Source organism: Aquarana catesbeiana, linkage group LG10 (assembly GCF_042186555.1).
Source record: "Aquarana catesbeiana isolate 2022-GZ linkage group LG10, ASM4218655v1, whole genome shotgun sequence".
Classification (NCBI taxonomy): Eukaryota; Metazoa; Chordata; class Amphibia; order Anura; family Ranidae; genus Aquarana; species Aquarana catesbeiana.
In genome coordinates, this window is record NC_133333.1 from 206,764,405 (window position 1) to 206,819,681 (window position 55,277).

General features: G+C 44.4%; 1 protein-coding gene across 1 annotated transcript; it reads left to right on the top strand.

Annotated features, from left to right (window-relative positions):
- Positions 1-16,901: 16,901 nt before the first annotated feature.
- On the top strand, positions 16,902-53,411 carry UBE2M (ubiquitin conjugating enzyme E2 M). The gene is made up of 6 exons (XM_073603195.1): positions 16,902-17,286; positions 26,124-26,218; positions 34,783-34,821; positions 35,842-35,945; positions 44,432-44,495; positions 52,693-53,411. Exons 1-6 carry the CDS (start codon positions 17,178-17,180, stop codon positions 52,831-52,833), a joined length of 552 nt encoding a protein of 183 aa, XP_073459296.1. The 5' UTR covers positions 16,902-17,177; the 3' UTR covers positions 52,834-53,411.
- Positions 53,412-55,277: the final 1,866 nt, after the last annotated feature.

A 55,277-nucleotide genomic window follows, 5' to 3' on the forward strand; every position in this document is an offset into this window, starting at 1 on the left:
ACCAATAATTGATGTCCTAATCACTCTGGGGTCTGGGGTAGGGAATTGTTTTCTCCTTACCAGCTCTTCGTTTTTTACTGATGGGGGGAGATAAAGGGACCATATTACAATGATTGAATCTGTCTAGGCAAAAAGTTCTGTTGCTTTGGGGGGGGGGGGGTCGGGTTAATTTTGGTATTGTCTTTTTGCTTTTTTTTTTTCCTCCCTATGTTTCCTTTTCTTGTAAGTGTATTGTGGCCGGTGGTTGATGTCCAGGATCTGTGGCCTGTTGTATGTATGTTAAAAAACTAAATAAAAAATAATTTACAAAAAAAATTCATACTGTAGATCTGACTCTCTCAGCCCACTACTTTACAGAACCATCCGGAAAACAGGGGTAAGCAGCCAAACCCACTTAGAGCTTAGAGCTTAGAAACTTAGAGCAAACTACAGCAAACACAAGCAGCTCCACTGAGTCCTTCAGCCTTTTTGCAGGTGTTTCTGTAAAAAGTGTATTGATATCAATAATTGGATATCCAGTATACATGTCTAAGCCCAGAGGCGGCTCTCTAATTAAGCAAATTAGGCGGTCGCATAAGGCCTTGTCCGGTCCGGTGGCAGCAGGTGTGGGACAGCGAAGGCCTCTAGGTGGCGGCAGTGTCCGGATGAAGGCACCCAGCTCCAGGTGCCACCTCTGCAAGACGTGTGGGCAGCATGTCCATGTGGGTCCCTAAGGCAGCTGGGGCTGCTCCTTCAGCCCGCGTTACGTACCCGGCTGCCCCACACCTGCCCGGCCGCCTATAGGAGTCAGCAGTCCCCATGACTGTGAAGAGGAAGGACGGAGCTCCAATCTCTTTGATGCTGCTTGGCTGACCCCCATGACCAATGAGAAAGTAAGTGCCCGTGCAGCCCCCCCCCCTGTGCCTGGATAGGAGGAGCGGCGGGGCAGCTGCATATAGAGGAATTGAGCTTTCCATATTCCTCCATGCAGCCGCTGAGTGCTTGCAGGAGGAAGAGGAGGAGAATCAAGCATTCAGTGACACAAGGGGGGGTGTGCTCTCCAGCCCCTCCTTGTGCATCCTGGCTCCTCCCCCAGTGCTCTCCGCCCCCATGCCCTCCACCCCACAGTGCTCTCCAGCCCCCCCAGTGCTCCCTGCTCCCCCTGTGCTCTCCACCCCTGTTCTTTCTTCCCCCTGCTCTCCAGCTTTCCCCATCACTCTCCAGCCCCCCCCCCCCCTGTGCCCTCCACCCCCCAAGTGCTCTCCACTTCTCCTCCAGTACTCTCTGCCCCCCATGCTCTCCACCCCTGTTCTTTCTCCCCCCCCAGTGCTCTCTAGCTCTCCCCATCGCTCTTCAGCCCTCCTCTCAGTGTTCTCTGCCCCCCTGCTATTTTGTCCCCCCAGTGCTTTTCAAACCCTGTGCTCTCCATCCCTGTTCTTTATGCCCCCCCAGTGCTCTCCAGCCCCCCCATCACCACTCAGCCCTCTGTTCTCCAGCCTCCACCCCTGTGCTCTCCACCCTCCCAGTGCTCACTGCCCCCCCCCCCCCAGTGCTCTCTGCTCCCCCTGCTCTTTGTCCCCCCCCAGTGCTCTCTAGCCCCTCCATGCTCTCCACCCCTGTTCTTTCTGGCCTCCCAGTGCTCTCCCCATCACTCCCCAGCCTCCACCCCTGTGTTCTCCAGCCTCCACCCCCCCAGTGCTCTCCACCCCCCCCCCCAGTGCTCTCAGATCCCCCCTGCTCTTTGTCCCCTCCAGTGCTCTTCAGCCCCTTTGTGCTTTCCACTCCTGTTCTTTCTGGCCTCTCAGTGCTCTCCAGCTCTCCCCATCACTCGCCAGCCTCCACCGCTGTGCTCTCCAGTCCCCCTCAGTGCTCTACGCCCCCCCCCCCCCAGAGCTCTCCAGCCCCGTGCTCTCCACCCCTGTTCTTTCTGGCCCCCGGTGCTCTCAAGCTCCCCCCATCATTCTCCAGCCCCCACCCCTGTGCCCCCCCCCCCCCAGTGCTCTCTACTCCCCCAATGCTCTACAGCTCCCCCAGAGTGCTCTCCAGCACCCTCTGTGCTCTCTACCCCTGTTCTTTCTGGACTCCCAGTGCTCTCCCCATCACTCCCCAGCCTCCACCCCGTGTTCTCCAGCCTCTACCCCTGTGCTCTCCAATCCCCCAGTGCTCTCTGCCCCCCCCCAGTGCTTTCTGCTCCTTCCTGCTCTTTGCCCCCCCCAGTGCTCTCCAGCCCCTCCGTGCTCTCCACCCCTGTTCTTTCTGGCCTCCCAGTGCCCTCTAGCTCTCCCCATCACTCGCCAGCCTCCACCCCTGTGCTTTCCAGCCCCCACTCCAGTGCTCTCCACTGCCCCCCAGTGCTCTCCACCCCCACAGAGCTCTCCAGCCCCCATGCTCTCCACCCCTGTTCTTTCTGCCTCCCCCCAGTGCTCTCAAGCTCCCCCATCGCTCTCCCCATCCAGAACGATAACAGACCCTGCCTGCTGCTGGCGCTGGCATGGAAGGTACCGTACTGAGCATCACACACACACCTTCTCACAGACAGGGACTGCAGACTGGAACATGGGGCACAGGAGGGGCTGCAGACAGGGACAGAGCTAGGGATCTCGCTTTCCCTCACCCCTCCTCTCTCTCTCTCTCTCCCTTTCCCACTCCCCCCTCTCTCACACCCCTCTCTCTATCCCCCCCTTTCTCTCTCTCCCCCTCTCTCTCTCTCTCTCTCTCTCTCTCTTCACTCCCTCTCTCCCCCCCTCTTTCTCTCTCTCCCCTCCCTCTCTCTCTCCCCCCTCTCTTTTCCCCCCTCTCTTTCCCCCCTTTTTCTCTCTCTCTACAAACCCTCTCTCTCCCTGCGCTGTGCTGGGATCCCCCCCACTCTCCTTCCCCTGTGGATGTAAAATGACTCAGTGACACCCCTCCTCATTCTCCCAAGGCACAGGGAAAATTCCTAGAGGGGTTGTCACCTTGCTGGGTCCCAGATGTTTTATTGGCTGCATATGTCTGATGGGTGAGGAGGGTGCCCTGGAAGTGGTGCTACTGGACTGTGTGCTAGATCCGTGCATCTTTCTGCAGCCATTTTTGTTGCTTGAATTCTTTTTCCCATTATGGGCGTGAGTGGGGCCTCATGTCTAAGTTTTGCCTAAGGCCTCACAAAGCTTAGAGCCCCCTCTGTCTAGGCCAGTACAATGATTTCCTTTTCATCAAAAGTATAGTTACCTACTAACATATACATAACCCAGTCAAGTTAAAAAAAAAAATTGCATAGTTGATGGACATCTTGTATTTTTCCTGCTGTCATTCTTTGTTTCTATGTTAAAAGTCACATTTGCTGTTCATTTAGAATGCTACTGCAAATTTGAAGGGATAGAAGAAGCCAACCTAACTGATGTTGGGTACAGTGTCTACCTTATGTGTAGCAATGCTGACATCTACTGGGCAAAAAATGTAAGTTACAACATTATAATAACCTACATTCTGTTTGTTGCAATTCAGACAGGGCTAAATTGAAATTATGTACCTAGATCGACTTTCTACAAATCTATAGTGCTACCCCTGTAGGGGCAGCTGATTTCCAATGATTTTTTTCCCAAACAGTGCACAGGTCGCCATTCACCCAAGCAACAGTCCATTCACACCAGCACCAGTAATCAGTCTAGGGCAGTGATGGCGAACCTTGGCACTCCAGATGTTTTGGAACTACATTTCCCATGATGCTCAACTACACTGCAGAGTGCATGAGCACCCTGGGAAATGTAGTTCCAAAACATCTGGGGTGTCAAGGTTCGCCATCACTGGTCTAGGGGTTGTCTTTTTGAGTTTTTTTGCTTAAAGAACTAGTAACGGGAGGAGGGCTAGGAGGTATGGGATACTTCAAAACATGCAGTTGGAGGACAATCTTCTCCTTAGGTATGTGCTAGTGTTGAACAGTCTGAAACATCTCACAGCTGAAGACCAAGAGGTGACTTTCTAAATAGGCTGACACTTCACAGCTGAAGACCTTGAAGCAAAGATGTTTAGCAAAAAAAAAAAAAAATGAATAGTGGACAGTCTGAGTCTTCACAGCTGAAGGCCATGAGGTAAATCTTTAATGAGTTGGGGCCTCACAGCTGAGGACCATAAAGCAAATCTCTTTGGCATATATGCTTCTCTTTAGTACTGGTAGAATACCGAACAGCCTAAGGCCTCACAGCTGAAGGCCATTAGACATGTATTTTGGACGTCTGGGTACCTTGCGACAAGCATAGTAATCAGTAGCCAGTGCAGATTCCCAACACACAGCTTCAAGGATCAACTTAGGATCACTACTCACAAGTCCCTAGAAACAAAGTTAATTCATTGTCCTCATAAAGACTTCAGAGGTGGTGAGTGATGTCAAACAAGCCAAAAAGTGTCCTCCACATCAGTAACCACACATAGCCGCTTACCAAAAGCGCAGTAAACATAGGTAATCAGGGCCAAATAGATTACTACTCCAGCTCAATCCCTCCACTTTCTCCAATAATAGAACCAATTGACTACCAAAAAATTATATGGATCTCCAAAGGAAAACAGATCACAAAGGAAGCAAAAACCTCTTAAAGTGTAGTATGCTCTAAAAACTATCTTTTTTTTAAAGGAATACACTTACAGTTAAAAGAAGACCAGTATGTCGATAGCCTATGTTTCCAACCAAAAAGATGGCCACCGTCTGTACCGATACAGTCCTTTTATTCCTAGAGCTTCTGAAGTCTCCTAAAGCAGCTGCACGGTCCATGGGTTGCTGGACAGCAGGAGCCCTGCACCTATGGAACCCTCCTGGGGGAGAAGGAACCCTACTTTTCAGTGTCTCAAACTAATTATCTCCATTGCAGCCCCCTACTGGACACTCATATTCAGGAATTGGCTGGAACCCAATAAATATTTAGGCTGGTTGATTTGAATCCCCCCCCCACTAAACTCTAGAAGCGTCTTCTAGGGACAGAGGGAAGCAATGAAACCCCTAGCCTGCGAAACCATGAGAAGGCCAGAACAAACAATTGTCACTCCCTTGATTAAAGAAGGAGCCAAAAACGAAATTTACCTATCATTCTACACTAGGAGGGTACTGCAAATCTAAATCTGAGTAGCACAAACACACATACTGTACACTTACATAACCAAATTCAATCCACAGCCATTCTCTCCAATATGGCAGGTTCACCCCTATATTGTACTATTGCTTCCAGTTCCTGACTTCTTTGTATTGTTTTGGAAAAAACGAATAAATCATTTGTGAAACAAAATGGCAGGTTCATGACGCTTTCTCTACTGACATGGATGTATACAGATGTTCAGCTTCTACACACCATTTTCTTTTAATAATGAATAGATATGGGATTTTATCAAAACTAAAGCATACAGAATCTGGAGGAGTTGTACATGGCAACCAATCAGCTTCTGTCTTTAGCTCGATCAGTTAAAGTGTTACTTAACCCACAACAGTAAAATCAGTCTGTATATGCAGTAAAACATGCTTATTATATTCACTGTGGAACCTAAGGGGTGCAAAAAGGCTGTTTGATCCTGTCATCTCTAAACATCCCCTTCTTCCACTGTCCCAGTGGCGGGCTGTGCATTGTGGGCGCACAGGCGCCGCCCCCCCCATCCCTGCCACTGCCTCCCTATCCATGCGCCCGGCCCCTTTCAGGATGCCAGACACATGTACTCCTATAGCGGGGGTGGGAGGTGGGAAGCACCTGCTTAGAACCAGAGGCTCCAATAGGCTTCAAAAAAGGGTGGGCTCGGGGGCAGAGTGTGTACCCTGATCCTACCCTATTGTGTGACCATAGCGAATTAATTTTTGCTATTTTCACACCACAGTGCTTCCCCGCCAATCGGGAGGCAGGTCAGTTAGAACAGTTTCCCAATTGGGCAAAGCGCCCGTGCTGCGGGGGATATAGCTGCCGGTGACACGAGTCCCCGCTTGCAGGGGGGGTGTTAGGATAGGCAGTTCTTTCAGTCCTATCTACCATATCTGTGATGCTGATCTATATACCCTGATCTGTAATGTTGATCTATATACCCTGATCTGTGAGGCTGAGCTATATACTCTGTCCTGTGATGCTGAGCTGTATACTCTATCCTGTGATTCTGGAGCTGTATACTAATGTAGCACCCTGATGTTTAGACAGAGTTGCTAGTAAATTTATCTGCCAAGTGATAGATGCCTTGGCTAATTGATAGGAGGTCAATTGGTTCCACCCTAATTCTGGAATTGCTGCAATTCTCTCTTCTGTCACTAGATGGCCAGGGTATCTGGTGGCACTAGATAAGATAAGGGCATTGCAACAGATTAGGAATAGATGGGTGTCTCAGCCAATGGGTAGGGATTTTCTTGGGTCCTTTGGCCTGTTGAGAGAGTCTATTTATTTGGGTGAGGTCAGGTGATCAGGGTTCTGTGCCACCTGGACGGCTGTCTGGGTGGACGTGTGTTGTGCTGCCCGGGCTACTAGGCCAGAGCCTGAGGCCTATCCAGGGGAAATCTGGCTGCTAGTCTGTCTGAGGGCCTATTCAGAAGCAAGAGAGCAGCGTAGGGTTGGGATTGTGGCTTGCAGTTCAACCAGAAGTAACGGTTCTGACGGCCGGTGAACCTGTTGTGGTACTCAGTGATAAGATTGGAAGAGCTCAGGTGATCCAGTGGCAGTGGATCAGCGGGTGTAAGTAATAGACTGGGAGCTCAGTTGAGTGAAGATCTAAAAAGGAGATTGTGAAGGAAGTGAAAGAGTTTATTACAACCTTTGTTAGAAACTGGTCAAGATTATTGCCATAGGAGACAGCGTGTCTACACATGCAGATGTGGTGTCTGGCTGGGTGCCATTCCCTGCATGGCTGTCTACCTATAGAAGTCTCTGAGTTTGCTAATTAACATTGCAACTACTAAAGGGTGTCCTGGCCCTAACCCTCTTTCCCACAGTTCTGTTTAAGAGAAAATAAATCTCTTTGCATTCAAGAAGTGTCTGGTGCCCACTAATCTACCTTACATTGCACCCACCATGCCTTGTAACTCACTTTACACAGAAGGATGAGAGCTGTCCCTAACTCTGGAGGTCACCATTAGGCCTGGAGAGGCCCATGACTTGGCTACACTCCTGTCCTGTGATGCTGATCTATATACTCTGCCCTGTGATTATGGGGCTGTATAATTTTGTCCTGTGATGCTGAGCTGTATAGTTCTGACACTATGGGTGGAAGCAAGGGGAATACAGGGGACAGAATGGGTGGGACTTATGAGAAGTGGGAGGGGTAAAAAAGGAGGGGTGGGGTCTAGCACCCCCAATCCTAAAACTTCACCAGCTGCCACTGCACTGTCCACAATCTATCTCCTGATCAGGGGCGGACTGACAACTCAATAGGAGATCCTGGGACCCCCTGTCCCCGCCTATGTGTTCCCGCCCACACTCCAAGCCACACCCACACAAAGCCCCATCTACATATTGCACTGTAGAAAGGTTCCCTCAAGGGGTTTTTAAGCAGCAATATAGTAGGGATCAAACAACATATTGATTGTTAAAATACTTTATTATCAATGTTAATTACAATATCATTTTCCAATTAAAATATGAGCTTTGGTTATCGAATCAGTACATTTTCCAAGTGACAATGGACCCAATACAAAAGTAATTGTTACATACAAAGTGTCAGCCATATTGTACTGGTGCGTTTCGACCTATACAATCATGGTCTTCTTCAGGGTGGTTAATATATTGCTCACTGAAAAATGGAATGAAGAATTTCCTAACCAGAAATGTAAAATTTCATTAAGTGATCCGGAAGACTCCATGATCCATCCTCGCCTGCTCGGTAAAGACAACAGCCCAAAAGAGCTTGCAAGAAGCCACACTTTTGACACCCCTAAAGGGAACAGGATGGCAGCACCTTAATTGCTGATGTAGCTAGCGTGGACCATTATTTATATGTGATCTAATGTCCAACTGGAATGTACAAGAGGGGTAAATAGGCTATTGAACAATTTAGGTATAATGATCATCTGTCTTGATGTACATGGAGTTCCTAAGTGAGCAATCTATACACTGAGTGCTTTTCCCTAACACTGATATCAGTTTACTGAGTGCTATTCCTTATATACAACACTGATATCTGTACACTGAGTGGCACTCAGTGTACAGATATCAGTGTACTAGGGAATAGCAGCTGGTAGATGGGCACTGGGCAAGAAGGAACACTCAGTTAGCCAGGCTGGTGATTATAAACACACTAAACTGCTGTGATTACACACTAATCTCCAATATGACTCAACTCTGTCTTCACTCTGCAGCCTCCAGCTCTCTTACCGGCTGTCCCCCGTGGCATGGATTTATACTGTGGCCCCGCCCCTCTGCTGAATTCCCCAGAAGGAGAGGTGGCTGGAGCACCTGTCACTACTATCATCCTCATGGCTCCTTGATCGCCAACACCCGAGTCCTCTCATATAGCCGCATCAACTGCAGGCAGGGATGGCATAGCTCACTGCCTCCGTGGTGCATAAACTTCCCCTATCCTGCATGATAAGCTGTGGGCACATCCAGGGGCGGACAACCCGAATGGTCAGTCTTCCCCTGCTCCTAATAGTACAAGGCCTTGGGGGCAATCTGCACATGCTCAGTTCGGTGTGTATTGCTAGAGAGTTTTGGTTTTTTTTTTTGCGGGGGGGGGGGGTGCATGTGATTGGTGCAGGTCCAATCAGCACTTCAGCACTGCCCAGACAGAGGGTCAGGGGTCCTGCAGCCTCACAGGACAGTCAGAGGAGAATGAAAACTCCTCCTACAAGCTTTAACCACTGCTCAGCCAGACAATGATAGAAGTCACAAGACTGCTATATACTGTTGATGAGAAAGGGTATTTAGAAGTTTATATTTACTAAAATAATTGCATTTCCATGTTATGTGTACTGTGGGAGACCAGATTTAGTGAATGCAGGGTCCTGGGTTTAGTAACACTTTAAAGAGGAAATGCAGTCTGCTCACATAATTTGTAATAAAAACTTTTTTGCAATTCTAAAGTTTCCCTTCAACAACTTTGCATATTATTGTGTATATACTGTGATTTTGTGCTTGCCAAATATGCTGCAGAAATCTCCCTCCACTAAGTCTGGCTGCAATCATTTTAACTGTGGGCAGCTAAAGCTGCTGCCTGTTCACTTCCTGGATTTACACAGACACACAGAGACACACTTCCAGCTCTGCAGCCCTCATTGGCCCTCTTATGACTCATCCCCCTCCCTTCCTGGCAAACTCTCATGTTAGTGAGAGCGAGAGCGAGAGCTATGCATGATGTCATAAGCCTAGGCTAATGACCAGACAAGAAACAGGAAGTGGGCTGTATAAGGTATTTACTGGCCTGAAAAAAAAATGTTTTACTATCCAAAGTTAAAACAACAAGGGCAGAAGATTTAATAGATGGGAAAATAGAAAAAATGACCGAAGGTCCGCTTTAAGTGCATATGTATATACACAAAGTATATGCGTGTGACTAAACTTAAATGGAATTGCAGCGCTTTATGTATTTTTACATTTTTGAAAAGAATAGGCAAGGGACGTATCATTATTGCTCTTGGTGACTACCTCACAGATATCCCCGGACCACCAGAGTCACTTGTGTCCCCTCTCTAGCGTTCACCCTCCATATATTCCTATAGAGAATCCACTAAAGGGCCAGTGAAGCCATTGCTGGGACAACCATGTTGGTGTCATCGCTCCCCTAGTGGATACTCCATAGGAATATATGGAAAGTGCTGTATATTCAGTCAGGAGGAAGTTCAACAGGGCCCTGGAAGCCATGGCAGGATCAAGATTTGAGGCATGATAACAGAGAGGACACCAATCACGAACATCGATAATGACTTCCCGGAAGATCGAAACTCAACAACTGCCATCCAAAACGGGTGAAGGTGGTGGGGTTCCAGGGGTATAGACTCATGTTTGACCAAAGGACTCTATGGACTTTCTCACCTGGGGCAAAAAGGGGGACCAATGGACTAACTAAGGGGCACTTGGAAGATCCTGTACAGGAATGTGTGTTGAAGACATCTTTGAGCTGTCTCCATATGACGAAATGCATAGTGAAGAGGCTGTGTGATGTCATCACGCTAAGGACTGTAGCCTGCTTTTCGAAATCTGTGTTATGCACAATGTGAGTGAATTTTTTAAATATAATAAACCATCTGGTTTTTATACTGCATCATGAAGCTGTTCTGTTTTTGTGCTTTTATATGATTGTAGCACATAAGGAAGTTGAATGTCCCTGGACTGCTGGTGGGGAGTGATATCCTGACATGTGACAAGTTGGCTCTACTATACCCAGAGTGCAGATGAGGTTTGGGAGATTCTATTCATTTTCTTGACCACTCAATCTAGAGGGTCAATATATTCTGGTAAGAACTGCAGTCTGCTCACATAATTTGTCATAAAAACATCTTTGCCATTCTAAAGTTTCCCTTCAAAAACTTTACATAGTATTTTATATATACTGTGATTTTGTGCTTGCCAAATATGCTGCAGAAATCTCCCTCCACTAAGTCTGGCTGCAACCATTGTAACTGTGGGCATCTGAAGCTGCTGCCTGTTCACTTCCTGGATTTACACAGACACACAGAGGCGCACCTCCAGCTCTGCAGCTCTCATTGGCCCTCTTATGACTCATCCCCCCCCCCTCCCTTCCTGGCAAACTCTCAGGAGAAGGAGAGAGCTAGCTGTGCATGATGTCATAAGCCTAGGCTAATGACCAGACAGGAAACAGGAAGTGGGCTGTATAAGGTATAATTTACTGGCAGAAAAAAAATATTTTACTATCCAAAGTTAAAACAACAAGGGCAGAAGATTTAATAGATGGAAAGTTGAAAAAATGACTGAAGGTCCGCTTTAAGCTTTAAAAATGATAAACTGCTCCAGTTTTGACGCATTCCCCCCTGTGTTATTACTGTATCATCCCTGCCATTTGTCTTCATTCTGTATGATAAAAATGTTAAGAGTAATAAACAAAAATACCTACATTATATATTTTTTTTTTCTGTGGATTGTCTGCAAATATACAATATCTTATTGTAATCTGTATCACCTTTAGAAAAACTGCAAACTTGTTAAAAACTAAGTTTACTCCCTCTTTATGCTTTGGTTTTTTTTTTCCCTTATTTTCTTTCCTGTACCACTGGTTGTCCTAAAAAAAATATACTCACACAGCAAATCCAGCGTTGTCTGCTGAAACAGTACCCCTTGCTGCAACACTGCAGGTACCACACCACCATCTTCTATACTGACATTATCAGGGGGTTGGCCTCTCTTCTGGGTTCTTATCCCCTGATGATGGAGGGCTGCAAATGCATAGCGTAAATAAGATTGTCCGGAGTACACTCAGTTGGCCGAGATTGCCCCAACGCCTCCTGGGATGGATGACATGTGTATCCCAGGAGGCTTCGGGGAGGGAGAATACATTATTTTCACCTAGGCAGGAAAATGGGGAAGAGACAGACCCGGTCCCCCAGAAGAGGTATTTGGGAGGGGGGGGGGGGGGTTTGCTTCTGTTTTGTAACAGGGAGTTGAGGAGGAAGAGGAATATCTAAAGTGTGTGAAGAGGGTGAAGGCTTAATTTATCGAGCAAACTTTGGCCGTGCTAGATATGCCCAGAAAAACATTATCATTGTACACAGGATGGGTGTACCTCATCCAGTCATCCCCACGACATGATTAAACAAAGATACAAAGTAACATGTTGTTACATTTGTATCTTTCTGTTCATTGCTTCAACTGACATCATCTGCAGATCTAAATTCATCCCTTTTGATTTGCAGTCAATCTGACATCTAAAAAAAGTACCGTATTTGTTTTTGTTTTTAATAAAATGTTTCTCTGTTTAGCCCCTTATTCAGCCCTAGTTTACTCTATTCATCCCTAATTACCACCTTCTCTCTTCGGCTATTGTTTCTCTGCTGATTATTTTATGTTTGTTTCTATTTTATTGACTATCAATATTTAAACTTTTTTTGTTTTTGTTTTTTAGTTTGTTCATAATTTTACACATTTAACATATAGTTACACAATTCCCATTTAAAAAGGTGCAAAATTAACCACTTTTGCCCCAGAAGATTTTCCCCCCTTAATGACCAGGCCATATTTTGCGATACGGCACTGCGTCATTTTAACTGACAATTGCGCGGTCGTGCAACGCTGTAACCAAATAAAATTGGTGGAACGGTACGAATTGCACATGTCTAGCAGAGAGCACTGATCGGAGTGTTTTGGCGGGGATGGGCAGCCCCTCTGTCAGAATAAAACAGCTCAGCAGGAGGTGATCGCTGTACTAACTTCAGATGGTTTGGAGCTGTCAGTTTTTTATTTCATTCAACCCCAAAAATTTGTAGTGTGTACCAGGCATTAGATTTCCCTGACTTAGAGATGAGCCTTCACTGTGAGCACCAATAAAGTGCAGAGTTTCTCTGCAGGAGGGATGTTAAGGGATGAGCCGAGCCCGTGTCCATTCCACCAGTCCATCGTTCCTCTGTTACAGTTACCTCACTCCCAGGAACAGAATGGGGTCCTGCTGTGCAGTGCACCTAGCATTTAACTAGAATAATGTAGGGGCCCAGGCATACCTCTGTGAAGTGAGAGTGCATTATGGCAATGTCCATGGCCTAGAAGTCTTCCCAAAATTCCCAGTTCCTTCGGCAGAGCCACGAAGAGCCTGCAACGCTTGAACCCACCAATACCAGTGTTCTCGTTCCTACTCCAGCAGCTCCAGATCTTAGCTGTTTCCCCTTTTTATAGCAGAGGCGGGCTGGATAGGATCAAAAGCCCAGGAACTGAGCTAAAAACACATAAACCATTCCCCAGCCAGGGTTGGTTGCTGACTAACTAAACTAACTAACTAGTGCTCGCTATTGGATGAACAAAAACACCTGAGGCTGTAAAATACTTGTACTACACTACAACTAGAAATGCTCAAAAACTCTCAAATAAAAATGCTGGAACAGTAATAGCTGGGCTTCTCTTCACAATGTCCTGGCAACATCCTGGGAGTTTTCAGGTCAGGTTTCATGAGGTACATAAACATCCTGCACCTATAGTAAGGGCATTATTCAATTTTGGTCAAAGCTGCACAACTTGTTTCCATCTACAGACATCCCTTATCTGCACAGGCAATTTTTTGGTAAAGGTGAACTATGATTTTAACCTTTTGGCGAGTATGTTAGAACTACATAACACCTCCCTCTCTTCTCCATAACGGGGAGGTGTTTTGTAGTCCACCTAGATAACAGGTTGTGGGTGAAGCTTACTGTAGCCATGCGGAGATCCAGAGAGAGCCCTCCCCCCAATGGGGGGCTGATGCTGCCATTGAAAGGCTGGCATTAGGACAGCACTCCAACCTTAAAAGCGATGCCTCTGCAAAGGAACACAATTATCTTCTTGTAATCTGTGGCCCAACTTCTGTACTTTTTACATTGTTCACTACGGACATCACTTCCTCATTACACTTCGTAACTTCTCTCTCATTTTAATTGTACAGCATTTCTGAACTTGTACCGGACTCCACTAGCCCAGTAACCTGTCATCTCATTCCCAATTACATCAATTCATATCATACACTTGAATACTAAGAAGCTTGACTCTAATACAAAACCTGTGGTTAGGTTACATGTAAACTAGTGTTAAGTGATCCACTTGACTCCATGTGGTGAAAACAGCGCTAGCTAATCAAATCTATCCAAATGAGTTAATCATATAGTGAACAGGTGCATATCAGTAAAACAATATAATACATAATATATGGATAAATATGAAAAAATAAAAAAATTAATCCAGGATTGAGTGCATTTCATATACGTCTAACAAGCACATGCAAAAAAGTTCAAGCAATAAAAAATTTCTCCATGGACAAAAAATAGTGACATCCAATGTGAAAAAGTTCTTTCAGGTGTATAAGATTATCCTAGTATTAATGGACCGTAGTGGTTGATGTATATCATAGACAGCATAAACGAAAAATTTCCAATGGGACACCAGTGTAGGATATGGTAGAAATTCCTACTCACTGGACGTTGTTGACCCTATTTGCCGTACAGCAAGAGGAGTCAAATCAGGCTTGGTGGTCTCCGTGACTGGAAAAGGGAGATAAAGACCGATCCTCAGGTCCCCTCCTCATGATGATGCATCGTTCCGACACTGAGGTCTCTTAGTAAGCAGGATGAGAAAGGAAAGAGAAACCGGAGATCCTCAAAGCGTAAACCGTTCCAAACTGTTTATTGAATCGAACTGCAAGGGTACAGCTACTAAAAACTTTTAAAATCCTCTCCCTGACCCACAAGGATGGTGAGAACAGCAAGACCCGTAAGCCAGGGTTGGCGTGCGTTCCACCTGGGGATCAGCATAGCATATCGGGCGTATCAGCTTGAAACTAGCCTAGCCTGACCGCGGCCGTGGGTAAACGCAAAATGATGCAAAAATGCAAACCGTGTTTTTACCGCGATTTGCATTTTCCTGCAGCCGGCGGTCAAAACATTCCTATCCTGAACACGATTCCTCCACGTTCAGGAGAGGGAGGTTTAGCTTCACCATAGCAGCTCCATAACTCTGATAAAATTCTATGTTTACATGGAACACATAGGCTTTTATAGGATTGAGTTTAGGAGCTTTAGCAAAAAAAAATTCCAAAAGCTCCTAAACTCAAGTTTATGAGCTGCCAGTGTACATGAAGCCTTATTCTTCTCCCAAGGCCTCATCCCAGACTACTAGTATGGGTCCATAGGATGCCCTTTGTCATGAATTACATCCAGTATTGAGGCTCCGATTGCTAGGGAAGGAGGCTAAGCACACAAGCTCCCTCACTACTAGGGCTCTCTGTCACCTATACATATAGAAGTGCAGTGCTCAAAGTGCATAAGGTCTGTACTTCTAAACATAAATTGTGACATTTACGCTAATAAGTCCTCAATAAAAATTCCCAAATGTTAAACGGGTGTGAACACCTCCAGAGTGTCAAAGAAACAGCTTCAGAGCAATGTTCTCACACCATCCACCAATAGTGAGCACTCAAGACTTCTTACCAGAATATATTGACCCTCTATAGATTGAGGGGTCAAGAGAATTAATGGAATCTCCCAAACCTCATCTGCATTCTGGATATAGTAGAGCCAACTTGTCACATGTCAGGATATCACACCCCACCAGCAGTCCAGGAACATTCAACTTCCTTATGTGCTACAATCATATAAAAGCATAAAAACAGAACAGCATCATGATGTTGTATAAAAAACAGATGGTTTATTATATTAAAAAAATGAACTCACATTGTGCATAACACAGATTCTGAAAAGCAAGCTACGGTCCCTAGCGTGATGACATCACACATCACATAGCCTCTCCCCTACGCGTTTCATAATATGGTGACAGTTCAACAAAGATGTCTTCAACACACATTCCTGTACAGGATCTTCCAAGTGCCCCTTAGTCCATTGGTCCCCCTTTTTGCCCCAGGTGAGAAAGTCCATAGAGTCCTTTGGTCAAACATGAGTCTATACCCCTGGAACCCCACCAACTTCACCCATTTTGGATGGCAGTTGTTGAGTTTCGATCTTCCGGGAAGTCATTATCGGTGTTCGTGATTGGTGTTCCTCTCTCCCATCCCGCCTCAAATCTTGATCCTGCCATGGCATCCAGGGCCCTGTTGAACTTCCTCCTCACTGAATATACAGCACTTTCCATATATTCCTATGGAGTATCCACTAGGGGAGCGATGACACCAACATGGTTGTCCCAGCAATGGCTTCACTGGCCCTTTAGTGGATTCTCTATAGGAATATATGGAGGGTGAACGCTAGAGAGGGGACACAAGTAACTCTGGTGGTCCGGGAAAATCTGTGAGGTAGTCACCAAGAGCAATAATGACACATCCCTTGTCTATTCTTTCCAAAAATTAAAAAATACATAAAACGCTGCAATTCCATTTAAGTTTAGTCACACGCATATACTGTGTGTATATACATATGCTTGTGACTACACTTAAAGCGGACCTTCAGTAATTTTTTTCTATTTTCCCATCTATTAAATCTTCTGCCCTTGTTGTTTTAACTTTGGATAGTAAAACATTTTTTTTTCTGCCAGTAAATACCTTATACAGCCCACTTCCTGTTTCTTGTCTGGTCATTAGCCTAGGCTTATGACATCATGCACAGCTCTCTCTTTCCCTCTCATGAGAGTTTGCCAGGAAGGGAGGATGAGTCATAAGAGGGACAATGAGAGCTACAGAGCTGGAGGTGTGTCTCTGTGTGTCTGTGTAAATCCAGGAAGTGAACAGGCAGCAGCTTCAGCTGCCCACAGTTAAAATAGATGCAGCCAGACTCAGTGGAGGGAGATTTCTGCAGCATATTTGGCAAGTACAGAATCACAGTATATAGAAAATAATATGCAAAGTGGTTGGAGGGAAGCTTCAGAATGGCAAAGATGTTTTTATTACAAATTATGTGAGCAGACTGCAGTTCCTCTTTAAATGGTTAAATGGAACTGCGGTGCTTTATGTACCTTTTAATGTTTTTGCAAAGAATAGGTGACAGATAGATAGATCTATATAAATAAACATAAACAAATATATATATATAAATATATATATATATATATATATATATATATATATATATATATATATATATATATATATATTTATTTATTTTTAGTGTGTATATATATATATATATATATATAACAAATGCAGGCAGTCAGAACTGCACTACAGTACTGAGCTTTCCGAAGATGGCCGAGTGTTAGCCGAAGCCTCTACGAACACCTCCGATTCAAAGAACTCTCCCGGAGCCAGCCCGAATGTTTCCGATTTCCCTGCGAGGGTCAGGTCGGGCGACCCCGAAAATAGCCGAGCGCGTTTCCGGACGTTTCCGGAACCAACCCTCCGAAGGCTTTTCCCGAAGGTTTCCGATCCTCCCCGAGCGCCAACACTACCGGTTCCGGAGTTTGACGAGCGTTTCCGAAGCTGCGCAGTAGCGGCGGAGTGGCTGGGGCGCCCGCAGAGAGACGAGTGTTTCCGTTGCCGGGCTGAGCCGCCGCTGCCGCACATAGAGGGGTCGGGGGAGCGCCGGCTGTACGTGTAGGAGCCGGGAGGACAGGGACGGAGGGAGGCCGGGAGGAGGAGGAGGAGCTGCCCCCTCTGTACAGGGAGAGAGCCGGAGAGACCCGCGGGGGGAATCCAGCACGATGATCAAACTGTTCTCCTTGAAGCAGCAGAAGAAGGAGGAGGAATCCGCCGGCGGCACCAAAGGCACCAGCAAGAAGGCCTCCGCCGCCCAGCTCCGCATCCAGAAAGGTGAGCAGCCGGGCCTGGTGCAGTACACAGGGCGGACACTGGGGGGCGCTGCTGAGGACACATATCCCCCCTCTGTACCCCATATATAGGGAGAGCTCCCCACCCCTTCTCCTACATCACAGGGGCACTACAAACCCCAGCATGTCTGAGCAGGGGGTGCTGCTGGGACTTGTAGTTCCTCACAGCTGGCTGCCCACAATGAGATTACATTGAAGTCCCTGCTACTGCTGGGGAGGGGGGCTCATGGTATGGTTAGCTGGGGCTTGTAGTTCTACATAGCTGCCCACAATGAGATTACACTGATGGCCCTCCTATTGCTGGGGGTGACACTTTGCAGCATGGTCAGCTGGGACTTGTAGTTCCCATGAGGCAACCAGGATCTGAAGGCAAGTATTAGTGTTGCTGGGGGGGGGGAGGGGCGGTCATATCCTATACAGATAGGATGGGAGATCATCCCTGCACCCCACACCTTTCTCTAAATCAGAGCCAACCAGTCTGTGTGGCTGTAGATGCCCTAGTACAGCCATGGCGAATCCTGCCACCCCAGATGTTTTGGAACTACATTTCCCATGATGCTCATGCACTCTGCAGTGTAGTTGAGCATCATGGGAAATGTAGTTCCAAAACATCTGGGGTACCAAGGTTCGCCATCACTGCCCTAGTAGGTTGCAGTTAGAACTTGTAATTCCCCAACAATTGGCAGGCGGTTGGACGTGCAGCATTTTGAACAAAAGGGGGTCAGTGTGGTGGTCGGCACCCTACAGCATTCACAATGGTTCTGCTGCAGTACAGAGGGTGGCCCCCAGGGGGAGTGCTGTGGTGGCCATATCCTTCTGCAGTATAGTGGATGGCCACCATGGGGCGCTGTGGATTCCTTACCCTGCTGCAGCACAAAGAATGGCCACTAGGGACTTTGGAGTCCCCACCTTGCTGCATTACAGAGAATGGCCACTAGGGGATGTGGTGGTAAACACACCCAACTTCAATATCTAGAATGCCCACTAGGGGGGTGCTGTAGCAGCCCCAATCTGCTGCACTACAGAGGATAATCACTAAGGGGTGCTGTGGTATCGCACCCAGTTGCAGTAGAGGGTGGCCACTAGGGGTGCCGTAGTAGCCACACCTTTCTGCAATACAGAGAATGATCACTAAGAGTGCTGCTGTAGCCTCACCCTGGTGCAGCACAGGGGGTGGCCATTAAGGAGTGCTTTGGTAACCCCACCCCACTGCAATACAGAGGGTGACCACTAGGGGATGCTGTGATAGTCTAACCCCACAGTATAGAGCAGTGATGGCGAGCCTTGGCACCCCAGATGTCTTGGAACTACATTTCCCATGATGCTCAACTACACTGCAGAATGGATGAGCATCATGGGAAATGTAGTTACAAACCATCAGGGGTGCCAAGGTTCCCCATCACTGGTATAGAGAGTGGCCATTGGGGGTGCTGTGGAAGCAATCCCCCACTGCAGTACAGAGATTGGCCAATAGGGGAGTACCATGGTAGCCACACCCTGCTGCTGTACAGAGGATTAGGGGCGCTGTGGTAGCCATATCCCCCTGCAGTACAGTGGGTGGCCACTAGGTGAGTGCTGATAGCCACACCCTGTTCTATGGCGATGGGGTTACATTTTTTGGGCAGTGAGAACACTGCCCCCTTTCTCTATCAGAAGCTTCATGCTTATTGGGGGGAATCCAGTATGCCTGCTGCTGGGGCTTGTAGTTCTAAAGCTGGCTACCCAGAATAAAATACTGGAAGCCGCCATTCTTCTTGTGGTTTTTTGAGACCTACAGGTCTCGGCAAGGCCCAGGTATTGGGTCAGGGCGGAGTGAGAACTCAGCCCGCTGTGATACTGACAACTGTTGGTAGGGGGCACTGTGGCAACCATATTGTTCACCTTTTTAAAGGGGAGAGGCTTGGCTCATTCTCCAGCTACTGTGATGAGGAATTCCCAGCATGCCTTGCTGCCAGGGGTAAATGTAGTCTAGTTGTAGGCATGTGGTGGTCTCTACAAGTTGCAGCATGTCTGGCTTGCCAGTTCCCCATTGGTTGCACAGGGTGCCCTAGGCCAAGCTAGAAATCGGTTGACAAAATAGCTGGCGACTTGATCATTATCAGGGTGGCACACAGCATCGTGCCCAGAACGATGAGAGTGGGACCTGCTGTGGTACATTGGGCGCCAGTCTGTGGTCTTTTTCCACCAGCGGGATTGGTGGCCCATTTGATCGGTATAGTGGGGGTAATTCTCCAAAACAGAAGGGTGGTGCCGTTTCCCAGCATGCCTTGGTAGTTCCCTCTGCTGGGTAGTTCTCCAATAGCTGAATGGAAATGGGGGCTGAGGGGTGCCTCCCTCCCCGGGAAGAACGTGTATACAATAGATAGAATTTCCTGGTAGTTCCTCCTGCTGGAACTTGTAGTTCTTGCGAGGTTCTTGCTCAGATCTGGCCAGTGGGCTCTAGACGGCAGAGTCTCCAAGTTGGGACGGACTATCCCGACTCGCTCAGCATTAGAGTTCCTTGAAAGCCAGGCAATGGCTGCCAAGTGGGGCAGGGGGCTGGCGGTGACCCAACTCCCTAAATAGGACTGGAGCTAGGAATTGTGTCCGATCATTCATGGTAGACTTCCCTCTCCAATATACCCACCTGTATGACTCGGCAGAGTGTCGGGTGTGAGATGTCCCACCGCCTAACGTCTAGCACATACACCCGTCCAGATTTTCCTATGCTGGGACTTGTAGTTCCACAAGAGTCTCAGTCTGGGTAGAGCATGCCTTAAAGTAGAAGCTCCATCCCTGAGTTTGGTCAATTCACAGTCAAAGCCTTCATCAGGAGGTCTGCCGTGCCCCCACCACCCGGCATTCCTGAGCAGCCAGTACTGAATGTCAGAACGCACCACTTGTGTCCACCATGGGAGGGGAGTCACTGGCCATACATGCATTCATTTCATATACAGTACCTTGCTTCTGTAGGAATCGGTGTGCAAGAGGCCTTAACGTAGAACTGGATAGAACTGGAGACAGCATCTTTTTTTTTTTTTTTTTTTTTTTTTTAGTTTTGGATAAAGTGGAGAGGGGTTAGAACCCCTGTTAGGTTTTTAGTGCTGTCTTTGCCCTCATTAGGGAGATTCACCCTCACTATTTATCATATTTACCATTACCAGCAAAAGTGAAGGAAAATCTCAAGTTTTGTGTTGTCGCCAAAACAGGACTAGAGTGGAAATCTTTTACTGGAGACACTAGTTCTGGTGACCCTTGTTTTGCAGGGATTTCCTCCCACTTCCTGTTTTGGCTATGTGACAGGGAGTATAGGCAAATCTCCCCAATGGGACACCAGTGTAATTTCCGTCGACTAAATTTAATACTTTTTTAGTCTACTAAATTACAACTAAAACAATTCAGATGACTAAAACTAGACTAAAACTAAAATGGCATTTTAGTCAAAAGAGTATGACTAAATTAAAATTTGATGTCAAAATTAACACTGGTCTGTAGTGCATGTTCAAACCTTAATACCATAAATACTCAATGTTTCACTACAGCAGTATGAGTTTGGAAATTGTAGAGAAATGCTTAAATAATGCATTACAATTTAACTACACCCATTCAATTTTAGTCGACTAAAATGATTTCAGTCGACTAAAATATACTGGAGATTTAGTTGACTAAATACGACTAAAACAATTGCAATAGACTAAAACTAAAATGGCAATTTAGTCAAAAGACTAAGCCCAGGTTCACATTGATGCGATTTGACATGCCAAATCGGTGGCAGTTGCCAGAAATGGCAGCTTCCGAATCGGTGCGATGCCGCAGCGATTCCCAAAAGTATTTTCTGTAGTAATTTGGGGGTGCGAATTTCCATTGACATTTGTGCAGAAACCCGCACAGATGTCTCTGAAATCGCCCCCGAAGTCGGGACTGACATGCAGGAATGAAATCGTCTGCGTTCAGCTGAACTCTCACCATTTCATTCCCACAGTCAGTGTGAACCTAGGCTAAAACGAAATCAAAATTTGCTGCCAAAATTAACACTGTGGGACACATGGCAAAAACAAACCAGACAGGGGTTATACCCTTCCCTTACTCTATCCAAAATAGAGGAAAAAAAAAAAGTTTTGCTGTAAAGTTGTTCTAAAGTCAGAAGGTTTTTTATCTTTTTGCATTCCATGTATTAAGATAAAAAGCTTCAGTGTGCAGCAGCCTCCCCCTAATACTTACCTGAGCTCCCTCTCGATCCAGGGATTGTTGCAGGAGAGCCACGCAGGTCGGGGACTCTCCCTCCTGATGGGCTGAGACACAGCAGCAGGCACCATTGGCTCCAGCTGCTGTCAATTAACGTCAGTGAGCCAATGAGAGGGTGGGGTGGGGCCAAGGCCGAGCCATGGCTCCATGTCTGAATGGACAACACAGAGCAGTGGCTCGGGTGCCCCCATAGCAAGCTGCTTGCTGTGGGGGCATTCGACTGGAGAGGAGGGGCCAGAAGCGCCAGCAAGGGACCCAAGAAGAGGTGGATCCAGGCTGCTCTGTGCAAACACACTGCACATAGGAGGTAAGTATAACATGTTTTTATTATTTAAAAAAAAAAAATAAGACTTTAATATCACTTTTAAGTTCTACAGTAACAGTCCTATCAGTCTACTTTCCCACAATTGAATTTCCTGTTGAGAACGATCAGAATTATTTTGTAGAAATTGATTGGTTACTCTCAAAATTGATCAGACACGGTGTCTTTTCAATAAATAATAATAGAATTGCTCATACTATCTGATTCTGTGAAGGATCATTCCATCAGGTCATTAAAGTGGTAGTAAAGTCATGTCAGTGATTCTTACCTACAGGTGATCATATAATAAAGCTTAGCTGTAGATAAAATGAATATCTCCATGGAGCAGCATCGGGTGACGTCACCGGCGCATGCGCTCTGAAGGAATAGCATACACATGCCGTTCCTTCAGAGGTCTGTGTCATAAACAGTGACTCCCGTGTGCATGCGTGGGAGTGACGTCATTAGTCAGATAGCCGGAGTCCCCAAACCCAGACGGAAGACCGGGTGAAGATTGAAGCGGTGACAGCGCGCTGCTGGAGGACTTTGTTCAAGGTAAGTTTTTCATAATGTGCTAGTATACTATATGCATACTAGCACATTATGAAATTGCCTTGTAATTTTTTTTTTCTTTTACAAAGTTTACTACTGCTTTAACTGTATGGCCATCATAAGGCCTCATTTATGCTAGCAGTGCTCTCTGAAGAGTGATCCACATTCATATCACTCTTCAGTTATTTTTACCTCACCATTTCCCTGCCATGTGTAGGCCTCCATCAGCTCACTGTTGTAAGAATTGTGGATAGTGTTTGTGGGCTGTCGAAAAGGGGTAAAAACAAGACGCAACCACCTGTTTTCAGCACCTGCGTGTGACCAAGGCCTAAGGCTATGTTCACAGGCGTTGAATTTCAAGCCGCCATTAACCCTTTTACGCCCTAGTAACCCGTGTGCTTCGGCAAAAAGCTGGGCTGTAACGCCCCCATGCCATGCATATGAGTTGCTGGGTGGGCAATGTTTTTGTGCTAGGAGTGCGTTCCTATGAAAAACACTGTGCTTCTGGGAACGGCTCTCAGACCTGAATAGACTTTAGAAGCTGGGTCCCATGTCACCAATGTGACAGCCAATCACTGTGGCCATTTGATTTCTAGGGCTTTCCGCCCCCTGGGCATTAGAAACTTTTAAAGGGCATGCCAGGGTGGACAGGAAGGGGTTAATGCTAGTTTTGGACAGATACTGTTCACCTAGCAGAAGTCGGTAGGACAGAATAGCAATCATATATTCGGGAAGCCCATGTAGCTCCTCCAGTGTTACAAACTTTAAAAGGGCTCACACTGGTGGGTATGGCCAGTGAAAAATAAAAAGTTGGTTTCAGAAGAAGACTTACCTCTCTGGCAGGTGTGCTCACTTCTTTCCTGCAGAGCTCTGGCCTCCTGAAGTCTTTTCCAGCTTTCGACCCTTCCAGATGTGTGGCATGCCCGCATTCTCCACCACTCACTGTGGTTCTATTTTCTACCGATACAGTAGTGCTGGAGGGGGGTTCCATTCACCTAGCATTTATAGTAAGTGTCAGCAGCTGATGGTTTTAGCACAGCAAGAAAGCAAAGTAAGCCTGCTTAAGAGGTAGGTATTAAAGGATAAGTACACATAAAAATAGGGGTGCTGAAATGAATTGCTGCATCGATGCATCGCGATTCGGGTGTCCCAGATGCGGCATCGATGCATACGACCAGAAAATCCATTGCTGGGTGACCTCATCCCGACTTGCCTCATCCCCTCCCGGGAGAGCTCTCCGAGCGTATTGGTAAAAATACTGTGTTTTAATAAATCCCGTGTTACAATGAATGAAGTGCCCCACTGTATGTGCTTTTTAAAAAAAATATGGAACTTCATACCGAATTTCCCAGTACAATACATCCTGCTCATGTGACTACCCAGCCTGGCCCGCCTCTCTCCTCTCACGTCTTTCCTGAGTCCTGACGTCAGCGAGGAATTCTCAGCCCCGCCCGCATCTCTTCTGATCTGATAGTTATTAGCTACAGTCAGCGGGTGGGGCTGAGAATTCCACGCTGACGTCAGGACTCGGGAGAGACGTGAGAGGAGAGAGGCGGGCAGGGCAGTCACATGAGTGGCATGTATTGTCCTGGGAAATTCGGTATTTCATTCATTGTAACACGGCATTTATTAAAACAGTAATTTTAAAACCAGAAAGGTGCAAACAGGAATGCCAGGGAACTGTCTGTCAGCAGTGGCGGCCCGTGCATTGTGGGGGGGTTTGGTGAAGTGATGGCTGCATTTGATTGGCATAAGTGGCTGCGTTTGACGGGCACCAGTGAGGCTGCGTTTGACGGGCACAAGTGGCTGCATTTGATGGGCACATTAAGGCTGCAATTAATGGGGGAGGTTCAGTATTTTTCAGTTTGTTTGCTCCCCCCCCCCCAAAAAACTTTTGAGCACCAGCTGCCACTGGTCAGCACAGGGACAGTACAGGGAACTTCACAGGGCTGTTTGTCAGCTGTGGATTGTAATCCCTCCTGACCTCCCAGCAGCAGTGTGTGTGAATGTTTGTACCCTGTAGTGCACCGAATTAGTGCACTTTTTAAGGGAGTGAGGTTATTTTTAATTCAAAGCGGAGTTGCGGTCAATTTTTTTTTTTTTTTTTTTTTAAAGTCAGCAGCTACAGAAAAAAGTGTGTCTTCTGACTTTATTAAAAGACACTCACCTGTCCCACATTCCAGCGATGTGGCCACCCAAACCCTCCCTTCTTTCCCCTGCCTGTCCACGGCGCTGGCAATAGTACTGTAAGCATCCGGCTGTGACAGCTTGCAGCTTCACAGCCGAGTGTGCATGTCTCACTGAGCTGTCCTGCATAGCTGGGCAATCTTTTGGGACCTGTGATATGTCCCAGAAAATAGCAGGGAGGAAGGGCCACCTAGGCGGCCCAAGTAGAAGTGGGAGCTCGTCGGTAATCGTGATGCATCACGGAATCAAATCGAATCTTTGACCAGATGATCGTAATCTAATTGAATCGTGAGACCAGTGAAGATGAGCACCTCTAAAAAACAGTGCATACATACTTTTTGCCCCCTGTCCACTTGAGGTGCACATCTTCACTAGTCTCACGATTCGATACGATTATCCTGTCAATGATTCGATTCCACGATGCATCATGATTACTGCCCATGGTTCATCAAAAACCCATCAGTGCAGCCTCATCAGTGCAGGCTCTTCAGTGCCCAGATCACACAACGCGGAGATCTCCGACTGTGACACGAAGCTTGGATTTGAGTTCCCTGGCGGCTGCTGTCAACAAAGTCCTGCCTCCTGGCCCTATGATACACATCACACTGATTCAATTTCCCAGGATTGGATCAGTGTGCTGTCTATCATAGGAGGCGGGACTTTATTACAGCGGCAGCTGGGCATTTCAGATCCAAGCCCTGTGTCACAGCAGGAGATCCCCGCTCTGTGTGATCACACACACGTTTAGACATGGGGAGGGGAGGACTCTGAGACATGCCATGATGACGTCGTTGATGCAGCCGTTCCGTGCATTGATGCAAAATCGTTTAAGGCTGCATCGCAATGCATCGATTATACGATTGTATTTAACACCCCTACTGTCCACCTCCACGGATGCATAATTACAGCCCCATGAATAATTACAGAATTCTATGTAGCTGTGTACTGAGGCCAAAGGCAGGGATGGGCTGGATTGCTTATAGATGAGGAGGGTCAATGCTAGGAGCCAGTCAGTCTCTACTGCAGTGCACATGTGCTTACGAGGAGTGAGCAGAAGGATGACTCCTCAGTATGCTGCTCCTTCACTGGCTGAGGGGGTGTTCTAGATCAAGCTAAGCTGCCGCTGTGGAGGTCCCAGCCTGGGCAGGGGTAGCCAGATCACAAAACAGGCTGAACCGAATCACAAAACGTTGGTCAGTTTGTACATTTCACGTGTGCTTTAGTCAGATTTCAGACCTTGGTGAGAATATTTACCTTTCAGAATCTATAAGGCCAGAGAGTTTTGAGAGTTTTGCTCATGTCACTACCTGAGAGAAAAAAAAAGGCAGCAGGTCTGTCTGAGAGCCTAAAGGAAGACCTGTCCTTGTTGACCATAGCGGCCAATCAGATTCTCCATTTCCCTCTGATGCAGCAGGAGGGAGAATGGACGGTGGAGTCTGGTTGTCGTGGGCAGCAAGAAGAGATCTATCTTCAGACACTTTGAACACATTTGCCACTTTGTCCTGAGAAACGGAATGGATTTTGCTGCACTGACGCCACTGCTGATTGTTTTGCAGATATCAATGAGCTGAACTTGCCGAAGACGTGTGAAATAGAGTTCTCCGACCATGACGACCTTCTTAATTTCAAGCTAGTCATCTGTCCTGATGAGGTAGGTGTCTAAGGATCAAGATCTCACACAGGAAGGCCGCTGACAATAAAGTAGAACTCTGCTCCTCTCCCCCTCCTCTCTGCGGCGCCAGCATCCCCCCCAAAAAAAATGATATGCCAAATGTGGTATGTCAGGGGGTCACGGAAACTTAAAGTGGAAGTTCCGTTTTTGGGTGGAACTCCGCTTTAAGGATCCTCACCAGCCTTTAGTGGATTCTCTACAGCAGTGGTCTCCAAACTGCGGCCCTTTGTTTACCTTTATTAAGCCCTTGAGTCGTTATTCTTTCCACTGATAGCAATAATGGGGCACGATTCCTTCCACTGACATAAACAATGGGGCGATATTCCTGCCACCGACCTCAAAGATGAGGTGCTATTGCTGCCACTGACACCCATAATGGGGTGCTTTGTTTGTCTATTTCTGCCACTGACGACAATTATTTCTCTCCCTAATACCAAAGATGGGGCATTGTTTACTTCCACTGGGCACAGTCTGCCCCCCCTAAAGTTTGAAGGACAGTAAACTAGCCCTTTGTTTGGAACATTTGGAGACCCCGCTCTGCAAGAATATATGGAGGATACTAAAAATAGGCAGTACAGCCCCCAGCAACCTCTTGTGTGTCACTGAGACAGGAAGTAAGCAGGAATTCTCCCTAGAGAGACACACCTGACATAGGATCTAACCCTTCCTGTTTCTATTGAAAATAAAAGAAAAAAGTTTGCGTTCTTAATTTACACACATGCCATGTACAGATTTCCCTTTAAAAAAAAAAAAAAAAAATCAATAAAATTATTCAGCAATCAATTCGCTTTAACCCTGAACTGTTTTTTTTTTTTTTTTTTCAAATGTACCTTATATGCTTATTTTATTACAATGCATGGGGATTTCTTCTTTACATGTTTCAGGCTGTGGGAGCTCGAGGCATTTTCGGGCAAATTAGAGGAAGGCCTCAGCAGTCATGCTCATCAATATTTCAATGGAAAGCAGACTGGGGGCCACCCTTCGCAGAAAGGTCGGTCTCCAGTGTGGATGACACAGGTAACATCTCTAAATGGTGTTGTCACCATCCTGGCTTTAAAACAATTCTGTCACTGTAAAGCCCACCCATGGACCACATTGGACTTGTCTCCTTAGTGCTTCCCCACTGCTCTTTTCTGCATCTTAGCCGCCACAAATTACCCAATGTTGGGTGTTCCTGGAGCTTACAGTGGGCCTGGATGTTGGCCTCTTTGTCATGTGGTGCTGTTCAGACCTAGTGTAATGGTCACCAGACCTGAGCACTAAAATACCATAGTAATTGACATTCCAGAAGCATGGGGGGTGCTGCAAAGAAGGTTGGCAGGATGGGCTTTAAGGAGACCTTGTAACTTTTCCCTATATGGCCAAGGTTCAACAGGGGACATGGTGGTTGAGCACTGAACCTAGAATACAGGAAATTTGAACAAAGTCAACTATTTCAGGATCAGGGGGACACCTGAGAGCCTCTGAATTTTGGAGAATATGTAAAAGATTAAAACACCTGATTGGGGACCTGAAGCAGCATATCTTAGTTTTGTATTTTGATATTTATTGTCCAATATTACCTCCAGTCTCTGCCAGCATAAGCCCTGAAAGATGGGGAGTTTCAGTTCCTTTAAAAGTGTTGTTTTTTCTTCTGACCTCTGTGAACAATAAAGTTCCTTTTGGATTTCAGATTTGTGGCGTTCCCAGCATTTGCATGTTCTCCAGTCTGAATTGCAAATGATGGGAAACGTTGAGGAAAGTGTAAACCTTCCCTTGAACTGGGGCAACATCTGAACTGAAAGGGTTAAATGCTTATTTTTGTCTAGGGCAGGGATCACCAAACTTTCTAAAGGGGCCAGTTTACTGTTCTTCTGATTTTAGGGGGGCGTGCAGTGTGCCCAGTGGGAGTAAACAATGACCAGTCTTTGGTATTGGGGGGGAGAAATGGTGCCCCTTTTTGTTGTCAGTGCAAGGAATTATGCCCTATTGGTGTCAGTTGAAGGAATAGTGCACCATTGTTGGCATCAGTTGAAGGAATAGTGCACCACTGTTGGCATCAGTGGAAGGAATTGTGCCCCACTGTTGGCGTCAGTGGAAGGAATTGTGCCCCACTGTTGGCGTCAGTGGAAGGAATTGTGCCCCACTGTTGGCGTCAGTGGAAGGAATTGTGCCCCACTGTTGGCGTCAGTGGAAGGAATTGTGCCCCACTGTTGGCGTCAGTGGAAGGAATTGTGCCCCACTGTTGGCGTCAGTGGAAGGAATTGTGCCCCACTGTTGGCGTCAGTGGAAGGAATTGTGCCCCACTGTTGGCGTCAGTGGAAGGAATTGTGCCCCATTGTTGGCGTCAGTGGAAGGAATTGTGCCCCATTGTTGGTGTCAGTGGAAGGAATAATGCCTCAAGGGCCATGTAAAGGCTGGTAAAAGGCCGCATCTGGCACCCACTAGTTTAGGGGGATCAGGAAAAGCACTTTTAGGGCTCTTTAACACTTGCGGTCAGCGGGGTGGTAAAAAAAAAAAAAAATTTCTACTGCCCCGTTGCATTTGTTGGGCAGCACCACTGTTTGATGCAAACCATTTAAATGAATGGGGTCACTCTGCAAATGTATGCTATGCATGCAGTTGTGACATGGTAGTGTGGGTTTTATGGGGTAGTAAAGAGGCGGCATATTGTCACATGCCTCCGAAAAGAGGTCCACTGCAGATTGGTTTTCAGGGGGCAGCAAGGGCTGCTGCATGTGTAAGGCGTACTACCTGATCCCCTGCTTGTGGGCTCCTCTGCACTACATGACTTGCAGCTGTTTTTCCCCTATGCTCCAGCGGTCAGGTGCCATCTGAAATCATTAAGACTGATGCAGGGCCCATAGCCCTGCATTGGGCATGAAAACTCCAGTCCACTGCTGGAATGTAGGGGGAACACTGTCTGCTGAGGAAGCAGAGGTTTAGCTAAGTAACAGCTTATTCCAGTCTCCTGAATGTAAGTGAGCATTTAAGCTTTGCAGTGCGGGGGAAGAGGATTTTTACTTTTTTCTGGAGTTGGGCTTTAAGCCAGACTTTATGCGTTTCGAGCTTGGTAGGCGATGAGCAGGATCCGAGCCTTATCAAGGTTAATGCTTTTTATATTCATGCTTTAATTTTGAATCCTCCAGCAGCGGCACAGCCTGTTATTGCAGCGACCGTGCGCTAATCCTTTAAGAGAAGCCGATTGTCTGTTTCTTGAACAGCAGAGGTAGAGCGGAGTGTTCCTTGTGTTACTATGGTGACCTGATGGAGGAACTCGATGTTTTCTCTCCGGTACCCATCCAGAAAAAGGTGGCTGCAGAATTACTTCTATTGTTGTGCAAATTTTAGTTTGTGTTCGGCGGTGAGCCACATACAGCCCGCCAGCTCGCCTTATCTGCAGAAACATTAGGCAGCGCCAGGAGAAATGAGCTTTCATTCGGCTGCAAAGGATGAAACATTCACAACATGAAATTGTCATCTTCTCGCCTGCAGCGTTCCGATTGTAAGCCAGAAACGTTTTCCTATCAGTATAAAACGGATGCGGGGGTGGGGGGGACCACCCTGACCCAAGAGTGTATTAACTGGGGGCATGACTCCTGAAGCTGACAGAGTAGATGTCATAATGGAAATTATTACTACAGTGTTCTCAAAAATATACAAAGGTAAAATGAGATTTAAAATACTAACAAAAAAATGGAATATAGCAAAAATATAACTTAAAGGGGATCTTCACTGCATTTGAGCACCACAAACACTATTTAATATGTGTTTTAATATTCCAACAAACTCCCCCATCTAGCCATGTCTCCATCCTTTTATTTTGGTGAGAAATTTCTTTGAAAAACACCCCCCCAACCATTTATGCCCGTGGCCATCTTGAGTAAGGGCAAGTGATACATGTAGATATACTTCCTGCCCTTAGCTCAATTGTATATGCAGGAGAGAGTGCTTATCTGAGAAATCCACCTCCTGAAGACTCCCGGGATATATGACCTCATTTGCCTAGGCAGGAAACCAGGAAGTAACTGTAGAATTATAAAAATAAAAGTTTAAAACAAGTAATTATGATATGCTTTCCTATCTATGTACTAATTCTAGCAGCCTGAGGATTAAAAATAATCATTTGATTGGGAGAGTGAAGTTCTACGTTAACTACTTGAGTACCAGCCTGTAATACCTCTTTATTACCAAGATGTTTTTTTTGTTTTCAGTGCTGTGATTGTTTGACCGACAATTACTCTGGAATGCAGAACTGTACCCAAATTAATTTTATTTAAAATTTTTGAGATCGTTTTTTGTTTTAGTGTTTTTTAATAACCACTGCATTAAAAAAAAAAAAAAATACTATATAAAAGAAAAAGAGCAAACATTTTGGAAAATAAAAAGTTTCCCTTATTTTTTGTTACAATAAAAATACTAAGACAGTACGAAAACCCTCGCAAATTGCCTTTTTTGGAAAGTAGACATCCCAAGGGGATCTCATTTTTTTGCTACAATTTTTGGGGTCAAAACGAGTTTAAACGGGGTGCACTAAATACAGCACATACAGGTCATAATGTGCGAATGTGGAGGATAAGGAAAATAAAGGGTCAAAGTAATTGTAAAGACTCAAGGTTTTTTTACATTTACCAACATTCCCGTTCGAGAGAAGCCGATCGTTCGAATGAGTCTCGAGCAGGAACGTCCATGGATGAATTGTAATTTTGTAGGGCTGCAACTAACGATTATTTTCATAATCGATTAGTTGGCCGATTATTGTGTCGATTAATCGGTTAATAACCTTAAAAAAAAAAAAGTGTGGTGTATAATTTAGTTTTTATGTAAAGTTTAAAAAAAAGGCAATTTATTCTCAAATATCTCTGTGCAGTGGTAAATATAAATAACCAACTATATGGTTAGGGAGCAAAATATCAAATCCACTCTGAGAATAACAGACAGAAGAGATATACTGTATATATTAGAGGAGATATACTGTATATACTATCAGAGAAGAGATATACTGTATATACTATCAGAGAAGAGAGATACTGTATATACTATCAGAGAAGAGATATACTGTATATGCTATTAGAGAAGAGATATACTGTATATGCTATTAGAGAAGAGATATACTGTATATGCTATTAGAGGGTGAATCTGGTAAATATCAGACTAGAAGATCTAATTTTTTTATTAAAAAACAAACCATGTCTTCCTTCAAAAAAAAATGTCATTTTAAGAATGTTCGTTCGATTTTCTAATCATTAGTAGTGTCAGTGGAAGGAATTGTGCCCCATTGTTTGGTGTCAGTGGAAGGAATTGTGCCCCATTGTTTGGTGTCAGTGGAAGGAATTGTGCCCCATTGTTGGTGTCAGTGGAAGGAATTGTGCCCCATTGTTGGTGTCAGTGGAAGGAATTGTGCCCAGTGTATGTGTTTTTCGTTCAGAAATGTCATTCCTTTTAAAAACAGAATGTTAAAAACAAGTTAAAATTTCAAACAACATTCTTTCATTCAGTGAATGTACAAAGATTTTTCGTCTGAATATTCTTGTCTGAAAATTGATCGGTGTGGCCAGCATAAGGCTCAGTACACACCTATGCAGTTTGCTTTTTTACGTTTAGTAACATAATGGGGTTAAAAAAACAAAAATTAGCCCTTTAAAGTACAAAAAAAGCAGATAATCACTACTGTAAGGGGTTCATTTTTTTTTTTACTGTAGAACTGTAAAAGTAATATTTACAGTAGTGATTATTTGCTCTTTTTGTACTATAAAGGGCTCATTTTTAGTTTTTTAACCCCATTATGTTACTTGCCGAATAATCGATTATGAAAATAGTAATCGATTAATTTCATAATTGATTAGTTGTCGATTAATCGGATTAGTTGTTTCAGCCCTATAATTTTGGCCTGCCCTTGCTGAGCTGAACAATTCTAGATCCATCTATGGCGAGCTACAAAGGGGACCTTCTTCAGATCCACTTTAATGCCTTGGACTCCCTCCCCCTCCTCATTGTGAATCCCTGTTAGATTTATGTTACAGTGTGTGTGTATACTTTTTTTATTTTTTTTTGTTCGGCTCCGCCATTCTTGCCTGGCAGAAAACATTTCCCTGCTCCTCCAGCTGGCTGTGATATCCCATTTACACATCCCAGCAAACTGCAGGAGGATGGACTATACAGCTGACAGTGGGCGGAGCCAGCACATGTCTTCAGGAGCCACCTGTCAGAACCTGGAAGAGGAAGGAGCTTTCTGATGAGAACCAAGATGGCAGCGTTGGACCCAGACTGTGATCCCTGAGCAGCAGATTGCAAAGAGACAATACTGGATTGGCTTGGGAGGTCAGTATAGGAATCAAGAACAACCCAGAAAAACAGGTGGGGGTGGGGGGGGGGGGGGGATTAAAAGGGTTGTAAACTTTCGTGTTTTTCACCTTTAATACATCCTATACATTAAGGTGAAAAACTTCTGTCACTGAGCAGCCTCCCAGTCCCCCCGTTTTACTCACCCGAGCCCGTTCATTCCCACGGCAGAGACTCGCTCTACCTCTTTCCCCTGGGTTCTCGGCTCTTGATTGGATAGATTGATAGCAGTGCAGCCATTGGATCCCGCTGCTGTCATTCAAATCCTATAGTGCAGGGGCGGGGCTGAGTCTGGCATTCTGTGTCTATGGACACAAATGCTGGACTCAGGAGCGCACCCACATGGTAACCCCCAGGGAGAGTGCTTCTCTTAGGGGGATTACCTATGCGGGGAGGAGACGCAAACGCTGTTGGGGGACCCCAGAAGAGGATGATCGGGGCCACACTGTGCAAAACTAACTGCACAATGGAGGTAAGTATGATATATTTGTTATTTAACCCCTTCCCGCTGACCGTACGCAGATATGCATACTCGGCTTTCCGGGGTTATACCGGGATGATGCCCGCAGCTGCAGGCATCATCCCGGTACTGTTGTTTACAGCGGGCGATCGGCTACCCGAGTATAACAACTGATGCGGCTAAAAGCCGCTCGGTTGTTATACCGGAGGAGCGGGAGGGGACATCCCCCCCCCCTCCCGCCGCTGTTAGCGGGCCTCCCATGCGATCATGAGGCCCGGTGTCTGATCCTGTGCCTTCGGCGGCTGGGGGCGGGCTGGAACGAAGCTGTGGGTGGCTTCGTTCCAGCCTTCTCGTTGTAAACGCGGAAGCGACGTCATGACGTCACTTCCCATTTACTCGGCTGCCAATGGCGCCGAATTTAAAAAAGTACACAGTATTCAGAATCGCCGTTTTCGGCGATCTGAATACTTTGAAGTGTAAAGGAGGGATGGGTCTTTAAGACCCCCCATCCCTCCATAAAGAGTACCTGTCACCACCTATTACTGTCACAAGGGATGTTTACATTCCTTGTGACAGCAATAAAAGTAAAAAAAAAAAAAATGTTTTTTTAAAACACAATTTATAAAGTAAAAAAATAAAATAAATAAAAAAAAAAAATTTTTTTTAAGTGCCCCTGTCCCCGCGAGCTCGCGCAGCGAAGAAAACGCATATGGAAGTCACGCCCGCATATGTAAACAGTGTTCAAATCACACATGTGAGGTATCGCCGCGATCGTCAGAGCGAGAGCAATAATTCTAACCCTAGACCTCCTCTGTAACTCAAACCTGGTAACCGTAAAAAAAATTTAAAGCGTCGCCTATGGAAATTCATAGGTACCATAGTTTGTCGCCATTCCACGAGTGCGTGCAATTATAAAGGGTGACATGTTTGGTATCTATTTACTCGGCGTAACATCATCTTTCACATTATACAAAAAAATTGGGGTAACTTTACTGTTTGGATTTTTTTAAATTCATGAAAGTGTCCCTTTTCCAAAAATTTGCGTTTAAAACACCGCTGCACAAATACCGTGTGATAAAAAATATTGCAACAATCGCCATTTTATTCTCTAGATTCTCTGCTAAAAAAATATATATAATGTTTGGGAACTCTAAGTAATTTTCTAGCAAAAAATATGGATTTTAACTTGTAAACACCAAATTTCAAAAATAGGCTTAGTCATGAAAGGGTTAAAAAAAGAAGAAAAACACACAAGGGTTTACAACCCCTTTAAGAATAAAATAAACAGATTGACTATGCACAGTGGCTTAGTGGTTAGCATTTCTGCCTTGCAGCACTGGGATCATCAGTTTGAATCACAACCACAGGACTACCTGCATGGAGCCTGTATGTGCTTGTGTGGTTTTCCTCTGGTTACTCCGGTATCCTTCCACACCCCAAAGACATGCTGGTAGGTTAGTTGGCTTCTGTCTGAATTGACCCTAGTATGTGTATACTGAATATGTATGAGAGATGGAGACCTTAGATTGTAAGCTCCTTGAGGGCAGGGAGTGACGTGAATGTACTCTATGTTAAGCCCTGCATGAATTGTCAGTGCTATATAAATACCTGTAATAAAATAAAATTGCTATGCTATCCAAAGGTAAAGGTTTTGCATTAAATGCTCTTAAATTTTCTTCTCTGCATATTCCCTGTACATATGCTGTGTTCTCACATTATTTATTCATGCTGCTGACATAACTTTTTTTTTTTTTGTTAAAAGGGCTTTTACAAAGGTGGCAAATTTGTCTTCAGTTTTAAGGTGAGTTCTTTCACATAATTACAGAAATACTATTCCGAGGTATCAGAATAATGTTCACCTAGTTTTAGTCTTGGCACACAACAGTGGGAATGGTTCTCTTTGTACTGCACCACATTGCCCTGAAAGTGGTCTGCAAAGCATCACCCCCATCAGGTGCTGCAGACCCACTGGTACCAGTACAACACTGCCCTGAAGCAGGTACTGGTTATGATTCTGCGCATTTTGTTATAATTAACCCATAAGACTGCGTTCCCACTAGTGCAATTCCAAAGTTGCACAATTTCGAAATGGCTTTCGTGCAACTTTACACGCTGGCAGGAAAGTCGCAACATAGTGCAGGTACTTTTTCCAAGTCCCTGCTTCTTTACATTGCATAGATTGGAATTGGTACCATTGAGATCGATGAACTGCGACTTGTCCAAAGTCACATATCAAGTCAGTGGGAACTGAGTCTTAAAGTGGAAGCTCCGCTTATCAGGTACCTGTCCTCACTTACGAGAGATCTTGCCGCGGCAACATCACTCGGAAGTTTGCCCCTCCTCCTTTCCCCGCCGCCGGGCCATTCTAAAAGCACAGTGTGCTTTGCGCATGCACAGTTCTTTTACTACGAATGGTGGAAAATCAGTTAAATCCATAGCCTGTGCCGTTCAAATGTTAGTCATTGATTTAAAATAGAAATGCCTTATTTGGCCACTAGATGGAACCAAGTTTCACAGGAATTTCCTATAATACGTGAAGCGATCTAGTGGCCAGATGCAATATTTTCTGTTTTAGAATCAACAATTTACATTCAAACAGCATATTTACATTTGTTTTTTGACACTATTGCACAGTACGAATGCACGTGAACTTGGGCAAATGGCTATCCAAAAATCTTATAAATCCACTCCTAAGTGTTTGGATAGTATTTGTTGTCCAATGATACATTTTTGTCTCTCATTGCCTATTACTTTATAAGTGAGTGAGCAAAATACAGGTTTGGCTTTCATACAGTCACACTTTTTTGTCTCTCCTCTGCAGGTGGGACAGGGCTACCCTCACGATCCACCAAAAGTGAAGTGTGAGACAATGGTATATCATCCAAATATAGATCTAGAGGGTAACGTCTGCCTAAATATTCTAAGGTAAGTGGATGAACCTCAACAGCATTCAGGCTAAATCTGAAACCAGGCTTCATAAAGACGCATATACATCTGAGGATAAAAATGTAAATTGTTGTGGTTTACCAGTCCTTACATATGGTGGCCTGCATTTGTTTTCTTTTTTTTTTTTTTTAGGACTTTTTTTTCCCTTTATGTTCACCTAGAAATCCTACCAGCAACATACTGTCTGTCCTAGGGTGACAATGCTCACTCAGTAATGTTTATGAGCAGTGTTGTCACCTTAGGACAGGACTACAGAATGTCCCCCTCTCCTCTTTTCCACAACATGGGGGAGGTGTTCTGTAGACTACAGAGAGCTTGGAATGTTGCTAATTGATAAATAAGAGGCAGAGAGCACGGGAAGTTATTCATTCAGTGGATTTCTTGTAGGATTTATCTTCTATGGATCAAAGTATCAAACCAATATAACGGAATGATTTCAATTGTATATTTAACCATTTAACCACTTGCTGTATGTGTGTGTGTATGTATATATATATATATATATATATATATATATATATATATATATATATAATATACAGATTTTGTAAGTTTTCCCACTTACAAAGAAATGAAGGGTCTTTTATCACAGGTGTATTTTAAATGATAGAGACAATAATCCAGAAAAAAAAAAAACATAAAACAAATGCTTTAAATTGATTTGCAGTTCAGTAGGTAAAATAGGTATTTGATCCCCAATCAAAACATGCCTTAGTACTAGGTGGAGAAACCCTTGTAGGTAAGCACAGAGGTAAGACGTTTCTTGTAGTTGGTGACCAGGTTTGCAAACATCTCAGGAGGGATTTTGGTCCACTCTTCTTTACAGATCTTCTCTAAATCCTTAAAGGAGAAATCCAGCCTGAGCTTTTTAGACTGGGCTTCTCCTATGGGTCACAGGAGTGCAATTCGTTTTGCACTCCTGTGACTTGTTTTCATTAGAGAGTGGTCTGAAGTCCGCTCTCCGCTGACGTCACTGCCATCGGTCGAAGCACTGAGTCATCCCGACTTCCAAGTCTGGATCTGCCAGCTGCCTTGATTGATGGCAGTCTCAGCGAGTCACTAAGACGGCCGCTCCCCGCCCCTTCACAGCTCAGCGCTCCAATGAGCGTGGAGAAGCAGAGGGGAGAGACGCTGACTGACGGTCAGCAGCTCTCCTCTCGGGGATCTGTGAAAACTGAGCGATCGGCGGTGTTCAGTGGCTCTAGTTTTCAGTGCAGAGACGGCAGGGGACAGTTGCAGTATCGGTATGATGCTGCATCCACCTAGGTAAGTATGAATAGGAAATAAAACATAAAAATAACATCTCTTTTAAGGTTTCTTGACTGTCTCTTGGCAACTCGAAGTTTCAGCTCCCTCCATAAATTTTCTATAGGATTAAGGCCTGAAGACTGGCTAGGTCACTCCATGACCTTAATGTGCTTCATCCTTTGTTGCCTTGGCGTTATGTTTTGGGTCGTTGTCATGCTGGAAGACCCATCCATAATCCATCTTCAGTGTTCTGGGTGAGGGAAAAGGGTTTTCATCCAAGATTTTACAATACATGGCCCAGTCCATTGGTCCCTCAATGCAGCAAAGTCAGCCTGTACTTTTAGCACAGAAACAGCCTCAAAGCATCATGTTTCCACCTCTGTGCTTGTCTCTATGGATGTTATTCTTAGGGTCATAGTCAGCATTTTTCTTCCTCCAAATACAGCGAGTCCCCCTCCTCAAGAAGGCACATGTACAGTCATGCCAATGAACATCGAAATGATTCAGAGAAGGATTGGGAGAAGGTGCTGTGCTCAGATGAGACCAAAGTTTAGTTATTTGGCATTAACTCGACTCAACGTGTTTGGAGGAAGAAAAATGCTGACTATGACCCTAAGAATACCATCCCTAGAGACAAGCACAGAGGTGGAAACATTATGCTTTGGGGCTGTTTCTCTGCTAAAAGTACAGGCCGACTTTGCTGCACTGAGGGGCCAATGGACAGGGCCGTGTATTGTAAAATCTTGGATGAGAACCTTCTCTCCTCAGCCAGAACACTGAATATGAATCATGGATGGGTCTTCCAGCATAACAATGACCCAAAACAAACAGCCAAGGAGAGAAAGGAGTGGCTCCAGAAGAAGTACGTTAAGGTCATGGAGTGGCCTAGCCGGTCTCCAGACCTTGACCCTATAGAAAATTTATGGAGGGAGCTGAAACTTTGAGTTGCCACGAAACCTTAACCACTTGCCGCCTGCCATATAGCAGAGTGACGGCGGCAAAGTGGTTTCAATACTGGGTGTCAGGAGCGCACATCGCGGCGATCGTTGTTGCGGGGTGTCAGTCCGACACCCCGCAACACCTATTTAGGTAAAGAGTCTCTGACGGAGACTCTTTACCACGTGATCAGCCGTGTCCAATCACGATGTAAATAGGAAGAGCTGGTGATCGGCTTTTCCTCACTCGCGTCTGACAGATGCAAGTAGAAGAGAGCCAATCGGCTGCGCTCCTGACGGGGGGGGTCTGTGCTGATTGTTTATCAGCACAGCCCCCCCTCGGATCCCACCCAGGACCACCAGGGAAGCCATCCACACTGGACCACCAGGTATGCCCCCTAGACTTCCAGGGAAATACTAATCTGTGCCCAGGCAGCTGCCAATTAATGCCCAGGCAGCTGCCAATCAATGCCAACTCACAATGCCTACCACTGCCCGTGCCACCAGGGATGCCTATCAGTGTCGCGTATCAGTGCCCATCAGTGCCACCCATAAGAACCCATCTTTGCAGCCTACCAGTGCCGCCTATCAGTGCCACCCATAAGAACCCATCTTTGCAGCCTTTCAGTGTCGCCTATCAGTGCCCACCAGTGCCACCCATGAGTGCCCATCAGTGCCGCCTATCAATGCATATCAGTGCCGCCTACCAGTGCCCATCGCCAGTGCCCGCTCATTAGTGCCACCTCATCGGTGCCGCCTTAGTGCCCATCAGTGAAAGAGAAAACTTACTTATTTTTACAAAATTTATTAACAGAGACAAAAGCAAAACTTTTATTTTTTTCCAAATTTTCTGTCTTTTTTTATTTGTTTAGCAAAAAATAAAAACCCAAGAGGTAATCGAATACCACCAAAAGAAAGCTCTATTTGTGGGAACAAAATGATAAAAATTTAGTTTGGGTACAGTGTAGCATGACCGCGCAATTGTCATTCAAACTGCGACAGCGCTGAAAGCTGAAAATTGGTCTGGGCAGGAAAGTGTATAAGTGCCCGGTATTGAAGTGGTTAAGGATTTAGAGAGGACCTGTAAAGAAGAGTGGACCAAAATCCTTCCTGAGATGTGTGCAAACCTGGTCACCAACTACAAGAAACGTCTTACCTCTGTACTTGGCAACAAGGATTTCTCCACCAAGTACTAAGTCATGTTTTGCTTGGGTATCAAATGCCTATTTTACCTACTGAACTGCAACTCAGTTTATAACATTTGTATTATGTGTTATTTCAGGATTTTTGGCTGATATTCTGTCTCTATCATAAAAAAACACCTATGATAAAAATGATAGACCCCTCATTTCTTTGTAAGTGGGCAAACTTACAAAATCTGCAGGGGATCAAATAATTATTTTCCCCACTGTGTGTATATGTGTGTGTGTGATATAGAATATATATATTCTCATAATCCGGGGACTTCTTCAAGTGAATAAAGCAAGCTCTACAGCAATGAGACTTGGTATTGTTTTTTTCAGCATCTGGGTGACTGTAAAGCCACCCACACACTTTTAAAGGGTAAGTTCACCTTTTTTACACTTTTTCGAAATTCCAGCTCCCCTATGTACCAATATAGCATTCATGTACTTTTTTTGCAAAAATATCAAAGCTTTCCATTAAATCTACATTTTGCTAACTTTTCTTGTCTAAATCCACGTTTCCATTAGTAATGTCTTCTTCCTGATCAGACTTTAGGTTATGACCCAGGAAGGAGTTGACCAGCTGACTTCATTAGCACACACCCTGCATCATCCACCCTCCCATTCCCAGGTGCACGTTTTTTTAAATGAAATGCAATCAGTAATCAAACTTCTCACTAAATACACAATCAGATTGCATAGTGTATGGTAGAGCTGCACGATTCTGGCTAAAATGAGAATCACAATTTTTTCGCTTAGAAAATCACGATTCTCACAGCGTAATATCTTTCACATTAAAACAAAAAAAAAAAAAAAAAATTGGGCTAACTTTACTGTTTCTTTTTTATTCATTGAAGTGTATTTTTTCCTAAAAAATTGCGTTTGAAAGACCGCTGGGCAAATACAGTGTGACATAAAATATTGCAGCAATTGACATTTTATTCCCTAGGGTCTCTGCTAAAATATATATGTTTGGGGTTCCAAGTAATTTTCTAGCAAAAAATATTAAGAAACAAGTGTCAGAAAAAGATTTAGACTTTAAGGGGTTAAGCTTCCTGCATTTACGCATTGTTTAAAAACTTGTCAGACTGCCCGATTTTCTTCTTTACACACAGAAGTTTCCCTTTGATCTAAGAAGGAAGTTAGTTACAATCTTTCATTTTAAAAACTTGGCAGACTGCCCCGATGTTTTCTTTTGACAGCTGAGTGAGCAGTGAGCAATTGCCCCAAAGAAGCTTCAGAACTTTTTTTTAGAGTGGAGCTTGGTGCGTTTTTTACTGTGATTTTTGGTGCAGCGCATTTCTGAAATGCACAGATGTGAATGGAGCCTCATTGTTCTTGTGTTATCGCACCAATTTCACTTTCAGGACCCATTCACATCTAGCAATGTGGGAGCGCACATTTTGTGTCTCGTTTTTCCTGTGACACGCATAGGTCAGCCTGTTGATTTCAATTGGCTGCACTACATGTGGTTAATGGGACATTTTGGCGTTTTATGGGTTGTGTGTTTTTTACTGTGCGTTTTGCAGCATTTGCCCCTCATTTTTTCACATGGCAAAATGTGTGTTTGCTTCTGTGTTTGGTGTGCCGTTACCCATTAATGGCACTGAAAGGGCAACTAGTAATTTTAGGTGTATAAACATGGCCATACACTAGAGCTGCACAATTAATCGTTAAAAAATCGTGATCTCGATTCAAACCCTCTGACGATCCCTATTGCAGAGTTTGCCGATTCTTTCATATAACAAGTGGAGAGACTTATCTGCTCACTCAGCTGTCAAAAGAAAACATCGGGGCAGTCTGCCAAGTTTTTAAAATGAAAGATTGTAACTAACTTCCTTCTTAGATCAAAGGGAAACTTCTGTGTGTAAAGAAGAAAATCGGGCAGTCTGACAAGTTTTTAAACAATGCGTAAATGCAGGAAGCTTAACCCCTTAAAGTCTAAATCTTTTTCTGACACCTGTTTCTTAATATTTTTTGCTAGAAAATTACTTGGAACCCCAAACATATATATTTTAGCAGAGACCCTAGGGAATAAAATGTCAATTGCTGCAATATTTTATGTCACACTGTTTTTCAAACGCAATTTTTTAGGAAAAAATACACTTCAATGAATAAAAAAGAAACAGTAAAGTTAGCCCAATTTTTTTTTTTTGTTTTAATGTGAAAGATATTACGCTGCGAGAATCGTGATTTTCTAAGCGAAAAAATTGTGATTCTCATTTTAGCCAGAATCGTGCAGCTCTACCATACACTATGCAATCTGATTGTGTATTTAGTGAGAAGTTTGATTACTGATTGCATTTCATTTAAAAAAACGTGCACCTGGGAATGGGAGGGTGGATGATGCAGGGTGTGTGCTAATGAGGTCAGCTGGTCAACTCCTTCCTGTGTCATAACCTAAAGTCTGATCAGGAAGAAGACATTACTAATGGAAACGTCTGGAAACGTGGATTTGGACATGAAAAGTAAGTGACTGTAGATTTAATGAAAAGCTTTGATATTTTTTTTCAAAAAAAGTGCATGAATGCTATATTGGTGCATAGGGGAGCTGGAATAAAAAAAAAAAAGTGTACAAAAGGTGAACTTGCCTTTTTAATAATGCATTAAAGGGCCACCACCTGCAGTGGTTCCTGGGCTCTCTTGTTTCCCAGAGGAGCCTGGGACTGCAGTATCTATACTCAGGATGGAGAGCTGGAGGAGATGGTGGAACATCAATGAATGAACCTGGAAGCAACAAGGATTTTGTCCTTTTTCCGGTTTTAGTTCATTTATTCCTTGGCTGCTGTGCTCGGGTAAACAGCTAGTCATGATCTGTACTTGATTAGCTGCTGTGGAGGGCAGGGGAGACATATCTCCTATGTTTAAAAAAAATGATGCAAAAATAAAGTAAAAGCAACCTGCACACAACATATGGCGTGCGTGTGAATGTGGACAGCTATTGCCCCACATGTTTGAATCAGAAAAGGGCTGGCGACTCGGATGCTCTTGAATAAAAGTCCTTTATTTGGTTACATGGATACACGGGTACAGGCTACTCTGACGCGTTTCGGCTAAGAAGCCTTCATCAAAGCATACATGTTTGATTTAAAAACTGATATTTATAACAGAGTAAGCACTCCAAATAGGGTGGGTGCATCCTAATCAGAGCAATCAAAACAATTAAAAACACATGGAGAAAAGAAAGAGAAGCACAGCAGGTATATGAGAAACATATCATGAACAAATAAAGCATATTCAAAATGGTGCAATAAATGTATCAAACAATGCGACTATGTTGAAAAATGCGATTATGTTAAAAAAAAAAAAAGTTTATATCCATCCTATCGTTCAAACCATACGGTTTTCTAGTATTGAGGGTATGTATCTACCATACTTCACGCTTGAGCAAAATATGTGTCACCTCCTCTTGGGGTTTTTTTAACCTGTTCAGCACCAAAAAAGGATAAAGAGTCAAGATTACCATGATGGAATTCCCGGAAATGTTTTGACACATTTGAGATATTTTTAGCATTCGTAGTGTCAGTCACATGTGCCGAGATTCTAACTCTCAACGGGCGTATAGTGCACCCAACGTATTGTAGACTGCAGGCACTACACTGAGTAACATACCACCGATATAGAGTTGCAGTTTATATATTGTTTGATGGCATAAGTTTTCTTTCTACCAAGAAACGATAGGATAGATATAAATCTTTTTTTAACATAATCGCATTTTTCAACATAGTCGCATTGTTTGATACATTTATCGCACCATTTTAAATATATGCTTTATTTGTTCATGATATGTTTCTCATATGCCTGCTGTGCTTCTCTTTCTTTTCTCCATGTGTTTTTAATTGTTTTGATTGCTCTGATTAGGATGCACCCGCCCTATTTGGAGTGGTTACTCTGTTATAAATATCAGTTTTTAAATCAAACATGTATGCTTTGATGAAGGCTTCTTAGCCGAAACGCGTCAGCATAGCCTGTACCCCTGTATCCATGTAACCCAATAAAGGACTTTTATTCAAGAGCATCCGAGTTGCCAGCCCTTTTCTGATTCAAGTATTGCATTTTGGGGCCTCAACGTCCTGGCTAGAGCACCGGATCACAGTTCATAGAACATCATACTGGCAGTGGAGCTGGGGTATCATTTTGCTTCCATTGCCCCACATGTGAGGTATCGCCACAAACAATGGAGTGAGGGCGGCACAGTGGTGTAGTGGGTAGCACTTTCACCTAGCAGCAAAATGGGTCGCTGGTTTGAATCCCGACCATGACACCATCTGCCTGGAGTTTGCATGTTCTCCCTGTGCCTGTGTGGGTTTCCTCCCACACTCCAAAGACATACAGGTAGGTTAATTGGCTTCTGTCTAAATTGGCCCTAGTATATCAATGTGAGTTAGGAACCTTAGATTGTAAGCTCCTTGAGGGTAGGGACTCATGTGAATGTACAATATATATGTAAAGCGCTGCGTAAATTGATGGTGCTATACAAGTACCTGAAATAAATAAAAATAAAGTAACTCTAGGGTCAGTGTTTTTTTTTTGGAAAAAAAAAAAATGTTCACAGTAGAGGAATAAATGCATGTACATACCAAAGAGTTCAATATTGGGGCCAGTTTTATTGTTAATTATAAATTGATAACCTTTTAAAGGGTCGCCTAAGGACAATTTTGGGTATCAGTTTTTTTTGCCTTTTTGTGGCTGGGCAGTTTTGTTGATTGATATGTTTGGTATCTGTTTACCTGACACAACCTCCTCTTTTATATTTTTCCACAAAATGGGTGTTCTATTGTATTTGGGTGCACTAAAACACATTTCAGTCTATATTTTTTTTTTCTGAAAAAGATGCTTTTAGAAATTCTACAAAGTCCTCTTCCCAATTCCAACCTCATTTTTACTACCACACCACCACAGGAACGAGCAGGGCCCTCCTAGGACTTATACTGTATATGGAATAGATCCTCCTGCGGACAGGTGGAGGCAGAGAGCGTGTTTTCCTATTATTGAGGTGCCTGTGGTCATTAGTTCTCCGAATGATGTGCCCATCTAGTTGCTGGGATTGTCCAGACTGAGTACTTTGTGTGTAATTCTCATAATTTTATATTTACAGGGAGGACTGGAAGCCTGTACTCACGATAAATTCAATAATATATGGCCTGCAGTATCTCTTCTTGGTGAGTATTGAGCGATGTACAGCAATGGTTGAATAGCATGCAGGAAATTTCCACATTTATTAACCTATTCCCAGCCCCTCTCTTTAGCTGGATCTTAACGCAGGGATGTGTGACAGATTGTGTTTGACTGTCAGCAGTGTTATCCTGATCAATATCCATGCCACCAGGTGCCGATCATAAAGAGAGACCGGGAGGTGTCTGTGACATCGCAGTCGCTGTGCTGGGGGGGTGGCACAGTCAGCACGCTCTCATGTGCGGCATGGTCAGCAAGAGGTTACAATAGGCTCTTTTGGGGACTCTACCAATGATGAGGCAGAGTCCCCAGAGAGCCAAGGCACTGGTGCACATCACTGGATCAAGAGGAGGCTCGGGTAAGTATTTTGGGGGTTCTTTTTTTCTGGTCAGCTCCAGGCCCATGTTGATTGCAGTAGTAATTTGTTTGCTGCATCCCCCCCTGCCGAACCTACCCCTCCATGTTAAGCCTCTCATGGAGTTGGAAGACCCTGAATGCTGAAGGGGAAGCAACATCCTTACAAAGTAAGAAGCACAGGAAACATCCAATACAAATATAGCGGCAAAGCGGCCCGTTTTTCAGCATAATCGCATTACCCTGATGTGTGACATGGGGAGCTGATTACATTTTTTTTTTTTTTTACATCACAGAAACCTGACATTTTAACAGGGGTGTGTAGACTTTTTATATCCACTGTACATTGGTCACCCAGAGGGAAATGTTTTTTATTATTTTTTTTTTTCTCAACAAAAGTGGATTTACTCTATAAGGCTCAATTCCCACCAATGCGTTTTTTTTCATACTTTTTGCAGAAACGCAGGACATTGTTTTTAACACGGATTCCTATGAAAACACGTTCACATCAATGCATTTTTGGAAAGGGTCAGGGACTTTTTTTTTTTTTTTTGAGACTTCAATGGAGAAGCTGCCGACAAGCATGTAGCGCGTTTTTGAATCTGCCCAACAAAAAATTTGCTTTAAAAAAAAAAAAAAAAAAATCATAAACGCAAATTGCAGTAAAATCACGGTAAAAAATGGAAAACGCACAGCAAACTGCATAGGTGTGAATGGGGTGGTATTAACCACTTCGGCCCCAGAAGGTTTTACCCCCTTAATAACCAGGGCATTTCTTATCATACGGCATTGGGTTATTTTAACTGACAATTGCGTGGCCGTGCGACGCTGAGCCTGTACCCAAACAAAATTGATGTCGTTTTTTTCCCTCACAAATATAGAGCTTTTTTTTTTTTTTTTTTTTTTTTTTTTTTTATCACATCTGCAGTTTACATTTTTTGCGCTATAAATAAAAAAAGACAATTTTGGGGATAAAATATATATATTTTTTTACTTTCTGCTAGAATACATATCCAATAAAGATATGTAAAAAAAAAAAAAAAAATCTAATTTCTTCATCAATTTAGGCCAATATGTATTCTACTACATATTTTTGGTAAAAAAAAAATCCCAATTAGCGTAATATTGATTGATTTGTGCAAAAGTTATCACGTATACAAACTATGGGATATTTTTAGGGCATTTTTATTTTTACTAGTAATGGTGATCAGCGATTTTTAGCGGGACTGCGACATTGTGGCGGACAAATCGGACACTAAGTGACACTTTTTGGGGACCAGTGACGCCAATACAGTGATCAGTGCTAAAAAATGCACTGTTGCTGTATAAATGACACTGGCAGGGAAGGGGCGATCAAAGGGTTAAGTGTGTTCCTAGGGAATGCTTTATAACTGTGGAGGGGGATAGACTGAAGGAAGGGAGACCTCTTTGTTCCTGATTAGCAGGAATCACGGATCTCTCTTTTCCTCTGTGACAGTACAATGGTCTGCATTGTTTACAGACCGCCGTTTTGCCTCTCCTACGAACGATCACAGGTGGCCGGCGGACCCGCTGATTGGCTCCTGCTGTGTCCAATTACAGCGGGGGCAGGTCTCCAGCAGCACTCTACCCAGACCCAGGTAGAGGAAACGTCGTACAGGTACATTGTTTCACGCAGCCAGGCTGCCCTGCGGCAGTATATGTATGGTAGCCGGTTAAAGGTTCAGCTTTTAAAAAAAAAAAAAAAAAAAAACAACAAACATATCATACTTGCCAAACTCATTGCTTTGAGCAGCCCCAATCCTCCTCTTTTTGGGTCCCCCCGCTGGCGCTCCTGGCTCCCCCTTGACCAGTCTCCCCAATAGCAAGCTGCTTGCAATGGTGGCACTGGTGCGTGCTTGATCCCTGGTCTCTGAGTTCATAAGAGACACAGAGCTACGGCTCGCCCCCGACCCTGCTTTCTCCTTATTGGCTCACTGGCTGCAATTGACAACAGTGGGAGCCAGTGGATCCCGCTGCTGTCTCAGCCAATGAGGTGAGGGAGTCCCAGGACAGCTGAGGCTTATGTGCACATTGCTGGTTCGAGAGGGGCTCAGGTGAGTTTTAGAAGGGGTGTGGGAGGAGCTGCACACAGAAGGTTTTTTTTACCTTAAAATGATTGTAAGGCTTTGTTTTTTTAAAATTTAATTTAAATAACAAACATGTCATACTTCCCTCCACTGTGCAGTTAGTTTTGCACAGCGTGGCCCCGATCCTCGAATTCTGGGGTCCCCCGACGGCGCTGGTAGCTCCTCCCCCACATCAGATAACCCCCTTGGAGAAGCTCTCTCCCGAGGGGGGGGTTACCTTGCGGGAGCGCTCCTGAGTCCAGCATTTGGCGTCCATAGACGCCTAATGTAGGACTCAGCCCCGCCCCCCGGTGCCCACGTCATTGGATTTGATTGACAGCAGCGGGAGCCAATGCCTGCGCTGCTATCAATCTATCCAATCAAGAGCCGAGACAACAGGGAGAGGGGAAGAGCGCATCTCCGGCGTGGGGGCTGGGGGTCGGTCAGTGACAGAAGTTTTCACCTTAATGCATACGATACATTAAGGTGAAAAAACGCAAGGTTTACCCCTTTAATGTCTACAGTACATAAAGGTGAAAAACCTCCAGCCTTTACATTCGCTTTAAAGCTGCCATTTAATCTGCTAACATTTTGCCTTCCTGATGCCCTCTCCACCCCCCCACAACCCATCAACATTATTATTTTTAACATAAAGCTTTGATATGCAATGCAGGCGGATTGTGTAGTTTTGCATAGATAGGGAATGGTTAGAATTTACTATTGGGGTTTTTTTTTTTTTTTTTTTTTTTTTTTTTTTTGTGTTCTGTTTTGCTTTTTTTGTCTGTATCCCATTAGGGCATTATACCAACATTCTGTTTTGTCTTTGGGACAGGAAGTAAGAGAACTACTTTAAAAATAGACAGTTGTCACCACAATTGTCTCCTATTTTTCATGCACTCCCAGTAGTTACAGTAGCTTGGAATGTGTGTAAAAATTACAGGTCACAGCAACCCGGCTACTTCCATAGATCCCTGTGTGCTTCACCCCCCCCCCCCCCCCTCACACAACACCCTTGACATGTTTTCCAGGCTCTGCTATCCCACCTGTGGGTCTAGGACCGGCATGCTGGATGTTGTCTAGGAATAGGGAAGACAGTGTGAATGTCCATTTGCTGATCTCCAGTTATAAAGAACCCGGAAGCAACGTGTGTTACTTCTCTTCTGGTTTTGGCTGAAGAAGCTCCATTATCTTTAGTGGAACACAGGAGTGACCTCAGAGGTCTAATTGTGCCCTGGTGGTAAAAAGAACCTGTGATGGCAATATATTTAGGAAAAAAAGAAAAAAATTGGCTACACTTGAGCACCTAAAAAATCATTTTAAGCCCCCCCCCCCTACATGCACTTAAATGCATGCTTCAGGGGAGTCCATATATTACCCACGTTCCATATTGCCACACTTGCCACAGTGAGTAGTTTCAGGAAAAAAATGAAAATGTGAACGAACACTGTACATTGTAGGGGTTTTTTATTTTTTGTGTTTGTTTTTTTTAACCTGCAAATATATTTATGTATTATATTTTTGTAAGTGTCGCCTATGGACAGTATTGTGTACAGAAGTTTGACATGTTGGGTAACTGATGCTAAAATCATCATTTATATTTTACCAAACTCCAATCATGTTATGTTTCCTGGGTGTCTGCTTTCAGAAAATACACTTACCGGCCACTTAGGTACACCTTGCTAGTACCGGGTTGGACCCACTTTTGCCTTCAGAACTGCCTTAGTTCTTTGCGGCATAGATTCAGTAAGGTGTTGGAAACATTCCTCAGAGATTTTGGTCCATAATGAAATTATGGCATCACGTCACATCACCACATCCCAAAGGTGCTCTATTGGATGAGATCTGGTGACTGTGGAGGCCATTGGAGTACAGGGACCTCATTGTCATGTTCAAGAAACCAGTGGTGAGATGATTGGAGTTTTGTGACATGGAGCATTATCCTGCTGGAAGGAGCCATCAGAAGATGTGTACACTGTAGTCATAAAGGGAGTGACATGATCAGCAGCAATACTCAGGTAGGCCGTGGCATTTAACCGGTTCCCGACCGGCTCGCGTACATATACTGCGGCACAAGGGCACCGCTGCGTGAAACCCCGTGTATATATACGGGGTTCCTTTAAGAGCCGCCACAGGGCACGCCCGCTGCGCGTGGCCGGCGATCACATGCACCAGCATGGCGATTTGTGTGTGTAAACACACAAATTCCTGTGCTGTCAGAGGAGAGGAGACGTGTCGTTTGTTCCTAGTAAGAAGGAACAGCGAAATGTCTCCTCTACTGCTCAGTCCTATCCCCATACATTTATAACACACTGAGGGAACACATGTTTAACCCCTTGAGCGCCCCCTAGTGTTAACCCCTACCCTACCAGTGTCATTTACACAGTATTCGGTGCATTTTTATAGCACTGATCGCTGTATAAATGTCAATGGTCCCAAAAATGTGTCAAGTGTCCGATCTGTCTGCCGCAATACCACTAAAAATCACAGATCACCACCATTACTAGTAGAAAAAAATAAATAATAAAAATGGCATAAATCTTTCCTATAGTTTTGTAGATACTATAACTTTTGCGCAAACCAATCAATATACGCTTTATTGCAATTTTTTTTTTTAAGAACATATATTGGCCTAAACTGATGAAGAAATTTTGTTTTTTAACCACTTGCTGCCCACCCGCCATCATATGACGGCGGGACGGTGCAGCTGTTGTTCTGGGCCGCCGTCATATGACGGATCGCTCGGGTGCACGTGCCCGGCGGCCGCGATGTCCGCCAGCACCCGCGATTGCCCGGTAACCGAGCAGGATCATGGATCTGTGTGTGTAAACACACAGATCCACGTTCTGTCAGATGGGAGGAGACCGATGGTGTGTTCCTTGTACAGAGGAACACCGATCGGTCTCCTCCCCTTGTGAATCCCCTCCCCCCACAGTTAGAATCACTCCCTAGCAACACATTAACCCCTACACGCCCCCTCCTGGTTAACCCCTTCATTGCCAGTCACATTTATACAGTAATCCATGCATTTTTTATAGCACGGATCGCTGTATAAATGTGAATGGTGTCAGAATTGTCCGATATGTGTCCGCCGCAATATCGCAGTCACGATAAAAATCGCAGATCGCCTCCATTACTAGTAAAAAAAAAAAAAAATAATAAAAATGCTATAAATCTATCCCCTTATTTTGTAGACGCTATAACTTTTGCGCAAACCAATAAATATACGCTTATTGCGATATTTTTTACCAAAAATATGTAGAAGAATACGTATCGGCCTAAACTGAGGAAAAAATTTGTTTAAAAAAAAAAAAATAAATTTTGGATACTTATTATAGCAAAAAGTAAAAAATGTTGTGTTTTTTCAAACTTGTCACTCTTGTTTTGTTTATAGCACAAGCAATAAAAAACGCAGAGGTGATCAAATACCACCAAAAGAAAGCTCTATTAGTGGGGGAAAAAGGATAAAAATTTCATTTGGATACAGTGTAGTATGACCGCGCAATTGTTATTCAAAGTGTGACAGCGTTGAAAGCTGAAAATTGGCCTGGGCAGGAAGGGGGTGAAAATGCCCTGTATGGAAGTAGTTAAAAACATTTTGGGGGATATTTATTATAGTAGAAAGTAAAAAATAGCTGTGTTTTTTTTTAAATTCTCACTCTTTTTTTGTTTATAGCACAAAAAATAACCGCAGAGGTGATCAAATACCAACAAAAGAAAGCTCTATTTGTGGGGAAAAAAGGACACAAATTGTGTTTGGGTACAGCATTGCATGACCGCGTAATTACCAGTTAAAGCGACGCAGTGCCGAATTGTAAAAAGTGCTCTGATCAGGAAGGGGATAAAACCTTCCAGGGCTAAAGTGGTTTAACGATGCTCAATTGGTACTAAGGGGCCCAAAGTGTGCCAAGAAAATATCCCCCACGCCATTACACCACCACCAGCCTGAACCATTGATACAAGGTAGGATGGATCCATGATTTCATGTTGTTTACGCCAAATTCTGACCCTACCATCTGAATGTCACAGATGAAATCGAGACTCCTCGGACCAGGCAACATTTTTCCAATCTTCTATTGTCCAATGTTGGTGAGCCTGTGCCAATTGTTGCCTCAGTTTCCTGTTCTTAGCTGACAGGAGAGGCACCTGGTGTGGTCTTCAGCTGCTGTAGCCCATCTGCTTCAAGGTTCGATGTGTTGTGCGTTCAAAACTGGTATCCTGCATACCTTGTCATCCCGAACCAGTCTGCCCATTCTCCTCTGACTTCTAAGATCAACATGGCATTTTCCTCCACACAACTGCCACTCACTGGATATTTTCTCTTTTTTGGACCATTCTCTGTAAATCCTAGAGATGGTTTTTTGTGAAAATCCCAATAGATCAGCAGTTTTTGAAATGCTCAGACCAGCCCGTCTGGCACCAACAATCATGCCACATTCAAAGTCATTTAAATCCCCTTACTTTCCCATGCTGATGCTCGGTTTGAACTTCAGCAAGTCGTCTTCACCGCGTCTGGATGCCTAAATGCATTGAGTTGCTGCCATGTGGGCTGATTAGCATTTTCTGTTACCAAGAAATGAAACACGTGTACTTAATAAAGTGGCCGGTAAGTGTACATTTGGAGGGTTTTGATTAACCACTTCAGCCCCGAATGATTTGGCTGCTGAATGCCCGGGCCATTTTTTTTTATTCCACACTGCGTCACATTAACAATTGCGCGGTCGTGTGACGCTGTACCCAAACAAAATTGACGTCTTTTTTTTTTTTCCCACAAATAGAGCTTTCTTTTGGTGGTATTTGATCACCTCTGTGTTTTTTATTTTTTGCACTATAAACAAAAAAAGAGCGACCATTTTGAAAAAAACACAATATTTTATACTTTTTGCTATAATAAACATCCCCATTTTTTTTTTTTTTATAAAAAGCTAATTTTTCTCAGTTTAGGCCGATATGTATTCTACATATTTTTGGTAAAAAAAAATCGCAATAAGCGTATATTGGTTTGCGCAAAAGTATCTACAAAACAGAGGATAGATATATAGCATTTTTATTATTTTTTTTTTTTACTAGTAATGGCGGCGATCTGCAATTTTTACCGGGACTGCTACATTATGGCGGACACTTTTGACACATTTTTGGGACCGTTGGCATTTATACAGCGATCAGTGCTATAAAAATGCACTGATTACTGTAAAAAATGTCACTGATAGGGAAGGGGTTAACACTAGGGTGGCGACCAAGGGGTTAACTGTGTTCCCTGTGTGTGTTTCTAACTGTAGAGGAATGACATAGAGGAAGTGACGGATCGTGGTTCCTAGCTATTAGGAACACATGATCTGTCACTCCTCACAGAAGAGAGATTTGTGTGTTAACACACACACGTACCTGTTCTGCCTATCGTGCCCGCGATCGCTCGTAGCCGGCGGTCATTGCGACCATTGGCCACGAGCATCGGCACCCCCGCAGTGCAGCGGGCGTGTGCGCGCGCCTGCTATCCTGATTGCCGGCGTACAGCTACGATGGCTCGCGGGATCATGCTGACCTGCCGCAGTATAATGACGGCAGCTGGTCGGCAAGCGGTTCATCTTCAGGCCTAAAATGTGGTTTAAAACGTGTGCGGACAACGCATAAAATTCTGAGGCAGCGAAAGTAGGACCAAAGTCTGAGATGAATCTGCATTTTACACTGATGTCTATTTCCTGATTACTGTAATGTCTGTTTTTTTTTTTGTTTGTTTTTTAATCAGGAGCCAAACCCTGAAGACCCATTAAACAAAGAAGCCGCTGAAGTTCTTCAAAACAACAGACGCCTGTTCGAACAGAATGTCCAGCGGTCCATGCGGGGGGGCTACATAGGATCCACCTACTTTGAGCGCTGCCTGAAATAAAACTCTGCAGCTTCCGAGTGCAAAACCCACCACCCATCTGACCTACTTCTCTCCTCTTCCTGTCCTAACCCCCCCACCCCCTCTTATTCCCGTCGCTCATCCATACAGCGCCTCCCCCTTTCTTACAGCCACGCCCACCAAGTCCGGGCGGAGCTCCCGATGTGGATAGACCTATGCAAGGTCCCATGTCCTGCTGCTATCCCTTTGTATTGGGAGGGAGCACTGCGTGCACATATTACAGTACTCAACAGCGCCACCACCTGGCTCTCAATACCTCACGTCCTTCTCCCCCCCTCCCTCGCAGAGCTTCTATTTATTGATGGGTTCATAATTTATCCATGACCTTTTCCCAAGATTTTCTTTAGCCATCATAGAAATTTCTGAACGTCAGTGACTGAATTAGTTTATAAAGTTTTTTTTTTTTGTTTTTTTATTTCTTTTCATAATTACTTTAGCCCATGTGAAGTCATTTCAGAATTTCGGTGGCCTTAAAAAGTTTTTGTTTAATATTTTCTGTTTTGATCAGCATTTTCCACCCATTGTCTCTTCTCGTAATTTTATTAAAAGACAGAAAATAATCCATCGGCTGGCAGGCTTTTCTTTTGAGTTAATTAAACCCCCCCCCCAGCTTCTGTTGCCGATCCTTCCAGCTAGCAAACATGATTAGGATCCTTCCCAGCCTCCCTCTTGTCATCTGCTGACCCACGAAGTCAGACAAACGGGCTGTGGGTACCCATTGCATTGAAAAGGCTGTGGCTGTTGTACCCAGTTTGACCAGCAGGTGGCACTGCAGGTGAAATTTACTATAATGGCAGCGAGTCTGATTATGAAATCTTGGGAGTATTGTGGAAAGAAGGAACTTTCCATGGTACTCTGCAAGCAACACAGCTCAATTAATTTAAGGTGGAATTCCTTTTAAGATGGAAATAGTGATACATTTTTAGGGATTTCCAACCTACTGGAGATGCATAACTGCAGATAGAACCCAATGCTGCTTATTTCTAAAGCCTTTTTTTTTTTTTATAGAGGGGGTCTGGTGGCATGCTGTTTCACCATCATCGTTACTACCGGGACAGAAAGTAGCAAAGTCCTTAAGACAGTTGGCCTTCTGTTCCCGCACTTCTGTATCTATCATTGTTTCACGTAACGGCCTCCTTTCCTTTCTTCTTGGGGTCAAGGGATCTGTAAGTACGCATATTTATTAACAAGCAGCTTTGCTGTGGTTTACCCCACGGGCTGAAGGCTGTCCGCGCTGGACGTCAGTGGATGGTCCCTGCGGGTGGGTGGGCACTGTACTCTTCAGGGTTACACGGCGAAATCTACAACTTTAAGGAAGTTCTGGAACCAAGCTGCTCTCTTTTGCGACAGCCATGCCTATGCGCCCTTTTATGCTTAAGGGCGGAGGCGACCCTTTCAGTTTTAGAGCCTCATTCACAAAGCTTGGTGACATCTTTTTTTTTTTTTTTTTTTTCCTTTTTTTTTTTTTTGTTTTGTTTTGTTTTTTTTTATTATTAAAGAAGAATGACAGTTTACTGTGCAGTAAAAGGGTGCCGCAGTCTTGTGAATGAGACCCTTTAGAGTCCACTTCTTGACGTGTATGGTTTTAAATAATAAAACAAAAAGACAAAAAATAAATAAAAGGTAATAAACCAGATCGATATTGGCCTCTGGTGTTTAATGTGGTGGTTGCTGGGATTGTGTTTTGGAATTAAAGAGGAACGCTACACAGTTGTAAAAGAGAAAAAACACCCATTGATCTACGTATCTATTGATGAATAACATAAATGTAATTTTCAAGGCTAACACATGAAAAGGATCCTTCTCCTTCCAAAGAAAAAAAAAAGTTATTTTTAAATAGTCGCATGACTGAAAAAAACTAAAAAGATCCTTAGAGCTGAAGTTCTGTTTACATTTTGCTTCTCTTGGTTCCTCCCTCATCAACATGCTAATGACATTGTTACCCCTTCACGCCTAGGGGTAAAAAAGTTCATGTCTAAGCACAATTTTGTAACTTTGATATATGTTAGTAAAAACGTACATAAACTATATTGTCAAAAGTATTGGGACGCCTCCCTTTACACGCACATGAACTTTAATGGCGTCTTAGTCTGTAAGGTTCAATATTGAGTTGGTCCACCCTTTGCATCTATAACGGCTTCAACTCTTCTGGGAAGGCTGTCCACAAGGTTTAGGAGTGTGTCTATGGGAATGTTTGACCATTCTTCCAGAAGCACGTGTGTGAGGTCAGGCCCTGATGTTGGACGAGAAGGTCTAGCTCGCAGTCTCCGCTCTAATTCATCTCAAAGGTGTTCTATCAGGTTGAGGTCAGGACTCTGTGCAGGCTAGTCAAGTTCCTCCACCCCTAACTCTCTCATCCATGTCTTTATGGACCTTGCTTTGTGCACTGGTCCAAATCATTTGGTGGAGGGGGGATTATGTTGTAG

Coding starts and splice junctions, on each gene's coding strand:
- UBE2M (XM_073603195.1), top strand. CDS start 17,178: ATGATCAAACTGTTCTCCTTGAAGCAGCAGAAGAAGGAGGAGGAATCC. Junction 26,219..34,782: donor TAGTCATCTGTCCTGATGAG/GTAGGTGTCTAA, acceptor TTTTGTTAAAAG/GGCTTTTACAAAGGTGGCAA. Junction 34,822..35,841: donor AATTTGTCTTCAGTTTTAAG/GTGAGTTCTTTC, acceptor TCTCCTCTGCAG/GTGGGACAGGGCTACCCTCA.